The sequence below is a fragment of the Gopherus evgoodei genome, chromosome 3, assembly GCF_007399415.2.
Source record: "Gopherus evgoodei ecotype Sinaloan lineage chromosome 3, rGopEvg1_v1.p, whole genome shotgun sequence".
In the NCBI taxonomy this organism is placed as follows: Eukaryota; Metazoa; Chordata; order Testudines; family Testudinidae; genus Gopherus; species Gopherus evgoodei.
Window position 1 is genome coordinate 59,594,256 of NC_044324.1, and position 72,089 is coordinate 59,666,344.

Here is a 72,089-nt window from a genome sequence, read left to right on the forward strand (position 1 = left end):
GCCATTCAAGCCCCACTCTGCCCTCAGCGCTGCTCCAGCCTTGCCCCGAGCCCTAGCTGCAGCTCTGGTCACAGCCTGGCCCCGCTCCAAGTCCTGGCCTGACTCCTGACCCCAGCCCCGGCCTGGCTCCCATTTGCACTCCAGCCCTACTCCTGCCACAGCTCCTGACCCCAGTTCCTGGGGCAAGGGGCATGGACAGGTTCCATTACAGGTAAGGGGGGGCAGGGGGAATGATGGAAAAAATGTGGGGACCACTAATCTAGCTTAAACCACATTGGCTGCTAATTCTCTCAATAATAAGATACTATTGGAAAGGGATCACTTTCTTCAAAGGATCTGTATTACTAAATCATAGCCCCACAACTGTGCATGACCTGTAAAATCGCTAAGCTTTCTATGGCCTTAAACATGTCCAATATTTTAAAAACAAGTTATAGTTTGAACTGTCTCTAAACAGATACCACAGCATTTCAACTGAATGGACTCTTGTTTTGGGGATATCTTGTTACCTCAGGGCATGGTTGACATGCTGAGGAAAGATGTGCGTATCCAAAATTTTGCTATCTGATGTATAATAAGTTGGTAAGCATCAATTTGGCCCCCTATCCTTCATCAAATCAAAAATTCAGGAAGCAAAGAGTAAAAAAGTTGCTGTCACCACAGGGAGGCTAGCTTATGGCAAACAATTCTCCTTTTTTTTCCATCAGCTCCTCACTTCTGCAGGAGGTAATTCTAACCCTGCAGGTGAGTTGAAGGATTGTGATCTCTGTATGTTTCAATGCAAGTTTATATCCTTCTTGCAGATAGCCCCAGAAGCAGGCCTTGCAACAGTGAGGTTTGGTTGGGCTAGGTACATTGTTAAAGTCATAAGGAGGTTTCATTGAGCATATAAATTCATTAAAGGATCTTCAGCTGCAGTCTTAACGTGCTGGAAAAGTTTATAAACTGGCTGAGTACATCTTCATCATTGTTTCCGGAAAAATATGTACCTCTGTACTGAAACCACACGTTGAAAAGTTTCACTGCAAAAAGTATATTCTTCCAGATATTATAAGCATGTGGAAACAGGGTGAATATACTACTTATTTTTAGCTTGTGCAGATGTGAAAACTATCAGAGGTGCCATTAAATCTTGACATATTACCTTTACTGCAATATTTCAACAACTTAGAATGGGTAATTAAATCACCCCAGTGTAGATGGAATTATCTTATATATGTAACCTCCCTCTTGCACACAAAACTTGCCCAACAAAGTGCTTGTGGTGCGTACAACACTAATTAAAAATACATATAATGAAAAATGTAACATTCTGTCCTTTTAAAATACGCTTAAAAACTCACAGAGAGGTCATTTTTTTTAATAAAAGGAAAGAGATGGATTGGAATTATATTCTATATATTCTAGGTTCTTATACTACCCTTATCACCGTAGTGCACCTTCCGGTAGTGCATTCAGCAGTTTGAGTAACATCTGCCAAGTGTCATTCATTTTCTCTCTATCTCCCCTGGGGGAGAATTGTGTGTGCTGTGAAGTGTTTCATCTTGGCAGGGTATTGGTTTTGGGCTACTTTTAGTTTTAAATGTCCAGGGTGCTATGTGTTAGAGAAGGCAAGGTCAAAGAAATGCACCTTGCCCTTAGAGCAGAAGGTGGTGAGGTTTCTGATGGTCCTGTAAGAGTTTGTTCCACAGTCTTGGTTCAGCTCCCAAGGAAATCTTAGTATCCTGCATAAACAAGTTTTACCTTTATGGTGAAAAGTTCCGTTGTGCCCAAGGAGTGGCTTTGTTGACCCTAATTTTTTATCCCAGAGCTTTATGCAATTTCTTAGATGTGCTGGGCCCAGGCCATTGAGTGCCTTGAAAATAGAGACCAAGACCTTGAGCTTGACTCATTATTCTATGGGAAGTGAGTGAAGAGAGTAGAGGACCTTTCTGATGTGCTTGAGGTAGCCAGACTTGTTGAGGAGACATGATGTAGTGTTTTATAGTAGTTGGAGTTTCCTAAGTGGTGAAGGTTTTGTGCTCAGGCATACTGCATTGCTGCAGTCTGGCTGAGACGTGACAAAGACATGAATAGCTGAGGTCAGTCATCATTTACTAGGATAGGATGAAGTCTCCCTAGCCAACCAGAGATGATAGAAAGCTTTAGTAGTGGATGCCACTGTGGTGAGAATTTAGTAAACTACAGACTGAACTGACCAGTAGTGGGGATGTACCTTCAATCATTGGTCATGAGAGGCATCAGTTGCTTGTGATTTTTTCATTAGCCTGAATGGGTATGGGTCAGAACAGAATGTAATAAATACATTTAAACAGAAGTTCACGTTTAAAACAAAAACAAAACCCCATTATGAGGAGGGAAAGAGTTTAAGGCATATATAAAAAATGTGGAGGGATTTCAGGGAAGAGAAGTTCCATACCTTAAGATCCATCACAGTAAAAGTGTGATTATGACATCAGTAAGCACATAATGGAAATAATCCTAAAGATCAAGAGGGCTGTGTGTATACAGAAGGTAGGGAACAGGTCTGGAACATAGCCAGGACCAACACAACTGAATGCTTAAAAAAACACTAGTGCTAATCTGAAGTCAGTGTGCCATCTTTGAGGTAGCCAACGTATAGCATGCAGAGCAGGCCTTATATCAGTGGTTTTCAAACTTTAGCAACCCAAGGACCCCCATTTTAATTTACAATTTTTCACAGACCCCCAACGTGCCATCCCTGCCTCACCTCTTTCCACCCCTGCTCCACCCCTGCTCCTCCTCTTCCCCTGCCTCTTTCACCTCCTCCCCCAAGTGCAACCCATCCCTGCTTCTCCCCTTCCCTCCCAGCGCCTCCTGCATGCCACTGAACAGCTGTTCAACAGCGTGCAGAAGGCACTGGGAGGTAAGGGGTGGAGTTGATCAGAGGGGCCAACAGCCCCAGAAATGACTTGCGAGCCCCTTGGAGTACCTCGCAGATCCTCAGGGGTCTGCGGACCCCAGTTTGAGAACGCCTACCTTTATATGATCTAATTCAAACAAGTGAGAGAGCCTACTACTGCATCTTTAACAGGCTACAAGCAATAGAGCAGATCTACTAAAAGTGCTATAGTATGGAAATTACAAAAACTGAGCTTTTTATTCACAGGGACGTGTTGTTGCAAGTCATTACAGAATAAATGAAGGCACAATTGATATCATCTTACCTCAATACATAGGGTGTATGTATTTTAATATAATAATTAACATCTGACGGAGTGGGTATTCACCCACGAAAGCTCATGCTCTAATACATTTGTTAGTCTATAAGGTGCCACAGAACTCTGCTACTTTTACAGATCCAGACTAACACGGCTGCTCCTTGGATACAGTAATACTTTGAGAATCCTTCAAGTACTACAGTAAAAAGGTTACGCAATCTCAGCAGTAAACTAAGCCGAACTAATCAAATGTCATAAAACACAGATATATATTAGCTTTAGGATTCATGTTACTCATTTTCAAAAATGATTTTATTTTATAAAAACTGGCATTTTCCGGTACATCATCAAAGCCTGCAATGAATGTTGAGCTACCATAGGAATGATCAGTTTTACAGTACACTGCTGCCCCCTGGCTTGAGTATAAAACAAGACTGTATGTTTACTAGTGCACATGGTATCAGTAACTGACATATTTTAGAGAGATTCTTTATAAATCAAATCCAATTTTCATTACCATAAATCAAAAACTGTGGGTAGAAGTATAGTATTGCCAAATTCAACATGAGTTAGTGTGTGCAGATCACTGTAAAAAAATTTTCACTGCCATTTTTATATCACAAAATAGATCAAAAGAAGATGTAATAAACCGGTATAAGATATCATTATTGGTCACTGCACATCAGCAAACTTACTTGTGCAGTCCTAATGCAGTCACACAATATGATTTCAATGCATCCTTGTATTTCATTACTGGATGTCTCTATTCATAACTGTGTGCCAGTTCTGTTTCACTGGTATTTTTTTCGATTAGCATGGCTTCTTCCCTTTCTCTTTAATATTTTTTATTTAAAAATTAAAAAAATCTGTTATTTTTATATTTTAAGACCATATTCCAGATATCAAATAAAATGATAAAAAAATCTACACAATGCCAAAATCTGCCCTCACCTTCACCCCTTCTCATCCTACTGACTTCAGAAGGGTTATATGTGGTGAACATCAGCCTATAAATTGTCTATTAAACTTTGGCTTCCTACTGGAATATTTTGTAAACAAAACCAAATCCCATTCTCTGGGATTTACTGTGGGAAACCCAGATTGCTTGTTGTCCCTGGCTGAATGCCAGTTTTCTTCTCTTCAGAGACAGATGAAGGAATATTACCTAGGGAATTGTAAAATCTAAGAAATCAGTCAGAGCTCTTCGTCTTCCTAAGCAATTAAAAACTTTGTTAGTACATTATTGCCTTTACTGCAGGTTACCAGTTCAAATTCTGTCAAGGCTGGTACTGCATAAAAGTTGTTACTATCTACTGGCTAGTCAAAGGCCTCTGTGAAATGAGCTGCTGGTCTCATTCCACTATCAGAGACATCTAGGTCACAATAGATACTCTTACTGTCAAATCAGAAGAAAGGCCAAAGACTCTAACCTATATTCCTCTCACCCTTTCGATTCAGCCTGCATTTCAGGACTTTCTGTTTCAAAAAGGAAAATGGGACTATCAGCTAAAAGGCTTGAATCATGGTGATGTAAATTCATATGTAGGGATTTTTCTCTTATAGACTATGCCATTGAGGATGACTTGGAAACTCCTTAGTGTGCAGATTTTAGATAAGATACACTGAAATAACTCCTTTGGGTATGTAAATAATATTTTCTATTAACTGAATTCTACTACATGGTGAGAATTAAGTATTAAAGCAATGTGTCTGTGGTCACAGGAGTCTGTTCTCTCTTTAACATTGTGGCAAGCAAGCAATATAAAGTTAAATTTATTAGATCTTGTCTCTCGGGAATTCTGTTTTTGGCCCACATACTGAATGCAATGTTATGTTATTACAAAATCCATTATAACCTACCAAGTGCATCATAACTAATTTTCTTTTTGTAGTTATTACAGAGTAATAATAAGTTAATGTGCTGTAGTTGCATGATATCATCCTGAATGTGGAACCACCAGAATGAAAAATCCATACCTCTGTACTGAACTTTCCCAAGTTCTCACATTAGGAGGTAGGCCCAGGGATGAGTAGCACTGTAGTGCTAGGGACAAGAAAGAGAATGAAACCAAAAAGGTCTCTGCATAGCTTTGAAATGAAAAATGTGACCAGTGTTGTGGCCGGACAGCTACCTATGAACCAGAGGATTAGAGAGAGCAACTCAGTCCAAATTTTATAAGGGGTTTCATTGGATGGCCTAACAAAAGGGTGAGTTCATCTATGGGCTTTTGAATCTGAATAGTTTATCCTGTTTGTTACAAAGATAAGGATCATTTGCAAGATGTAGATCCAGACCTGACTTCAGATTTTGAAGTTTGTGGTTTTCATTTCACAGCTAACTCCTGTTTAAACTTTTTAGAATCGCTTCTCATTTTCAGGCTTAAATAAATGAAGCAAAATCATTCCTAGTGTAGCACCATTGGCCTAATGCATTTACTTTAATATAAATGTTGTATCACATTATACATGTAATTTAAAATTTGAATCAATATAATTGATAAAGTTGTTGACAATCATTAGTACTATACAGTGGGAAGCTTCTAGTACAATGTTATTGAAGAAAAGAGAGAGAGGATAACCCACCAGTAATAAATAAAGGCATGCATGTGTTGACCTTCAAATCAAACTGTCAGGAGAGACACTGACAGAATCTTGGTTCTTTCCCATAGATGGACATAAAATTTCACTTGGGAATTTCTGCTACAATTGTGGCAGAAAAATGCAGTTGAACTAGAGCATACAGTGCCGGCTGCAGTGTTTTTGCTTCCCCAAGTGGCGGGGGTGGGGGGGAGCCATGATCAGTGGCACTTCGGCGGCATCTTTTCTGCCCTGCCACTTCATTCTTCGGCTGCAACCCCCACCGAATTGCCACCGAAGAGCCGGACATGCCGCCCCTGTCCATTGGCCACCCCAAGCACCTGCTTGCTGTGCTGGCGTCTGCAGCCGGCCCTATGCACATCAGAAAGTGGTGATTAGTGGTGTATAAGAGCTTGCTAAATTCAATTTGGGGTTTAAAATAGAGAACAGACACGATATCGAGAGACACATGAGAGGTATGTACAAGAGAGATAATACAGAGAACAAAAGTAACTCCAACCCCTGCCATTTCCAGCACTTTGCTTCTCCCTCACATTATCTCTCACTTGTCCTCAGTCAGTCTCTATTCATGCTACCGCTATCTACTATCCACTGTCTCCTCCCTTTCGACCATCCTCTCTGGTTTTGACAATGACTCTCCCTCCTTCTCTTCTCACAATTTCCCTCTCTTCATCCTTGGTGACTTCAATTTTCACCCTGATGTCCAGTTCAACTCTTTATCCTCTTGCCTCTTTACCATCATCTCCTCATATGATCTTCAATCCTGGATCAACTCCTTCTCTCAGGAAAATTGCCATTCCTCCACGGGTGACATGTGAACTGTCTGTTAGGGGAGGCTAGCCTCCAGCCACTCCCCTTCTGCCCAAGGCCTATCCCCTCCCCATCCCACTGGAGCCAGAGCACCCTCACTGGAGCCATCAGCACCCCCCGCCATAGCTGCCCCCAGCACTGGAGTGCCGGGTTGGTGGTGTGCCCCCAGTGCCAGGCCTGCCCCAGCCAGAGCCCCAGCGGAACAGTGGTGAAGCAGGCAGGAAGTGGCCTGAGGGTGGAGTATGGATGGGGCCACCCTGGACTGTTTGCAGAGGCTCAGCCTCACCTGGCCTGTGATACCCGCTGCCCATGCATTCCTCCAACCTCATCCTTATTGAGTAATATTTTCTCTTGTCCTTTCTACCTGCCATTTCATCTCTATTCACACAGCCTGCTTACCCCCTCCCACTTCCCATCAAGCCACCTGGCCCTTCTGTAATTTCCAACCAATCAATACCCTTAATTTATACATCGCTCTCAGTCCCCTGCTCTTTGCTCTCAACTTCAACCTCTCTGATTCAGATGCTAGTTCCTTCTACTCTACACACTGGCCTCCACCCATGACTCCTTTGCTTTGCTTTTCCACCAAAATGTTCATCATTCTCGTCCTCCACTTTGACATACACTCAGCATCTGATTCCTCAGCTCCACCTTTAAAGCTGCATTGCGCACCTCTGAAGAAAATCTCATAACCATGCAGAAGAGGAAGAAAATGGAAAAATAGGAACAAGATGTTCACTCCTTGCTATTCCTATTTTCTTCCACCTTCCTATTACTTTTCCTTACTTTGAACAACATCCTTTCACCTCCTCTTCTCATCTTTTCTTCAATAGAATCCTTCTTTCTTAAGGTTTTCTTAGAAATTAGAAAAAAAATTAAAAGCCTCTTAGCACTACTTCATGAAAACTAGTTCTCCACTCTGTTGAGTCCACTCATACAGGAACATGCAGTCACCACCTACTATATTACAAAACAAGATGGTGGGGGAAAAAATTAGTAAACATTTATAAATAGTTTTAATTTCCAATTTTTTTCATTAATCTTTAAGCATTTACACAGCATTGCTTCATATTTAATTTTTTCTACGAATTAAACAGGTTTTGTTTAATTGATACTAAATAAAATATTCCAAAAATTTATTCCGTTCAGCATCCGCTTCTTCAGTTTCCAACTCATAATGTTTCACGGCAACAAAGTATCGAATAAAGGTATCACCCAGTGCTTCCCTAAGGCACAAATCTCCCTCAAGTGCAGCAAGAGCATCTTCTAGTTTCAAAGGAATTGCTGCAGGTTTCAGCTGCGCAGTCTTCTGGTTCTCTTCTGACACGTCCTGGAAGCTAAGTTTTCTCTTTACTCCATCCAGGCCTGCAGCAATAGTAGCAGCAAGCACCAGGTAGGGGTTTGCTGAAGCTGAACCTAGCCTGTTATCTATCTGAGTGCCTTTTCCACCATGACACTTAATGTTAAAGGCACAGCTATTATCATTAAATGCCCATTTTGCTGTCACAAATTCTTTTGATTCCTTACTATATTTGGAATAGCGTTTACGGCAGCTGACTGTAGGAGCCATCAGGCAGCTGAGAGCTTCAGAATGTACCAAGAGCCCTGCTAGCCAATTCTTTCCAACATCGGTGAGCGCCTGAACCCCCCAAGCAATAGAAAACAAATTCTTTTGGCCATTGAAATCCCACAGACTATGTGACAGAATCCCCGAATTGTAGAACCCATTCTCTGTGAAAAAACTTGCAATGTAGTTGTATTTTTTTGCTACTTCTTTAATGCCTGTTCTGAAGGTGAAGGCAGTGTCAGCAGCACCTATGCCAAACTCTGGATGAAAAGAGATCTCCATCTGTCCAGGCCAAGTGGAAGAAGAGAAGCTCTCAATGTTGGCACCAGCATGATACATTCCTTCAATGAGTTCCTGAATGAAAAGCTGGTCATAGCTATTGAGTATGCTTGCTGCAGGAAAAGATATTGTCTTTGAATTTACAATCTCAGCAATGCCGTAAATACAAAATTCATAGGTGAAGGCAGAGTGCAATGACAAGCCGTTGTCCTGAAGTTGGCTCAGCTGTTGTTTGGCAATGTGCCTGGGTGAGGTCAATAGAGGGGTTCCCAGTATAGTGAAGGAATCGCATATCACTCTAGCAGTTTGTTCAGTCCATGGTAGAACTCTAAATGTTGATAAATCAGGGCTCAGGAGTATGTCACAATTAAAATTGGTTGCACTTATGTGGTCCACTTCACTGTCCTTAGGATTCAGGGTCAGTTCAAGGTATCCTCTGGGCATGGACACACCATAGATTGCTTTTTCCTAAACAAGGGGGAGAATAATGGATTACTGAGTCTTTGACAGCTGAACTTTAATCATATTTTACATATATAACATAATATGCCCAAATCTTAAGTAAAGATTTTAGCATTTGGCCAATATGGCCTTTTTCCTCAAAAGAATCAAAAAGTGCTCCAGAAACTATAGATTGTATGTTAATCTCCATTATCATGTAGCTACCTCTGGAGGGTGGCAACCAGCTGGTGCATTAAGTGTAAGGAGGGAAAGCATTGAACAAGGTTATATGCAAATCTCTGTTGTGTTTAAGAAATAATAATTAATAATGTCTGTGCAGAACTGACAGGACTTAGAACTCCAGATCTCCACTGTTTTGCCCTGTATCTAGTGCAAAGCAAGTGCAAAACTGGATGTAAAAGTCTGGCACAAGAGAATTTTCCTAACATATTGTTGGCATTTTACATCTACTTTGCACAGATGTAAATGACTGCACAAGGCAGTGGAGAGTCTGGGTTCCCTTTAAACTCCATTACACTCACTTTGTCTACCTCAGATGACAAACAGCTGCACCAGCACTGTCAGGATGGGAACTTGTTAGAGGGAATATAGACTTTTCACACCTGAAGCTTAAATTTATGCTTGGCTGACTTTGCTTAGGTAAAAAATAGGAAGCAGCTTCAAAATGATAAATAATTCTAACACCTTCGTGCCTTCTTTAAACATCATGCAGACAACTGGACCAACAAATTGCTCAAGTTGCCCCTTCATTTCCATAGGTGGCTCCTATTGACATGAATGGGGCAATGCATAAGTCAAATGCAGACAAGACTGATATGGATGGAAATTATAATAACTGTATCTTTGATGAAGAACCTCCAGAAGGTATCTTAGAGCCAGATCTTCAGCTGGTGCAAACTCGTATAGTTCCACTGGAATTATACCAAATTACATCATCTGAAAATCTGGCTTAATACTGTGCTAAGGTTCTGTACTGTGGAAACCCATGCAAGGGCAATACAAATATATTTTTTGTTACCTGTCCTTTTATTTATGTATGAAGAGAGAGAGAACACGAACTACAGCAAGTGAGCCTTTTTAGCATTTTGGAAGCCAGAGAGAGTTTTTATACAGTTTGCCTGTGGGAAGGCCACAGATACTCTGGATTGAAACTAACCCTAAATTTTTAGTGAATCTTCTCCCACTGCCCTGAGAAAGGATCACTATCTAGGTGGATTGACTGACTGGGATGGAACTGTTGAGATTTCAAGACTAAAGTGAATGATTCAACTCTTTCTCCCCAGAAATGGACAGAAGTTTCTTAACTTTTCCCTTTACCAAATATTAAAATTAGCTTTGATTGTAAGCAAATAATACTTACCAAAATTACTGAGAACAGGTAGCTAAGGTAATATATTTTATTGGACCTGGGGACTCTTGCTGGAAGGAACAAGTCTTTAAACTGCACAGAGCTCTTCTATTTCAAACTATATACATTGAGTACAGTATTTTTCCTTTCTTTTTGATAACTAGATAATGTTACTACATGTCAATAACCTAGTCCCAGATTTGGACCTTAGCGTCCAAAATATGGGGGTTAGCATGAAAAACCTCCAAGCTTAGTTACCAGCTTGGACCTGGTACTGCTGCCACCACCCAAAAAATTAGAGTGTTTTGGGGCACTCTGGTCCCCCTGAAACTCTTCCCTGGGGACCCCAAGACCCAAACCCTTGAGTCTCACAACAAAGGGAAGTAAAACTTTTCCCTTCCCTCCTCCAGGTGCTCCTGGAGAGATACACAGAAGCAACCTCCGTGAATGTAAGCAGAGGGAGTCCACCCTCTGTAATTCCAGTCCAGGAAACAAAAGCACTTTCCTCTTCACCCAGTGGGAATGCAAAATCAGGCTAGTAAATCTAACACACACAGACCTCCCCCTGACTTCTTCCTCCCACCAATTCCCTGGTAAGCTGCAGACCCAATTCCCTGAAGTTCCCCACTAAAGAAAAACTCTAACAGGTCTTAAAAGAAAGCTTTATATAAAAAGAAAGAAAAATACATACAAATGGTCTCTCTGTATTAAGGTGACAATACAGGGTCAATTGCTTAAAAGAAATATGAATAAACAGCCTTATTTAAAAAGAATACAATTCAAAGCACTTCAGCAATTATAGACATGTAAATACAAAGGAACATATAAATCCCTATCTGATCTTTGGTACTCACAACTGGGAAACAGAAGATTAGAAAGCAGGAAATAGAAAAACTTCTCATCCAAGAGAGCATACAGGCAGAAGACAAAGAACTCAGACACAAAATTCCCTCCACCGAGTTGAAAAAAATCCTGTTTCCTGATTGGTCTTCTGGTCAGGTGGTTCAGATTACTTCTTTCCAGGTGAAAGAGACGTTAACCCTTAGCTATCTGTTTATGACACGCCCCCCAAATTTCAGACAGTGGGGAAGCTCACTGGCGGCAATTTCCTTTTAGAACTTGAAAATAAACAGATTAATACAACACATGCACCTTTACATATACCACTAAGTATATAACTAACAGACTTCTACATTTTAAGAACACTTTTTAACTACTGAATTCTGGGAAACTCTCATGGTAGAGTGCATCAGCTACTTTGTTAGAAGCTCCTGAGATGTGCTGAATTTGAAAATCAAAATCTTGGAGAGCTAAACTCCAACGAAGAAGTTTTTTGTTGTTCCTCTTGGACATATGAAGCCACTGAAGTGCAGCATGGTCAGTTTGTAGCTGTAACCGCCGTCCCCAAACATATGGGCGTAGCTTTTCCAGGGCGAACACAATGGCATAGCATTCCTTTTTACTTACTGACCAGTGGCTTTCCCTCTCAGACAGTTTCTTGCTGAGAAACACGACAGGATGGAAGTTGTGATCTGTTGCTTCCTGCATGAGAACTGCTCCTATACCACGCTCAGATGCATCCGTGGTTACCAGGAATGGCTTGTCAAAGTTCGGTGCCCTGAGTACAGGGTCAGACATGAGCGTCGCCTTAAGTTGGGTAAAGGCTTTTGACACTGATTAGTCCACTTAACTGCATTTGGCTGGGTCTTTTTGGTCAGGTCGGTCAGTGGGGCAGCGATTTGGCTGTAGTGTGGTACAAATCGCCTGTAGTATCCGGCCAAGCCTAAGAAGGATTGGACCTGTTTCTTTGACCTTGGGACAGGCCACTTTTGGATAGCATCCACCTTGGCCTGTAGGGGGTTTATGGTTCCTCGACCCACCTGGTGCCCCAGGTAAGTCACTCTGTTTTGGCCTATTTGACACTTTTTGGCCTTAACAGTTAGTCCGGCCTGCCTGATGCGCTCAAAGACCTTTTCCAGGTGTAGTAGGTGTTTGGGTCAGGAGTCTGAAAAAATGGCCACATCATCGAGGTAGGCAACTGCAAATTCTCCCAGTCCTGCTAGTAGACCCTCTACCAGCCTCTGGAAGGTGGCGGGTGCATTTCGAAGGCCGAAAGGAAGGACATTGAATTCATACACTCCCGCATGGGTGACGAATGCTGACCTCTCCTTGGCAGGTTCATCTAGCGGTACTTGCCAGTACCCCTTGGTTAAGTCTATTGTAGAGATGAACTGGGCACGTCCCAACTTCTCCAATAGCTCATCGGTGTGTGGCATTGGATAGTTGTCTGGACGAGTTACCGCATTTAGCTTACGGTAGTCCATGCAAAAGCGTATTTCCCCATCTGGTTTGGGTACCGGAACCACTGGAGATGCCCATGCACTGGTAGATGTGCAGATTATACCCATCTGTAGCATGTTTTAGATCTCCCGTTCTATAGCAGCTTGGGCATGAGGAGACACCCGGTAGGGTGGGGTTCTAATGGGGTGAGCATTACCTGTGTCAATGGAGTGGTATGCCCATTCAGTCTGTCCTGGGGTGGCTGAGAACAATGGGGCGAAGCTAGTGCACAGCTCCTTGATTTGTTGCCGCTGCAGACGTTCCAGGGTGGTTGAGAGGTTCACCTGTTCCACGCCACCGTCTTTTTTCCCGTCGTAGTAGACACCGTCAGGCCACTCAGCATCATCTCCCTGGACTGAAAAGTGACAAACCTGTAAGTCTCTGGAATAGAAAGGCTTGAGAGAATTAACATGGTATACTCTGGGCTTTAGTGAGGAATTGGGAAATGCTATGAGGTAGTTCACAGTTCCCAGGCACTCTTGGACCGTGAATGGCCCTTCCCATGATGCTTCCATCTTATGGGCCTGTGGCGCCTTCAAGACCATAACCTGGTCTCCGACCTTGAAGGAATGTTCTCTGGCATGTCTGTCATACCAGGCCTTTTGCTCTTCCTGAGCATTTTTTAGGTTCTCTCTAGCAAGGGCTAAGGAGTGTCGGAGGTTGTTTTGTAGGTTGCTTACAAAGTCCAGAATGTTAGTTCCTAGAGAAGGCGTAAACCCCTCCCATTGCTGCTTCACCAACTGTAATGGCCCCTTAACCTCGTGACCATACACAAGTTCAAACGGTGAAAACCCTAAACTGGGATGTGGTACAGCCCTGTAGGCAAACAGCAACTGCTGCAACACTAGGTCCCAATTATTGGAGAATTCGTTGACGAATTTACGTATGATGGCCCCCAAAGTTCCATTAAACCTTTCCACCAGGCCATTGGTTTGATGGTGGTACGGGGTGGCAACCAAGTGATTCACCCCATGAGTTTCCCACAGTTTTTGCATAGTCCCTGCCAGGAAATTAGATCCTGAATCAGTAAGGATGTCGGAGGGCCAACCTACCCTGGCAAAAATGTCTGTTAGGGCCAGGCACACAGTGTTAGCCCTGGTGTTGCCTAGAGCTACTGCTTTCGGCCATCGGGTAGCAAAGTCCACAAAAGTCAGTATGTACTGCTTTCCTCTGGGTGTCTTTTTTGGGAAAGGACCCAGAATATCCACAGCTACTCGCTGAAATGGGACCTCAATTATGGGGAGTGGCTGAAGAGGGGCCTTGACCTGGTCTTGAGGCTTACCCACTCTTTGGCATACCTCACAAGACCGGACATACTTGGCAACATCCTTGCCCATCCCCTCCCAGTGGAAGGACTTCCCCAACCGGTCCTTGGTTCTGTTCACCCCAGCATGGCCACTGGAATGATCATGGGCTAAGCTTAAGAGCTTCCCCCGGTACTTAGTTGGAACCATCAACTGTTTTTGCAGCTGCCATTCTTCCCGGTGTCCACCAGAAAGAATCTCCTTGTATAAAGTCCTTGGCCTATAACAAACCGGGATCGATTAGAAGAGCTGAGAGGCGGTGGGGTGCTCCGTGCCGCCGCCCAAGCTTTCTGAAGGCTGTCATCTGCTTCCTGCTCAGTCTGGAACTGTTGCCACCATGTCATAACCTAGTCCCAGATTTGGACCTTAGCGTCCAAAATATGGGGGTTAGCATGAAAAACCTCCAAGCTTAGTTACCAGCTTGGACCTGGTACTGCTGCCACCACCCAAAAAATTAGAGTGTTTTGGGGCACTCTGGTCCCCCCGAAACCCTTCCCTGGGGACCCCAAGACCCAAACCCTTGAGTCTCACAACAAAGGGAAATAAAACTTTTCCCTTTCCCCCTCCAGGTGCTCCTGGAGAGATACACAGAAGCAACCTCCGTGAATGTAAGCAGAGGGAGTCCACCCTCTGTAATTCCAGTCCAGGAAACAAAAGCACTTTCCTCTTCACCCAGAGGGAATGCAAAATCAGGCTAGTAAATCTAACACACACAGACCTCCCCCTTACTTCTTCCTCCCACCAATTCCCTGGTGAGCTGCAGACCCAATTCCCTGAAGTTCCCCACTAAAGAAAAACTCCAACAGGTCTTAAAAGAAAGCTTTATATAAAAAGAAAGAAAAATACATACAAATGGTCTCTCTGTATTAAGGTGACAAATACAGGGTCAATTGCTTAAAAGAAATATGAATAAACAGCCTTATTTAAAAAGAATACAATTCAAAGCACTTCAGCAATTATAGACATGTAAATACAAAAGAACATATAAATCCCTATCTGATCTTTGGTACTCACAACTGGGAAACAGAAGATTAGAAAGCAGGAAATAGAAAAACTTCTCATCCGAGAGAGCATACAGGCAGAAGACAAAGAACTCAGACACAAAATTCCCTCCACCCAGAGTTGAAAAAAATCCTGTTTCCTGATTGGTCTTCTGGTCAGGTGGTTCAGATTACTTCTTTCCAGGTGAAAGAGACGTTAACCCTTAGCTATCTGTTTATGACACTACAGTAGTCACAAAATTCCCTAGATAGTCCCTATACTGTGTGGTGTCATCCCATCACTTGTACTAAGCAATAGGATGATCATCATGGTAAGGTTATCTATTTATCAAAGGAACACTGAAAAATTGTTGAGGGTGAGCACTTTACAGCCCCATTTATAAAAAACTACATGATTTCTCTTGAAATTTAAAAGTTTTTTCTATTTTTAAAATACTTGAGGATTTACATGGAGGTCCATGAATAATGTGAGTGCAACAGATAACTTTGAATAACCCGAGATGGGCACCTATATTGTGAGTTAATGATTGAAAAAGATGGTGTTATTACCCACCACCTCTCAAAAGCATTAAGCTAACTGAAAAAAGTTTTTCTGCTAACATCATATAACATCAAGAGTAAATTGTATCTAAGTGCTAGAGTTAAAAGTTTGTAGCATAATCTAAAAGCAAAATAATGAGAAAATGGTTTTAGCTTCAAAAGATTCTTGAAATGAAAGCATTCAATTTTCTGTCATGTTATCTTTTTTGTGATTGCTCAGTAGACTGAAATATTCATAGCAATATGAGAGTGAAAATACAACATTAATCACCCATGTTAAGGATCAGAGGGAAAAAAAGCTTAAAGGTCAGGATATATATACATGCTATCAAGAGCTTCATAATTTGACTCCTGTGTGACTCCTATATTCTGTTTCAGTATAGGAAATATTACTAAGCAATCATGCAGTCTATAATATTTTCTTATATGATGTGATGGTTGAAAAGAGAATACTTCATAACTGAGATGATTTTCATCTAATCATTTTTGTTTGTTTTGATATTTTCTCTTGGGTCTCATCTTGCAATCTACTAATGTCAAGTAAAACAGAATCTTTATAATTGTGGTGAATGTGAAAAGATAATTCTGCAGAGGGAGATTATTGGATGTGGAAAGTACTGAAAATTACCATCTTAATTAGATTTGTATTTCTGCAGGGCAGAGAAATGATGCTTCAGGGTAATGAGAAAAGCCCAAATCCTTGGGGAGTACTAATCGGGATGGGAGAAGGAGAGAATATTTGATTTGTTGCAGGCTTAAATTGGTGCACACATTAGGAGGCAATGTATCAGAGACATAAGGGCAGGGCCATGAGAGCTCATAAGAATATGAGAGGTGGAAAAACTTACATGAAAAAAGCGAGAAGGAATGCTCTTGAATCTTGACACTCCATGCAGGTCAGTTGCTTCAAATCTGACAAACTGAATATTTTCTCTGGCCATCTGTTGTTTAATGTGTTCAATAAGCGAGACCAGACAAAGGGAAGATTGACTTCCAGGGTTGTTTACGTCAGGCTCTCTGCTGTGATCTTTAAAATAAAGAGCAGTGTTCATGTCAGACAAACTTAATAATGCTGTCATTGCAAGCTGTTTCACTAAAAAGCACCAGCGTGACAAAATGTGTTATAATAGGGTGGCCAATCCTCAGGATTGTCCTGGAGTCTCCAGGAATTAAACATTAATCTTTTTAATTAAAGTTTATGTCATGTGATTAAATCTCCAGGAATATGTCCAACCAAAACTGGCAACCCTTGATAGAAACTTGACTTTTTTTCTTTCGACTATGACTTACTTACTGCAAAAACAAATGGGAAGAAGGTTTGCCACTCACAAACATTTTGGAAGAGGACAGTCTAGATAATGATGTCCACTTTTGTCCTGGAGAACCAGTACAATGACTGTTATTTTCTGCAAGTGTTTTACAAAACCACTTGCACAGTCTCTGTGCATAGTCTGATAGTCATGGGGGAGTATATGCTGCAGTAGAAAATATCTAAGGGAGGAGCCTATTAATCTAGTGGGGGCGATTTTCAATAGCACAAAAGACAGCCAGATACCTAACTCCCATTGAAAGTCAATGGAAGTTAGGTGCTTTACTTCCACTTGTGACCTTGAAAATCACCTACCTGTTGCCCTTCCCACCCCAACAATCATGCATAAGTCTGGGATTGTAAAGAGAAGACATCAGTTGTCTTCTAGCGCCTTCCAAATAAAGTAGGATTCTGAGGTGGCCTGTAATCTCCCCTGCCACAGAGAGAAGAACTGTGAAGGCAGGGTCTCTAGATTTGCCACCTCTCCCTGGAGATAGTACTGGGCCTCATTCTCCACTCTGTTACACCTGCTCTGTGCCTGTGTAATCCTATTGAAATTAATGGTGTTAAACTCATAAATAACTGGTGGAGCAGAGAATCAAGGCTAGTAGCTTACTCTAACAGATGTCCTGATCCCTGCCAACTGGCTTCCAATTCCACTCTTAAGTACTATTATTATTATTCTGTATTTAAGTTAAATTTTATAAACTGTGACCTTCATTTGGAACTAAAGTGTAACTGAGAACAGAATTAGATGCTAAGGCTTCAGTAGTGTTAGAAAAGACTGTTGCATGTCCGAAGGAGAGATTATTTTGAAAGTCCAAAGAGATGACAGCAGCCATCACAACCACAGACTGCTCCAAGCCTTCAGATATCAGTGGATCAACTTTCAATCAGTTTCTGATTGGAAAGCAGCAAGTATCATTATTATTTGTATTACCACAGGGCCAGGAGCCCTCACCGGGGACTAGGACCCCACTGTGTGAGGTGCTACATTAGCAGACATAAGTATTGTGGGCATGTGGTGAGTAAAATTAAAAGGGAAGCGATATGTTTTATTGGAGTATGTGGGAGAAAGGCAACCAAACACATAGACAGGTGGTTAAACAAAAATAAAAATGGTAGAAAAAAATAAAATAATAAGAATGAAGGGGAGGAAAAATAGTAATAAATATGTTCCATCTTTTTCCCCTCATGCTGTCTTTGCGTTTTTTGTGTATTTCAATTGTAAGCCCTTTAAGGATGTGACTTATCTTTACTCTGACTTTTAGGAATTGTAGGGAATAGGAATAGGGTAGTATTTCTTTAATTAATTTCTGAATTCTATAATGACAGTCAGCATATTTGATTATTTAGGAGCTGTCAGAACCTCACTAGAACAGAAGTATGTGTTGTAAGAAGGCTTGCATGTTCTGTATGTTCAGTAAAGAGTTAATCGGACCCCACATTTCTGGTTTCTTTGTATAATGTTTGTTGTGTAAAGAGCAAAAGTCGCAAACAGGCAGCTAGAACATTTTTGGATTCTTAATAAATAAAAAAATGATGGAGACAGTAATCTCTCACAACCAATTTCCATTATAAACCCTATTTTATTATCCTATAATTTTGCCTTGGAACATAGATTTTTACTGAAACTCATTAGTTTTGACTTCTGTGTGAGCATCAGCACACACCATGCATTTATTATCATGTTATTCCATATTGGGTGGTCGTAACTTAAAAAGAACATTAGGGTCTTTCTATACATGACAGCTAAAACAGTCTCCTTTTAACTCAAGTAGTAGAAACCCATTATTATTATTATTTGGGGGGGATTGTTTTGTTTTGGTTTTCTGGCTGTAGGAACAAGGATCTAGCTCTGGTTCTATCGGTGTGGTTTTATCCCGCAGACATGGTAGGTTCTCACTAGTTAGGGTTCAAATATTAGTTACAAGGCTGAGTTTTGTTCTTTTTATGGCTCATAAAATGGTGGGGGGGAGGGAATCTTCTTTCTCTCATATTTTTCTGATAAACTTTAACTGACAATTAGAATGTTTCCTGAATATTTGGTTTCAACTCCATAAACACTTTTTGAGATTCAGATTTTAAAATGGCTCCTGTCTGAAATCTTGTATGTCACACATAATAAACACTTGTCAGGGATAACTATGTGTGTAATTCATAACAATGTAATAAATTTAACTTTGATCCAAAATAAATATTATTCTTTCTTCTGTAATCCCAAAATATAAACACAACTTAAAACCAATCTGAAAAAGAAACAGATATACCGTACGTACACTGATATATAAAACAGCTTCAAATGCAAAGCCTCGTACATATGTAATTTTACCATAAATTAACACTTAGACACTTTCCCAATTGAATATAACATAACAGAGCTCAAAAACAACAGCTAAAAGTTCTTCACCACTAGTATATATTAGTTACTGAAATTATATGTAACTGAAGTTTCTCAATTGACTTAAATGGGTTTGGATCAAACCTCATATGATCAATTTAACTTTTATTATGTCCCTTAACTACTCATTTTCTTCCTTTGAATTGCTTGGATATTATAAATGATATGACACATAAGAACACTGTTGTTTAGCAATCTTAATTGGATTTCATATTGAAGGACTTTTTTGTTTTTGAATAATTAATAAATAATAAATAACAATAATCCTCCTTCTCCCAAAGTATATTGTCTTTCTATGTATTTTGTAAAGGAACATGTATAATTTTCTCTGTTCGCTATATGTAAGAAATAATGGGCATAATTTCGGTAGGTCTGGTTTGACATCAGTAACTTGCCTTATTTCTTAGTGGACATGATACCACTATATAATGCTTTCCTCAGGAGCCAAAAAATCTTACTGTGTTATAGGTGAAACTGCATTATATCAAACTTACTTTGATCTGCCAGACTGCGCAGCCCCCCCCAACCCTGGCGCACTGCTTTACTGCGTTATATCCAAATTTGTGTTATATCGGTGCACGTTATATAGGGATAGAGGTGTAATTAAATTAAAGGAATTTTGGATTTCCCTTGTAAATTTGATTCCTTAAAAAAGCAAATGCGTACATATTGGGCAATTTTTATGACGCAAAACCACATTTTTTCACGTGTATAACGAATCAGTAGTGTATAGAAAGCATTCACTACTTAGTTTTTACCTAGTCCTTGTTCAGGCAAAACACCTCCCACTGAAGAGAAAACAGAGTAGGGACTTCGTAATTTGGCCTATTAAATATGCAACCCCAGTCCCCGTGCTATTGGCTTTGCAATCACTACAAAATATTTCTAAGAAAATTCTACTGCCTAATCAATTAACATCAAGAAAGGCTTGCCTTTCTTATCCAAATCATTAGTATTGGACATCAAGTAGGATGAAAGGATTTGAACATATCAGTTGCACATGCGCCTGGAGTGGATGGTTGGTGTTGGATTTATTTTTTTTATAGTGATCGAGAAGCACCTTGCCAGAAGACAAAGCCTACATCCAGTGTCAGTGAGTCATTCGCTGGTTGTTCAAAGGAATTTCTGTCCCATGTTTGCTAATTAAACCACATTACATCTAAGTGAACAATTTGTTAGCTCTTAAGCAGTTAAATGCTGGACAAATGAACAGAAGAGGAGGCACACTTTACTACATGTTGCATAGGAACGTAGCAAGGATAAAGAAAAGCTGACCTAACAAATGTACTGATATTGAAAATTCTGTTGGGTAATATGATATCAAGAAAATCTGATATAAAATTAATGATCTTTTTTCTTTACATGATCTTAAGTAGAAATATAGGCTTAGGGAAATAAAAATAAATCATAGACTACACTTGTCAGACCACTTCAGATTAGTGATTCGTCTAGTCCAGTATCTGTTCTCTGACAGTACCCAGTACCAAATGCTTCAAAGGAAGTTGTGAAAAATCCTTCAGGAGGTAGTTAATCTGCATGGAGGGAAAGTTGCTTCCTAATACCTGTTACTTTGAGGTTGTTTTATGGTCTGAAGCATGATTGTTAATATCCCTTCCAAACTTTTGGGGGGGTTGTTTTACTTTTTCTTTTTAAACCTTAGTATTGTTCTTGTTATCCATATGAAAGTTAAATCCTGCTAAACTCTTGGCCGCAACTATATCCAGTGACAATGAGTTCCACAAACAAATTGTGCTTTGTGTGGGGAAAAAGTAATTTTGCATTCTATGAAAAAAAGTATTTTCTTTTTAGTTTGTTGCCTCATTTTCATTAAATGTCCTTTCTCATTTTACGCAAGATAGATTAGGTGTTCCTATTCAAACCTCTCTAAACCATTTTGTACATCTTTATCCCCTTGTCTCCTCTCTAAAGTAAATGGTTTCCCTGTCTTTTGAATCTCTCTTCAAATGAGACTTTTTTCCTGCCATTAATTATTCTTATTTCCATTCTCTGAATGCCCTCTTTTCTTTGCCCTACACTCTTTTTACCAAACAGGACCCAGATTGTAATTGAAGTAGTGTTATTGATTTGTGTAATCACTAGACCCAGTTTAAATTTCTGTTTTTCTATGAGAATTTTTTTTTTATTAAATAGGAATTTTTAGAAAAAAATTCAGGGTTTTGATTGTTGAAAACTGAAAACAAAAATGTTTTGAGGTTTTCAGTTTTTCAACAAATAATTTGCACTGCTCTGACACCTTAATGGGTTCTAAATTAACTACAAAACTCAGGAAAAAGTAGGAACCTCATTGTGAATAACTCAGTGAAAACCTCTACTCCATGTGCAGCAGCAGTCACAAATGAAAACGAAATGTTAGGAGACTTAAAGAATGGAAATATTGAAAATATGTCATTATTAGAACGTATCAGCAAAAGATCCCCCACCCCACCCTCATGGAAGTTGATAGTGTCTTGGAGAACCAAGATTACAGTATAGCATAGTACTATATAATGAACAAAGAGGAAGATAAGGTCCTGATCAGAGTTTTTGCTCTCTAAACTGAAAAACAGGCTCAAACTTTAGAGAGAGCTTGAAGGAAGAAATGTCAGAATTTGTACGTGTCCCGAACAGGAGGGAAAAGGAGAAGGACCTAAGTGACAAGGAGTATAATGGTTTCCTCAACAAAGAGGAGCTGAGTTTTGACCATATAAGTTAAAGATGACAACAAGACATTGAGGAAGAGATGTCAGAGAAACAGGCTAAGATACATATTGGTTGAAGGGAGACATGTCATTGATCCAAAGGTTGGATTTCTAAATCATCAACACAGGGAAGCCATGTGAACAGATCAGATGACACAGGATGGAGAGAGATGAAGATTGGGCCAAGAACATAGTCCTGAGGAACCCCCACAATAAGAATGTTGGTGTCACTCTGGCATAACCCAAGGTAACTCGGAAAGGTGATAGACCACAAGTGTCAATGAAGCCCTTCTGCTGTAGGCCTTAATGAACCAATGTTCCTCCATGTTAAACACTTTGTGTAACCTAGTGTAACCTAATGTACTAATAGCTGCAAAAATGTAGTATTAGCAGTTAGCTTTTGATTGTAATAGCCAGTTCTCTGCTGTAACACATTGAAGCTAGGCTAGAGCACCTTCAAGGTCGTTTTAAGATACTGTATACATGTCTCAGCAGCAGAGAGGGGGAAGTCAAAAGATTGACTGAAAAAGGATACTGCAGCTGGATGGGAAAGTACAGGGGAGTGAAAGATCAGCTAGTCAGCAAGAAAGTTTTGTAGTAAACAACTGGGATATAAAAGGAAGAAACTGCTTGTTTTAGGTGTGCAGGATCTGAGATTGTTATTTCTCCCTGGCACCTTATTTGAGCTCAAATAAATTTGGTTGTTTGCTTCTCCACCCTAGTGTGTTTATTGGCGCTTAAGCACTCTAGGCAACGAACCACTGTTGCTTGCCTCTGGCACTGCAGTGTCTGCAACAAGAAGATACGCTAAAGTAATGGTAGGAGAGGTAGGTCATATGAAGACTACAGAACAACCTCTGTGGCTGCCCAAGCATGCATGGCAGAATCATTATTATCAGTGCTTTTCAAGCTATATATGAATCAAGGCTGGGTAGGACTTTTGTAACCAACAGCAAGCTCCAGCTTCAATTGAAGTTAATGGCAAAACTCCTTAACATCAATGGGAGTAAGTCTACAATGCTAAATACTTTTGATATTTCAATCCTTAATTTAAGTACTAGATAGAAGTCTTTGTGAGTGATTTGTTACTTAGTGTCTTACATAGTAATAAATGACTTAATATAAGGTCATATATTAAAGAAGAAAAAACATTTGCAGAGCTGACAAACTCCATACTTTAATAATTCATGTATTCAGTCATCTGTTTTACATAATTTTTATTGAAGTGGGAAATTAGCAGAGGAACTTTTAGTAAATGTAAGCATTTTTTAATTTCTTAGGGCAGTATTTTTAGGCATTTTTACATAATTGTATGAAGGGCTCAATCCTCCATAGGCAGCAGGTTATATACGTTTGTGGTGCTCGGGCACCAGGAATATTCTGGGAGCCCTGCTCCAGCAATATTTGGTGCTGAGTCTCTCCCCCGGCACTGCCTGCATCGGGCCCCGGCCCCTGCCTGCCACCCCTCCCCCTGCTCGTTCTCCCACCGCTGCGTCCCTGCTTGAACAAAAGTGGTGGGTGCCTCTCCGGTGCCTGCTTGTGCTGCCGGAGTAGCACATTCCTACGTCGAGCGGCTCCCGGCAGAACTGCTGTCTGCCGCCCCAGGGTCCTAGTGCCTGCCATTCACTAATGTCAAGGCAGGCTGCCCTTAACCTGCCCTTCTGCCCTAGCCCTAAGCCTCTACAACACCATCCCCAGCCAGAGCCCTCATCCCCCTGCATCCTAATCCTCTGCCCCAGCCCTGAGCCCCCTCCTGCATCATGAATCCCTCATCCTCAGCCCCAACCCTCATCCCCCCGCACCCTAATCCTCTGCCCCAGCTCTGAGCCCCCCTGCATCATGAACCCCTCATCCTCATCCCCACAGCCCTCACCCCACACCCCAACCCTCTGCCCTAGCCCTGAGCCCCCTCCTGCATCATGAACCCCTCAGCACCAATCAGAGCCTTCATCCTCCCCACACCCTAATCCTCTGCCCCAGCCTTGAGCACCCTCCTGCATCATGAATCACTCATCCCCAGCCACAGCCCTCATCCCCCTGCACCCTAATCCTCTGCCCTAGCCCTGAGCCCCCTCCTGCATCATGAATCCCTCATCCTCAGCCCCACAGCCCTCATACCTGAACTCTCTCCTATCCCCAAACTCCCTCCCAGAGCGTGCACCCCTCACCCCTTCCTACACCCCCACCCTCAGCCCAGAGCCTGCACTCAGACTCCATCCCAAAGCCTGCACCCCTCACCTCCTCCTGCACACCCATCTCCTGCCCCACCCCAAAGCCTGAACCCTGCACCCTTCCTGCACCCTAATCCCCAGCCCAGGACTTTCACCTCAGACCTCCCCCTGAAAAAACCTCCTCCCAGAGCCTTAGGCAGGTGGGGCGGAGTTGGGGCAGGGCCGTCCTTAGCCATAGGCAGAACAGGCAGCTGCCTAGGGCACCACTAGGTCTTGGGAGCCTGGACAGACGGGAAGCAGTGGAGCATGTAAGAGCAGAGCTGCTGGATCCTAGAGAGAGATGAATACAGCACAGTCTGAGGGAGCAGATTGGCTGCTGGGGGTCTCTGGGAAGGGATGAGGGAAGGAACTCACCTGTAGGGTGACCAGATGTCCTGATTTTATAGGGCCAGTCCCGATTTTGGGATCTTTTTCTTATATAGGCTCCTATTCCCCCCGACTCCCATCCCAGTTTTTCACACTTGCTGTCTGGTCACCCTAGCTGGTGGTAATTGGTACCTATATAAGACAAAGCCCCAAAGATCGGGACTGCCCCTATAAAATCAGAACATCTGGATCTGGACACCCTAGCTGGAAAGCACTCCTTTCCCCTCGGCTGGCACTGATCCATCTAATCCGGGGGGAGCTGCACAGGGCAGGATGAGCTGCTGTGCCTTCATGGGTGCCCTTTGACTGAGATCAGATGCTGTGTTAACTTCACCATGGTTAGTAGGGCTGGTGGTGGTGCCCATTGGCATGTGATCGGACCTGAGGGTTTGCTGCTGCTGTTGCCACTCTGCACCCCAAGAGGTGGATTTTGGGGTCCTGCAGTTTTCCAGCTATCTCCTCCTCTACTGCAGCTGTTGGACCAGCAGGCTAGGGGCGGGGGTGAGCCAAGCATGAAAGCAGTACTGTGTTTCCATTGAGATTGTCGTTTAACAAATTTGTCCCCAAAAACGCTTGCTAACAATCCTGAATTCAATTTCAATATTTTTTTTTAAAATCAATATCTTAGCCAAAAACAGAAAATTAAGTTGACAATTATTTGTGACAAGTTTGGTTTGGACAAGATTTAACGTTCAGTGAGCTTACCGCTCCGGTTTATATGGTCCAACGCTTTCTACCTCACCATGATGAGCTCTCACTCATGCAACGAACACCGTAACTAGGTAACTCTAAGTGAGGCTCACTTCCCTAAAATGACTCCAGTGGAAGAATTCAAAGCAAGAACCCTTGAGACACAATTTTCTTAAAAAAAAAAAAAAAAAAAGAGTTCCCTGTACACTCCTCGTTTGCACAAAACCCACCTACTGACCTGCTGCCCTTGAGCCGCTTTTTTTTAAATTATTTTCCTTGAGTCACGCTAGGAATGTGACTCAAAGGGCCACAACCTTCCTCCTCTTCTGCTCCTATGAACTAGTCCTCGTCTGGGCAAAACATTTACAGAGTCTGTTTCCTAGGTTAAGACAGTGGCATTTTCCCAACAGAAAAGGGATGGAAATTTTCTCTTCTGTGGGGAGATGAGGGAAAGAATTATCCAAACCATGCAATTAATTCTGGAAGGTATCCTAAGGAGAGCGGTTTAAGAACCTACACAGAATAGACTAAGAAAGCAGCTGTTTAACTCACCTACAAACAACGCCAAAGTAAAATCTGCAAGAGCAGCCTTTCAACTCAGAGGCCTAATAATAAGATGTAACTAATAATTGATGAAAGAGTTACAAATGACTCGAAACCATACTCTTAGTACAAACCAAATGGTAACACAGACAACACCACTTTTCTTCGCTGCTCTTCAATCATGATATTCTCCCCATGGGGAGGTCCACCATTCCTGGAGATTCAGTGCAGCTGAGTATGAGTGGCACTGCAGCTGTTGGACCAGCAGGCTGGGGGGTGAGCCAAGCATGAAAGCAGTGCTGTGTTTCCATTTAGATTGTCATTTAACACATTTGGTCCCCAAAAATGCTTGCTAACAATCCTGAATTCAATTTCAATATTTTTTTAAATCAATATCTTAGCCAAAAACAGAAAATTAAGTTGACAATTATTTGTGACAAGTTTGGTATGGGGAAGGGAGTGGGCCAGTTTTCATCAGAGAAACAAAAAATGTTGACTGACTTTCCTATAACCCTGTTACTGCTAAATAGAGCCCGCCAACAACTGTAATATGCTCATCTCCTTACTAATGTATAGAGAAGGGGTCAGCAACCTACAGCACACATGCCAAAGGTGGCACGTGAGCTGATTTTTGATGGCACGCAGCGGCAGACTGAGCGGCTGAGCCCACCACTGCTCTGGGTTTCCGGCGGCTGCCCCATTGCCACCCGGGGTCTTGGCCGCTGGCCCCACTCAGCACCCACTGCAGGCCTGGGGACCCCCAAGGAACCCCAGGCTGGCAGCGGTCTGAGAAGGCCGGCGGCTGAGACCCTGGCTGAGCCTTGGGTTCCATTCACTCAGCTGGTAGCGGGCTGAGCAGGACTAAATTCAACGAAACAGGAAAACAAGAGCAACTAATGACAAAGTGCAAGAACCTAGAGCAGTGGTCCCCAACCTTTTTAGTCTGGCATCCGCCAGACAAAGGACGGTGGCAGTGGATGAGCATCCGCCAAAATGCCACCGAAATTCTGCGGCATTTCACTGGCAACGCCTCTGGATAACGTTGCTTATCAGCAGCAAGCGGCGTCATCCAGAGGCATTTCCACTGAAATGCTGCCCAATTTAGCTGGCATTTCAGCAGATGCTGGTCCGCCGGCCAGTACGCAGGTGCACTGAGAGGCCCCTGCGGGCACCATGGCACCCACGGGCACCACGTTGGGGACCCCTGACCTAGAAAGCCTTCTGAAGCACGGCTATCGTTTTGATTTAAATGGACTTGAACTGTATGAAGAATTGAGTATACTGTCATCCCTGTTGCCACATGCAAAATCGATGATGGACATTGTACAGTTTACTCATACCAGCAAACTTGTTGACATATATCCCAATGTGTACATTGCCACTCGTATTCTACTGACAATTCCTGTAACAGTAGCATCAGGAGAATGGAGTTTCTCAAAACTAAAACTCATTAAAAACTATCTCCGCTCTACAAGGAGTCAGGAACACTTGTCTGGTCTTGCTATTCTTGCAATTGAACAAGACATCACTTTGTCTTTGTCATACGATGACATTATTCCTGATTTTGCAGCCAAAAAAGCCAGAAAGATTGCTTTTAATTAAAAACAAATCCTTGTTTCAATACCTCTTCATATAAATTTCCAATAAAATGTTGACAAATTAAAAAAATTATATTATTTGCATCATTCTCTCAAATCAGAATTTTTTCTATAGTGCTACTTCTTTAATGCATTACAGTGTGCTTAACTACATTAAACTGGTTTTAATAACATGCACGTGGCAAGTTTTCCAGTAGTGTAGGCTTATGTTTGTGTTGCTAAGAGCAAGACAGGCATGGGGCACCAGTTTAATAATCCTGCCTAGGGCACCATAAATCCTAAGGATGGCCCTGGTTGGGGGAGCGGGTTCTGAGCTCCAAAATTTCTACAGACTTGCCACCCATGTCCTCCTTCCCTTATGCACCCCAAATTCTCACTGAAGTAAGTGTGTTTTTAAGCATGCATGGAATTGATCTGAAGAATAGCACCCTGTTCCTTTAAGAATGTCCCAAACTGCTAACAATTGGGTATCGGTCACACACATGTACCACATTCTCATTGGGATGTCTATGAAGGCACAGTATGATCAAACCTGGTCATGTTAATTGGGACTAATTGTGCACTAACTGCCCACGTGCTACAGATCCAGTCCCACAGTCTGCACTCATGCAAAATATCACCGACTTGAATGAAATTTTTGGCCTGATTGAGAACTATATGGGAAATTTGGTAATAGGACTAAAGCCTGCTCCTAGCACACTACCCACCTAAAACAGGCTGCACAGTGGAGAGGTCCATGGTGACCAGAAGGATGGGATTCTCCCTCAAGCTGTCATACCTCTCAACAGTCCCCATTTTCAGGGGACTGGCCTACTTTGGCCAACCTGTCCTGGTTGAAGTTGAACTTTTCCCACATTTAGTGGCCCCTATAGCTGTACACACATTACAAACTGTGCACACCACTAGCCCAGGCAGAGCTAGGGAGGGCAGAGGCTTCAGCAGCTCCTGGGCATGCTTACTGGCTGCAGGGGAGCTCAGGGATAGTGAGTGACACAGCCTCTGGGAAGACCAGGCTGCAAAGTGAGGCCTGAGTGTGGCACAGATTTGATGGGTGAGGTGCTGGGGCCATCAGCTGCAGCAGGTCAGTGACCAGTTGTGTCTTGCTTTAGCCACTTGAAATGCTGGGAGGATTGAGCTGCGATGTGGCACCAGAGTATGTCTTCAGTGGCTATTGCACTGGTTCCTCTGACTCTCTTAAGTTGGGTCTATAAAGTAATCACTGACTCTGTCATGCCCTATCCTTAAGACCTCTCACTACTGGGACATAGGGAGTTCCCACTGTCCTTCATGGCATTTGGAGTTCACACCCCTTGCAAGGGCTTCCTTTGTTCTGCCTCTGCCTATGTCCTGCATATAGCAGAACTACCCTGATTAAGCTACCTGGAAATTTGGATGTGATGAAGATCTCTCACTTAAGTAGTATCAATATTCACTTAGCCCAGTGGGTTTTGAATCCATTATGAACTATATGCCTTTGCAGTATTGGTGAAATATCCATTTGTATCTGCTACAGGGCTGCATTTCCACTTCCAGACTAAATCTACAATTAATTAAGCACTTAGATTGGTGAAGCATATAAATTTCTATACAAATATAAATTTACGAGTATGCCAAACAATGGCTTCCCCTTGCACCTTCCAGGTCAAATTTATCCATCAAATCCTTGCTTCCAACCTTGCTTCTGCCTACAGTACCTCTCTATGCTCATTTCTTTCCATTCTACCCTCACATGCTTCACCCTGCCCTAAAGCACATATCTATCTGCTTTATGTCCTTATCCACTCTTACTTTTGAGCCTTGGTACTTCAACTCTAATGCCTCCACCAATTGTTCCTCCTTAAAACACACTTTACTCAAGTGGCCTATCAACTCCTATCCAGTTCTTAAAAAATGTTCACACAAAAGGACAGGAAATTTCTCTGAAAAGGAATTGCAGACCACAGTCTTTCTTCCCTTTCTGCATTTTTGGTATGTGTGTATCTGATATCAATGGGAGTGTTGCCAAAACAATGATTGAAAAATTGTGTAAGGACTTCCAAATTTGGCCCAACCATATTTTAAAGTGAGACAAGTGAAAAAAGTGGTCATATTACATTCCAGACTGCTATTGCCTATGGACTAGTTATATATTATATTGCATACACTAAATAAGCTACATCTCTTCAGTGTCAGAGGCCTCTCTTTCTACCTATCTCCCTAGCTTTTCTGAAAAGCCTAGGAGGCTTTTGATTAGTAATGTCTAGCTTGGAATGAACTCTATTTGCATAAGTGCATGCTGTTATCATATATAGGTGCTTATGCAAATACATAAACTCATGTAAATGAAAATGTTTGCATAATTACCAGCATTTGACATCTTCCATGTTTCTACAGTGATGCACTGTTTTCAAGGAGCTGTAGTTTCAGATCTGGTTTAACTGACAATACCCAAGGAATAATTTCTCTAGCTGGCTGAAACATCTTGCTTCATTTTCTAGGTCAAAGGATTTTTTTTCCCTATAATTGACTGTGAATTTGAGCACTCTTCTTTTGTCTCAGTTCTGATTATTTTTTTTGAAGGGAGGGGGGAGGGCAGGGAGGTCTATGACGAATGTGTGCAGGACAATAACTGTGAGGGGGAGAAATACAGTGACTGGCTGCATTATGCAATTTGCAAAATCTTAAAGGGAAGGATGAGTAGACTAGTTATTTTTAGAGGGTTGTTAGTGAAGTGACTAGTGTGAATGGGTCTAATTCCTCTTTACCAAATGGAATAAGAATTTCTCAGCTATGTCACTGGCCCTCTGTTGCTGACTGCTGAAGGAGGTTCTTTATTCAAGTGATAGAACACTGTGCTTTTAGAACAGTAAGATCTGAGTTCTGTCCTTGCTCTTGTCATGAAGGTCTGAAGTGTGTTGTGCCCAGCATAGTAACAAATCAGATGGATATGTTATAGCATTTAAATTATCTAACATGTTTGACTCCACATTAAAAAATTAGAGGTGGATAGTGTGACATTTCACTCCATAATGTTTTATAGAAATGTGTTTATGAGTGTAAATATGACATAACTGGAATACGTTTTATGCTAGATGTGCCATGTAACATATCTCTGCAAATTTTATGATCTACTGGTTAGATCATATTCCTGCTATTTACATGCATGTATCATTTATGTATTCGAAGTTATGAATATTGGCTATGTACTTGTTTGATTTTAAGTAGCCTCAGTGAAGCAGTTGGTCAGCTTCTTGAGAAAAGCCTATTATCAGTAAGTGCACAATCAAGAAACACTTAAGCTAACAATGAACTTTGAGAGATGCCAGTCCACATCTGAGCTTCCCTGAGACTGTAGTTCAGCCTGTAAATTTCTGAGTCATGCATGGACATGTGACTTGCCCATGTGACTCCAAAACTCCATCTTGTAGAGGGAATTCTACACAAGTGAGTAGAGGGGATTCTACACAGGGGGAGGGAGGAGTTTCTACCCACAAGAGAGAAACTATATAAAGCCCTGGAACCCCCCCACCCCATTTTGTCTTCAGCTGCTCAAGAGACAGCTTCTCCACCCCCAAAGGATACCTGAAAGAAACTGGAACAAAGGACAGTAGCCACAGGGGTGTGAGTGATTGCTGGACTCAGACTAGAAGATGCTACTCTGTAAAGCTTACTGGAACATCTCTCAGGGTGAGATTTCATCTGTAATCACTTTCTTACTGTATTAGGCTTAGTCTTGCGTGTTTTGTTTTATTTTGCTTGGTAATTCACTTTGTTCTGTCTGTTATTACTTGGGACTGCTTAAAACTTCAGTCTCTGGAAAAAAACATGGAGCAGGTCCTCAAGAAGTCAATTCTGATGCACTTAGAGGAGAAGAAAGTGATCAGGAACAATCAGCATGGATTCACCAAGGGCAAGTCATGCCTGACTAACCTAATTGGCTCTGCAGATGAGGGCAAAGCAGTGGATGTGTTATTCCTTGACTTTAGCAAAGGTTTTGATACAGTCTCCCACAGTATTCTTGCCAGAAAATTAAGAAGTATGGGCTGGATGAATGGACTATATTGTGGATAGAAAGCTGGCTAGGTCGTTGAGCTCAACGGGTAGTGATCAATAGCTCCATGTCTTGTTGGCAGCTGGTATCAAGCGGAGTGCCCCAAGCGTCGGTCTGGGGGCCAGTTTTGTTCAATATCTTCATTAATGATCTGGAGGATGGCATGGACTGCACTCTCAGCAAGTTTGCAGATGATACTAAAGTCGGAAGAGTGGTAGATATGCTGCAGAGTAGGGATAGGATACAGAGGGACCGAGACAAATTAGAAGACTGGGCTAAAAGAAATCTGATAGGGTTCAACAAGGACAAGTGCAGAGTCCTGCACTTAGAGGACAGAAGAATCCCATGGACTGCTACAGACTAGGGACTGAATGGCTAGGCAGCAGTGCTGCAGAAAAGGACCTAAGGGTTACAGTGGACAAGAAGTTGGATATGAGTCGACAGTGTGCCCTTGTTGCCAAGAAGGCTAATGACATTTTGGGCTGTATAAGTAGGGGCACTGCCAGCAGATCGAGGGATGTGATCATTTCTCTCTATTCAACATTGGTGAAGCCTCATCTGGAATACTGTGTCCAGTTTTGGGCCCCATGCTACAAGAAGGATGTGGAAAAATTGGAAAGAGTCCAGTGGAGGGCAACAAAAATGATTAGGGGGATGGAGCACATGACTTATGAGGAGAGGCCGAGGGAACTGGGATTGTTTAGTCTGTAGAAGAGAAGAATGAGGAGGGATTTGATAGCTGCTTTCAACTACCTGAAAGGGGATTCCAAAGAAGATGGATCTAGACTGTTCTCAGTGCTAGCAGATGACAGAACAAGGAATAATGGTCTCAAGTTGCAGTGGGGAGGTTTAGGTTGGATATTAGGAAAAACTTCTTCACTAGGAGGGTGGTGAAGCACTGGAATGGGTTACCTAGGGAGATGGTGGAATCTCCTTCCTTAGAGGTTTTTAAGGTCAGGTTTGACGAAGCCCTGGCTGGGATGATTTAGTTGTGGATTGGTCCTGCTTTGAGCAGGGGGTTGGACTAGATGACCTCCTGAGGTCCCTTCCAACCCTGATAGTCTTTGATTCTATGAAATCCTACTTTTTGTATTTAATAAAAACACTTCTTACTTAGTATCAGAGGGTAGCCATGTTAGTCTGGATCTGTAAAAGCAGCAAAGAATCCTGTGGCACCTTATAGACTAACAGACGTTTTGGAGCATGAGCTTTCGTGGGTGAATACCCACTTCCTCAGATGCATGTCATGCATCTGAGGAAGTGGGTATTCACCCACGAAAGCTCATGCTCCAAAACGTCTGTTAGTCTATAAGGTGCCACAGGATTCTTTGCTGCTTTTACTTCTTACTTATTAATTAACCCAGAATATATATTAATACCTGGAGGGTGGGGGGGAACAGCTGTGCTTATCAGTGTTATGGAGAGTGAACAATTTATGAGTTTACCCTGTATAAGCTTTATACAAGGTAAAACGGATTTATTTGCTGTTTGGACCCCAATGGGAGTTGGGTATCTGAGTGCTAGAGATAGGAACACATCTTAAGCTGTTTTCAGTTAAGCCTGCAGCTTTGGGGCACGTGGCTAAGACCTGGTTCTGTGTTTGTAGTAGGCTAGCGTGTCTGGCACAACCAGGCAGGGTTCTGAAGTCCCAAGCTGCCAGGGAAAATGGGCTTAGAGGTAGTCTCAGCACATCAGGTGGCAGTTTATGTGATCGAACCTGTCACAGATAGAAGATACAATTTGGTTCCATATCTAGATTTTGGCACCCCAAACTTTGGAAGGTTTTGGAAGAAAGCTTTTTATTTAACCCACTTTAAGTATATGAAGCATTTGCAAAATATGGATTTGAATAAAGGTTTGTATTTCAAGACAACCTCCCCCCCCCCACCTCTAATTTGTGTTCAGATCCGAGGTTTTGGCTCAGGCTGTTAAATAAAATCAAAATGAATAATAATTTAATTATAAAAGAAAACATTTTAGGATAAATCTAATATGCTTTAAACTAACAACACTCCTGCTGGTGCCAGTAGAATATTGGTTAGGGACTGAGTAAACACTGCAGGATTTAGTCCATTATAAATACTTTGTGAGAGTAGGACAACTGTAATATTTTGGATTTTGTTTAACTTTTTCTGGTGTTGTAAAACTTTTCTCCCTTAACTTAAGCTGCAGTTTTTCAGTGAAAATCAAATTTCCAAGTACATATTTCTAACTAAGTGGAAACCATTGTTATGCAAAGAAGAAAAATTCTTGTTTTAAATAAGTCTTATCCTATCTCTGGGACAGCAGTATCAGTGAAAATGTACAAAAAACATACAGGAGTCTAGGACTTATGCTTCACCAAAGGCAAATGGAACTTGGGTTCACAAGAGTTCTGAGTTGTGTTTTTAAATCCAGGTGAATTCTACATTTAGCAAAACAAGGTCTCCCTTTTCTTATAGCTTCCTTACCTTAAAAGTTTTGAACTATAATTTGCATAATGGTCAATGACGCAGCTGAGACAAGGTGGGTGAGGTAATATTTTGTATTGGACAAGCTTTCAGTCTTACACAGAGTTGTTCTTCAGACCTGATCTGTGTAAATTCAGAAGTTTCTCTCTCACCAACAGAAGTTGGTCTAATATAAGATATTACCTCCCACACCTTGTATTTCAAATATCCTGGGACCAACGCGGCTACAACAACATTGCATACAATGATGCAGTTGGTCAGTTGGAGTTTAAAACAGCACATATTTATGAGGCAAAAAGGGCTGATGGAATGCTGAAGACATTATTCCTATGCTCATTTTGCAATTTAGGAACTGGGCTTTATGAACTAAGGGGAAAACTAGTGGCAATCTGAAGGACTTGGTAATGAATTCCACTGGCCTTTCATTAATGCAAATACATAAAATAATCTAGAAGGGAAAGAGGATATAGTCTATGCAGAAAAAAATCCTCTTGGCTGTCTACTGATCTCATACATTAAATATGATCACAGTGAAAGCTGACCGCAATATATATTTTCATTGTTCTATACTTCTGAAGCATCTTCTCTTTAAAAGATTACCTTTTAGGATTTAATTCACTCAATTAAGCATAGCAGTGCACAACTATTCATGCATCCAAGTGTCTTGTTCAAAACTTAACTTGGGTGATTACATTATGTCTCCCTGTGGCTTGAATTGTTTGCCATCTGCAAAATTGCCTGTTTGTCAGAGCATCTTTAGCAAAACTGCTACACTGCAGAAAGCAGATTTTTTAAAAATGTTAGATAACTTTATAATGAGTCACATGATATTAAATCATGGATCCATTGATATCAACTATTGGCAAGGGTAAGAATGTTTTCTATCACTGGTAAAAGTATATCATAGATCGAAATTATTGGCCCTGTTTTATAAGCTAGTAAAGCGATCTGAGTACCATCCTCCTACATTCTTATTAGTCTGTGACCTAACAATGCCCACTAACAATGTTTGTGCTGTTGACCACTTCCCAGAATAACAACTAACCTGCTCAAACTCATTATACCATTATAGCTAATAATAACTTTCCATTTACTGATCCTGCTAGCAAAATAGTTTAATTTTTATTACTTCAAAGAAACCACAGTCTATTAGTAGCAATTAATTGGCTTTACAAACACTTCTCAAATGGTCTTATTGAACAGAATGAAGATATGTGTCGGCTCTCTGTTTAATTTGCTTTTCTTACCCTATTCTTCATATTAGATGTTTTGGCATTCCAGTCCTCTTAGGACTAATAATTAAAAATATCATCCCTACATGGGAGCAATTTTCACTGCTGGATATGTTAACAAAAAGGAAATTTCAAGAAACTCAGATTTCAAGGCTTTCCAGTGACTAGCAGACCTATGGAAAATGTTGCCTGTGTCCAGTGTAAATGAGAAAATATTTCATTTTTTAGTGAACAAGACATGACTACTTGTGAATGGCAGTTTCTGGCAGTCAGTCGGGCTTTGTAACACTTTACTATAGAAGAAGCAGGCTGGAAGTACTGTAAAACTTTTAATCAAGTCCAGTCACATGTACAGTAACTGCTATTGCCAAATGTCTAACATTAATGCTGACAAGAGATTGGGGTTCTTTTTTAAACAATTTAACTGCATACTTGAATGGTACAGTAGGTGATGGTTTAATTTCTTACCAGTCTGGTCTGGAGAAGGATCGAATTTAATTCCTGGAGTGCTGCCTGTGTTTTTATAAGCTGGTGGTTGTCTCCTACTGGGATGCTCCATGTTGCTGCTTTCTGATTGTAGCTGATCAGAGCCAGCAGAGCTGTGAAACAAGAGGTTTGGCAGCCCTGCTACATAATTGTCTATATAGTGGAGCTTTCGATTCTCCCCTCCAAAATGAAGAAAAAGAGACTCAAAGGATCTGCCCTGTGTGTCAACTGCTTTTTCATTGGGTTTTGGCAGACGTATATGGGAAGAAGTTCTGCTGGAGTTGCCAGTGGATATGGCCCTGTTACCACGCAGAGGATTGTTTCTGAGTAGGTTTTTCAGCTCTTGCAATATTTGTTTGGAAACTCCAGACCCCAGCATGAAAGATGCTTCAGTGCTTTTTTCCTGGGTTGTTAAATTATTACCTTTATTCTCTTTCTCTGTTGCATCCTCCTCTTCATCTTCTGTTCCTCCACATTTGTCCTCATTACTTGCTGTCTGTGTCATTCCAGATTTATCTTCTCTGCTCGCTACGTCTGAACCCCCAGATTTTTCTTCTTTGCTCTCAGACTCCATTCCCAAAGGCTGATTCCCTTTGCTTGATGTCTGTATTCCCTCAGGCATCTCCATCTTTCTTTCTACTATTCTTCTCCCACCCTCACCATCTTTGTGGACTTCTGTTTTCCTCAATATATTCTCTTTCACACTGATTTCTATAGGGAAGCTCCCATTTCCGCCCCCCTTTTGATCTTGCGTGTTAGGGAAATTAGATGTTTTTTGAAAGGATGTACTTGCAGGTAGTTCTACATGACTAGTTGCTCCTTGCAGATAAGAATGATCTGGGGTGTTTGTAGGGTGGGAGATCTCCATTTTTTCACATTCTAATGGGAGAATGTTTTTTGCAGTGACTTTGACTCCTCTTGTCCTTCTTAAACCACATATACTGCCGCCATCAGCTTCATCATAGTCATTTCCAGCTGTTTTCTGTAATCATCAACAAAATAAACAGCCAAATAATATGCATGAATGAAACAAGGGTAGAATAATACAAGACAGAGGAAGTAGCACCAACATCTGTATTTTATTGTCACCTGGTACTTCTGTTATTTATTGCTGAAAAAGAGTTCTATGGGGGAAATTACTTATAATTTCTGTATAATTTTCATATAATTTTCATATAATTCAGCTTCTCTGAAGATATCTTCTTGAAAGACTCTTACTGTGGGGTTTTGGCTCCTTTAGAGCAAGACTGGTTCAGATCCCTATTCTTCAGGTATTTAGACCATTGAGGGAGGATTTAACAGGGAACAGCACAAGCTGGATTCCCTGCTGCCTAGTATGTGCCCCCCCTTGGCAAGCATAAATGTCCTTTAAATGTGAACAAAATGTGTTTTTAATACAGCCAAATGCTAAATTAATACATCTAGGAACAATTAATGCAGACCATAATTACAGAATGGGGAACTGTATCTGGGAAAGACATGACTTTGAAAGGATTTAGGAGTCAAACTGGACAAGCAACTGAATATGAGCTCCCAGTGTGATGCTATGGCAAATGGGCAAATATGATCCTTGGATGTGTATATATAGGGGAGTAGAGAAGTGATTTTACTTCTGTATATGGCATTGGGGAGATCAATTTTGGAATACTGTGTGCAGTTCTGGTGTCCTAATTTTTAAAAGGATGCGGAAAAACTGGAGCGGCTTCAGAAAAGAGCCCCCCAAATTATTTGAGAGCTGGAGAAAATACCTTGCAGTGACAAACTTAAAAAGCTCAACCTGTTTGGTTTATTGAAAAGAAGATCGAAAGGGGACTAGATTAGTGTGTGAGTAACTGCAAAGGGAGAAAATACCAGGTATTAAAGGGCTCTTTAATCTATCTGAGAAAGGCATAACAAGAACCAATGGTTTGAAGCTAAAGCCAGACAAATTCAAATTGGAAATAAGGTATACATTTTTAAGAGTGATTAACCATTGGAATAAACTACCAAGGGAAGTGATCCATCTCTTGATGTCTTCAAATCAGGACTGGGTGCCTTTCTGGAGGATATGCCTTAGCCAAATACAAGTTATATTGCTGGGCTCAATAGAGAGGCAATTAGGTGAAATTTAATGGCCTGTGACACATAGGAGGTCAGACTAGATGAACTAATAGTCCCTTCTGGCCTTAAATATTATGAAATCTATGTTCTGTTCAGTTTCTCCTACTTAGCAGGGGCAAAGCACCCAGAATGAAACACAAATTTGAAATGATCAAAAATGTGCCTCAGGGAAAGATGAAAAAAAGGTGTGAGAGAAAAGCCTCATGAAAAGTAACCTTATCAACAGGAGGAGTGAGAATCCTGCAAGATGATATTTTCAAAGAAACAGAATGACCAAGTATGTAATATTCCCTTCCTAAAGATGCCATCTGGAGAGCAAGAAGCTGTAGGGATGTCCTAGCAGAAAATGAGAGTAAAGCCACAACAAGCAGCAATAACAAAGTTAATGCCAAAACTTCAAACAGCTAGCTTGCTTTTTTTAAATAGCATTAACAATATATAGAGGATTTCACACATGCAACACCATGCATGACATTCAAGTCTGCAGAAATACATAGCAATCAGTGAAGAAGAAAAAAAAAGCCAGATAGAAATTAGGAACATCCCCAAATAAAACTACACTATTATAAACAACAACAAAGACACAATAACAACTTTTATTTTAAATGTATATATGGGACTAAATGACTTAGCCAAGGTCCCCTTGATTTGCTTGAATCAGCTTTGAATGTATAGATAAAAAGCTACTGGGAAATCATTAAATGTTCTGAGTTTGAGTTTTATCAATATACTGAAGACATTCAGATCTATGCTGTCAAACTCTCCAAATTTATATTCTGCACTTTCATTGTTTTCTGTGGTGTCTGAAAGAAATAGGGGTCTGGATGAAAGCAAATTGGATACTAGTCTAGATAAGACAAACAAGTTGTTTATTGGCAGATGGAAATATTTAGAACAATAGACAGTGGTGTCTGTAGCACATATTGAATGTAACATTTGCCTATCTTCTGCCAACATGATTAATGGCTTTCTTTTATCTAGGTTCCCTCACTACCCTTTGATTAGCGGTGATGGCCCACTGTACCTTTGGCCAGCACTGTCTGGCCAAGATGATGTGACTTGTCCTCTCCTAAAATAGACCTCACAATAGTCTTTCAAACCTCTCTCATCCTCACTTTAGACTACCGTAGTGTGCTCTACTTAGTACTATCTATAAATGCCACCCAGAAGCTTCTGCTACTACAGTATACATCTAGCTGTCAACCTTCTAAGTAGGACAAGCCACTAGAAACACATAACACCTGTGCTCAGATCTATACACTGGCTTCCTTATGATGTCCAGGCGCAATTAAAAGTTGTTAATGGGAGCATTCAGTGCAAAAGTTTTGCTTACCTCAATTTTCATTTAAAATATACAGTTCTCCTTTAATGTGTCTGTCTGTCAAAAAGCTACTATATTTTTTGCTCATTTGACCCCCCAATAATAAACAGGCCCAGTTCTTAGAGCTGTGCCAACATTGCTGCTTCTGGAAACAAGGAAGCAAACTAAAAAGCCACATACATTTAAACTTCCCTATTATCAATATAGGAAATTGACTGAGGAGTATGGGGGACAATATTTGCAAATGGGAAAAGACACAAAATCAGTAGGAAATAAAAAATTTCTAAGGGAATACTACAAATAGAAAAGTTTTCTTTGAAACAAAAAAGAGAAAAGAGATCAAGCTAAGAAATTTTCTTGACATGACTGTATTTTTAAAGAATTTACTGAAACGCTAGACCCTCTTTCCCTGGCAGAGTCTGACAATATAAAAATATCATCTTTTCTAAGTGATTTCTTTTTTTTAAATTAGCCTTTAAAAATTCCTTTGTTTTCTGAATAATTTGGTACCCTTAACTTATTCATAACAATATCTGTATTTATTTTCTGTGCTTCCTAATGCAGTCATATACTGTTCAAGGCTGTCCATTTCAAAAATCTTTAATCTACTCTTGGATATGTCAAGTGAAACAGAACTCAGTTCTAGCATGATGTCCACAGTGCTGATCTCTGAAAAGTATATAAATTGAATGTAACTATGGTAGTGATACTGACAGCAACTAGGAGATCTGACCATATACTTTCAATTCTGTATGACAACCACATTTGTGATCGCTAGACAAAATAGGATCACTTCAGATCAAATATACAATATGAGAGAACCATCCACCGACAGTGATGCCATTCTAAACATTTTCATAAACACAAGTTACAATCCATACTGCAAGGAATAGCCCCTTCCAACCAATAGACATGAGGGAAATTACTGGCTACATATATACCTACTAACAGAAAAGTCCCAGTGCAAACATGCTAAGATCTTACAGATCTGGGGCACTGTGTCAAGGATTTTTATTCCATAAAAGAAACTGGGACCTTGGGACAGGTTTGGGAGAGGTTTAGATTGGATATTAGGGAAAACTTTTTCACTAGGAGGGTGGTGAAGCACTGGAATGGGTTACCTAGGGAGATGGTGGAATCTCCTTCCTTAGAGGTTTTTAAGGTCAGTTCATTTGGAAAGATTTTGAAACTTTAGATTTCTGCAATTAAATAAATGGACCTATTTTTCTTTCCATGTCCTAATGCAGCATTCTTTCATATTAAAAATTAAAATGTTCATTTGTATTTATGACTCTAGGGCTATGAGACAGGTTAGCTGCCAAGGGAAAAGCTATACTCCTTCTGCATGAAGCCAAATTCCAGACCTGGTCATGTCTACCCTAGGAATTGGCCCTTGTTACAGCTTTTGGTATAGCTGCACCTCTGCAACCCCTAGTGTCAACACGTATAGTTGATATTGACACTGGTGGAGCTTACTCCAGTTTCAAGAAGGGATAAGCTTCATCAGTGTAAACAGGACCTTTTCCCATCTATACTATAGGTTTCTTCCAGTGCAGTTACTCTATTGGCTGGACACCAATGGCTGCAATCAAGTCTAAATCCTCAATGCAAATCCCCAATTGCTACCATCAAATAAGTATCAATGTTATGTCAACTAAGGAATCCCCAGAGATGGGAAGGGAAGGGGACAATCAAATGCTAAGAAGTTCATCCAGCCTGATGTAAAGCCTAGTCAGGGGAGACCACCTTCTTCTGGTCAGGAACAAGTACCCTCATCTTTAGTCTTCTAGCAGTTAGGATGACAGCCCCCGTCCCTGCCTCTGGGACGGGGGCTGCCCACCGTGACACAGTGACAGGCTGGAAAAGCTCTGTAAGACAGAAACCTAAGTGATCAATGGGATGTAAATCTGCTGGACTTGAGATGTAGTATGATTTTGGTGCAGACTCCCTTGGCCAGGGCGGAGGCAGACCCAAGTGAGACAATCTTCCTCCAGTATATTCACAGGGATTAGGACTACCACATCAGACATCTCCAGTAACAGTGGGACAGCATATGAATTCCCTCCCAGTTTCTCTGTTCTTGACACTGGCCATCTCTGTGGTTATTGGTTGGGATTGGCGACATTTTCAGGAAATTATCTGCACACTACAAAAACAGGAGGCAGTGGCAGGTCTGGGACCACTAGGACTAGAAGGGTTAGGAGAACCATCTGACTCTCTTCAGGGGGAGTTCAAGGTCCCCAAGATATGCATCCAGGTCACAAACAGGTGCAGTAGCTAGAAAATTGTATTGCTGGATTTAGAAGCCCAGATTAGTGGCACAGATTTTGTCTACTAACAAAGGGGAGGGCTCTGTGCTGAGCCAGGGCTACAATCAAATTGCTGCTGTGAATGATGAGGTGATAGAATGCCCAACACCTGAGGCAGGACCCCCATTTTATACTTTGAACAGAATGCCTATCCTGCATTGACCATGATAAACAAACTGAGAAGTGAGGACCCTATTACTGCTATCCTGGTTGTATTGCCAGGCACTCCTGCAACTAGAATGTGACATCCCTTGTGCTGAGAACTTAGGCTGGGAGAAGACCTTGTACTGTGTATTGGCTCACTTTTAGCAGCCTGGCAACCACCAAGAGGTCAGAGAATGCTATGCCTTTTGTTCTGAGAGCCAATTAACCACCCTGTAAAGAAGTTAGCCGGGGTTCGTCCCTCTCTGTGTCGATGGGGAGCCACATTGCCTCACTATGCACTGTTGATGTCTTGGGGGAATTAGTCTGGCTGTGGGAGTCTCCCTTGGCGGCCCTTGCGGCAACTGAAATAATCACAGTAAGTCCAGACCCTAGGTCAGGGCAGGGCAACAGTGAGTCAGGCGCTCAGGCCCTCAGGCAGGGGCTGAGCAGTAGTAATACAAACAGTAGCACTAAGCCCAGGCCCTGGGTCAGGGTGTGACAACAATGAGTCAGGCTCTCAGGCAGGGCTGAGCAGTAGCAATGAGTCCAGGCCTCCAAGGGACCTGGGAGGGGGGAGCCTGCCACCTGTGAGTTGGGTGGCAGGGGGGATGCAGGCCTTCCAATCCAGTGCATCCCAGCCTGGGGCCCTAGCAGTGATAGACGACCCACTGCTGTGTCAGTGGGGATCCTGGTCGCAACACACTGACATGGGCTCTGGCAGTGATGCAGCCAAACTAGAGTCGGCTGCCCCTGGGCTACTTCCAGACTCCCCCACTAGTGATACCTGGGTCATGGTGGTGTCTAGCATCATGGGTTCCTCGGGGTAGTTGGTGAGAGGCAGATCTGGCAGCTCCTCTGGGTAGCTGGCTTGGGGCAGGCCAAGCAACTCCTCTGGATAGTGGGTGTGGACAGGTCTGCCCTTGGGTGCACCTAGGGCTGCAGGAGCTTCCCAGTCATGGGCCAGGCAGGAGGCATCTGGCCTCCCTGGTGTCTGTCCCTCCAGTGAGTTTTCAGGTTAAGCCTTTGTACTTCTGGGGTGCTGTCTGACCCTCTGAAGCATGGGCTCAGAGTTCCCTAGCTCTGCCCGCTCCAGTGTCTGGAAGGGCTTGTTCCTCTCTGGGGTGGTGGGAACCACACTGCCTCACTACACACCTCAAAGTGCATCCCAAAAGGCCTCCTTGATTCCACTCCCCTGATCAAAACTCCCTTCAAGCAAATTGGGATGGCTATGGTGGGTTAATAATAATGATAGATCTATCTCATAGAAGTGACCTTGGAAGGTCATTGATTTCAATCTCCTGCCTTTGCTAGTAGGACTAGGTACCATCCCTGACAGTTTGTTTGTGTTGTGTCCCCCTCTCTGTAAATGGCCCCCTCAAGGATTGAACTCACAAACTTGGGTTTAAGCTGAGTAATGCTTAAACCACTAAGCTATCTCTTCTCCTTACCCACTGGTTACAGAAAAGCTGGTAGGATACCAATACATTCTTGTAATTGTAGCCCACACCACCTAGTACGCAAAGGCCATCATGCTATGCTCCACAAAGGTGACAGCAGTCCTGCTGAAACTTATGAAACTCTTAGTGATTAGGGATCCCCCCTAAAAAAATATTGACTGATTAGGGGAATAACTTTACATTCCAGGTAATGAAGGAGCTATGCTCCCTATTGAGGATCATGTCACTATAACCCCTATGATCTGCAGATAAATGGGTTAGTTGAGAGATTCAACAAAACCTGAAGGAGATGCAATTTGTGGCCTCCAATTCCAGGCATTGGGATCAGCTACTTCCACCCATTTTGTTTGCTATAAGGGAGGTACCATAAGTTTCCACCATATTCTCTCTCTTTGAACTATTATATTGGCAATAGTCTTAAGGAAGATTAGACCTCTTATGGGAGGTCTTGGAAGAGAAGTATCCAAAGGTGACCAGTACAGTTCAGTATGTTATCCAATTCAGAGGGCACCTCAAGAAGTGAGGAGTTTTTGCTCATGAAAACCTGTTGCACGACTAGCAAGTGCAACAGTAATCATGCAAGCAGAGTGCACACCTATGGACCTTCCAGCCTGAGGACCAAATACTATTTTATTGCTTCCTGACATGGAATACGAGTTGCTAGCCAGTTGGCAAAGACTTTTTCAAGTGGTTTGTTGGTCATCCTTGTGGATAACGATGTCTATCTGCCCAGGAGGCAAACAGAAACTAGGCTGTACTATGTGAACCTATATAAGCATGGAAAACCACAGAAAGGTGTTAACTACTTATCCATCAGAGCCAGAGCTGGGGCTTCAAGTGTCAATTCCCCAAGAGCCAATGCAAGTTAAGATGGGAGACCTGAACTCCTCTCTGAACAAAAAGCTCAGGTTTGACACTTTGAAACCTTCCCCCATTTATTCTCCTCTGCACCTTGTCAGGATCTGGCTGATACACCACCACAAAGTCCTGCAACAGCAAATGAAGGAGAACCCTTAGCCCTTACCTTGGATGATGTGGGAGACCATCTCGGAGGAGTTGCAAGCTATGCTGGAACTAGACATAGTCCAAGAATCCCAAAGTGACGGGCAAAGTCCCATCATTCTTTTCTCAAAACCCAGTGCGCTTCTGCATAAACTTCTGAAAAGTGAATGTGATCCAATGCCTTAAATGGATCAGCTATTGATACGTCTAGGGCCTATCAGGTATATCAGTACTTTAGATCTTACAAAAGAGTTTTTGCAGATCCCCTTTTCACCTGCATTGCAAGAAAAAAACAGTCTTCTCAACACTCTTCAGGCTCTTGCACTTCATAATAATGCCCCTCAGCTTACATGAGGAAGCTGTAAAATTTCAACAGTTAATGGACCTGGGGCTCAGATTGGGATGAGCCCTTGCAACAAATATGAGCTGTTCTCCAATCACTGGCTGAAGCGGGTCTCATGGCCAATCCAGCCAAATGCAAACTGGTGAATAAAGACGTCACTAACTGGGTTATAACATGGGAGGAGGACAATTTAAGACACTAGTTAGTCAAGAGCAGGCATTGGTGACTTGTCCTATTCCTTGAACAAAGAAACAGGTTGTCATAAACAGATAGCTAAGGGTTAATGTCTCTTTCACCTGAAGCACCTGACCAGAGGACCAATCAGGAAACCGGATTTTTTCAACTTTGGGTGGAGGGAATTTTGTGTCTGAGGTCTTTGTCTGTCTGCCTGTTTTCTCTGAGCTTTGGAGAAGTAGGTTCTACTTTCTAATCTTCTGTTTCTAAGTGTAAGGACAAAGAGATCAAATAGTAAGTTATATGATTTCTTTTCTTTGGTATTTACATGAATATAGTGGCTGGAGTGCTTTGATTTGTATTCTTTTTGAATAAGGCTGTTTATCAATATTCTTTTAAGCAATTGACCCTGTATGTGTCACCTTAATACAGAGAGACCATTTGTATGTATTTTTTCTTTCTTTTTTATATAAAGCTTTCTTTTGAGACCTGTGGAGTTTTCTTTTCTGGGAAATTTCAGGGAAATTGAGTCTGTACTCACCAGGGAATTGGTGGGAGGAAGAAATCAGGGGGAGATCTGTGTGTGTTGTATTTGCTAGCCTGATTTTGCATTCCCTCTGGGTGAAGAGGAAAGTGCTTTTGTTTCCAGGACTGGGAACGGAGAGGGGGAGTCACTCTGTTTGGATTCACAGAGCTTGTGTCTGTGTATCTCTCCAGGAGCACCTGGAGGGGGGAAGGGAAAAAGGATTATTTCCCTTTGTTGTGAGACTCAAGGGATTTGGGTCTTGGGGTCCCCAGGGAAGGTTTTTTCAGGGGGACCAGAGTGCCCCAAAACACTCTAATTTTTTGGGTGGTGGCAGCAAGTACCAGGTCCAAGCTGATAACTAAGCTTGGAGGTTTTCATGCTAACCCCCATATTTTGGACGCTAAGGTCCAAATCTGGGACTAGAGTTATGATAGGTAAGATGCTTTGTTGAGCTAGCTGGCTATTACAGGCAATTTATTCCTGGTTTCACAACCATAGTAGTCCCTCTGAAGGACTTAAGAAAAAGTTGTAGTCCAAAGAAGATCCACTGGAGTGACAACTGTGAAAAAGCTCTTAACACCTTGAAAAATGGGTTGTGCTAGAAGCCAGTCCTCTTCATTTTGCATTTCTTAATAATTTGCAGACAAACAACTCAGATGTAGGCCTGGGTGCTGTGCATCACAGAAGGTGAATGTTGAGGAGCACCCCATTCTGTACTTATATAGGAAGCTGTTCCCCAGTGAGAAGGCCTACTTCATGATTGAAAAGGAGGCACCAGCAGTCATGGGTATAGTCCATAGAGTCCCCTTAGATATTATTACTATGTAATCCCTTTCCCTCATTAAAGATCACACACCCCTCTAGTGGCTAAAAACCACAATTGAGAGGAACCCTCCCATTATGCTATAGTATTTAGCTCTCCAGTCCAATTGTTCGAGCATGCAACATCATGCCAGAGCAAAACACAGCATTATGGACTTCTTTACACAGGAAATAGGGGAATTGGGATCTGATGGGGGAATCCCAAGTTCTGTCGTGACCACCCCAGTCAGTAAAGAGTTAAATAGCTCTGCTGGGCATAATCACCCCGAGCCCAGTGCACCTGTAAGGGCTGTCAAATGTGAAGAGGAGCATCTCCTTAAAAGGGAGGATCCAACCCCAGTGGAGGGTGGCATTCAGGGGGAAGCAGAGCTAGAACTTCTTGGCCTCATAGAGCAGGGGCTACTTACCCATATCGCTGCTGAAGAGCTGCTGCCACCTGGACCCTCTTGAGAGGTAGAGGGACCACCTACTTTGCTTTGTTTTTCATTAGAGCCCAAGATACCCAGCCTGAACCTCTCAGATACTTAGGGGGTTAGGAACCCAGCCCCCTTTAGAGAGACGATTTACCTTTGTGCTCTCCAAGGAACACTAGGATGAGCCCAGACTGTGGGCTGTAGGATTATTTCATTTTCCTTTTCTTTTATTTCAGACTGCAGTCATACCCATGAGGGGGGGAAACATATCCCTAAGACTTGCAGCTGAGAGGCTGCACTCCAATTCAGTGCCACAGCAACACCTAGAGCCGGAGAGAGTCATTGGGGATGAGAGAGAGGCCACCCTCATACTAAGGGGATGCACTAGCGGTACCACCTAGGACACCAGGACTATTACATTACTTCATATGAAAAAGCATGACAATTAATGTAATTCACGTCTTCAGTCTGTTTATTTTCACATACCTCATTGCCATAGTCTTACTCCCATAATAAAGCTTTGCATTAAACATGCAATTATCAGATTAGCTTCTGAAGGCCTTTGATTCTGAAACTGGTCCCATACAACAGGCTTGTCCATGTAAAGCTGGCAGCAGTGCAAGATTTCTTGCAAGCACTTCCATTTGTATATTGCCACCTACACCATGAGGAAAGTGCTCTTTGGTGGTATGATTTCAAAATGAAGGACCTGATCCTGCCTTAACAATGGTGTTTACACCAATATAATGTTGTTGCACTACAGTTGCTTCCAACTTACATTGGTACAAGTGAGAACCAAACTAGGCTCCAAGTCTACCATCAATATCTGGTTCATCCTCTGTTTGGAAGACGGAGGTGGACTTAATGATCTAATAGTTCTTTATATCTAACTTCTATGATTCACTTAATATATGGTCACAGAGAAGTCAGTGACTCAGACAAGGTGTATCTCTGGCATATCGAGTATCTGAGAAGAGTACTACTGCCATGGGAAGGCTGGATCCACCATGACAGCCAAGCCACTGTAACTATTTCTCAATATCTTATTGAGACACAACTTTTTTCACATTTTCATAACAAAATTTCCTATAATCTATTAAAAAAAAAACAGGTAATACATATGTTGCTCCCCTGGATCAGATTCTGCTTTCAAATACACTAGTATAAATCCAGAGCAATTCCACTGATGTCATCAGAACTATTCCAGATTATCACTGATGTAACTCAGGTTAGTTCTTGTCCCAGGACATGTAGTAACTCCATTGACATCAGTGGTGTCACTCTGGATTTACATGTGTAAATGGGATCAGACTTGGCCCTCTGATTCAGGGGCTTCTGATAAAGAATGGAAGATGTAGGATACTAGAATAACCAGATCTAATTTCAAAAAGCAAGTTTAGGGGGTTTTATTGCATTGTACAAGAAACTCTGTTCCCTCTCCCTGTGTCTCTCTGACCCTCTGTTAGTTCAGAACACAACATGTCTCTTGTGTATAGATCAAAAGCTTTGCACTGTAAGTAAGATGAGATGTTGTTCCACTCACAGATCTTGAAAGCCAGAAATCAGAAAATATTTTGTATCAACAGGTCTGCATTGAAACCATTCACAATCAATGTCTTACCTGATGAGTGAGCTCTTCCTCCTTGTCCATCTCCAGCACATTCTGGTTCAAGTCACCATGAGAAATGGTAACTGCCTTGTAATAAAATTGCACCCAATATTTATAGGTGCTGCTACAATAAAGGTTAGTTTGAACAGAGTTTCTATAAGGTTCTTTTCCCAGAAATCCATGGCAGATGATGAACAATAAAAAGCAAACCCTCATGTGTCATGGCAGTTTGCTGGAATAGTGTTAAAGTAGTAAACTGACAAGTGCACATTTCTAGCTGACTGCCTGAAAACAAAAGAGAACTGAGCATAAAACTGTTTTGCTCAACTTTTTTCCCCACAAAAGGTTTTTGTTATGCAATGAACCATTTTTTATTCTGGAATAGAATCTATTGTTAGACTCCTTAGAGGTAAAACCTTTACTGGGCATTCTAACAACAATATGTTGTTGAGGCACACAGACAGAAATTTGAAAGGAAAAGCACATTGTAAGAACAGAGTGTAGCACCAGATTGTAATTCTGAGTGCTTGTGTCACTCATTAATGTTGAAGCATTTGGTTATTTCTGCTTTCCCCCATAAAAAGACTTCCAAGATCTGTCAGAATTCAGTGCTCGCTCAGCTACTCGTTTTCATGGTCTCTTATTCATAACATACACGCAGTTCTTTCTTTTCCCCGCGTGTACCTTTAATTGTTGGATTCCAACATTGCAAAAGATAGCACAGGATTGTCAGGAGGTGCCTTCCACTTAACTTTCTCCACTAAACCCAGCTCAGGCTCCAAGTGCCCCCCTTACTTCCTGTTCCAACCAATCATATATCTTTCTCTAACTGAGCTAATTAACTCATTAGGTCCAGCCATTGCTCCCAAGTGCAAAAATCCCCACCATGACAGGTTAATTAATTCCAGTGAAGCTTGTAATCTTCTCTTTTATGAAATTCCCTAAGTGACCAAGGTGCTACTAGTGCTCTGAGCTTGTCTCTTTCACCAACAGTTGATCCAATGTCCACACTACCCTCCTCCTCCTACTACTACTACTATTACCCTCCTACTACTTCGGATCGGCGGGCAGCAATTGATCCAGCAGGGATCGATTTATCACGTCTAGTCTAGATGCGATAAATCGACCCCCAAGCCCTCTCCTATCAACTCCTGTACTCCAGCACCATGAGAGGCACAAGCAGAGTCGACCGGGGAGCAACAGCAGTCAACTCACCACGGTGAAGACACCACAGTAAGTTGATCTATGTCGACTTCAACTACATTATTCACGTAGCTGAAGTTGCGTCACTTAGATCGACCCCCACCCCACCCCCAGTGTAGACCAGGGCTAAGATATTCCCTCACCTATCTTTATCACACTTGCACATAGATTTCTCTTCATTGTTTATTAGAGTGAAAAGAAATTCAAAGGATAATGTTTAATTGGAACTTATGCAAGGTCCTCTAGCTGAAGAGGAGAATAGTGAGTGGACAGTACAATACAAAACTTTGCTGAGTACATGCCTGCTGACAGCCACTCAGTAACCTTGTTTCATAGTGTGTAACCATTATGCTTAATTCAGAGTTAAAATTCAATGTAATTGATTTAACATATTGTTTTTATAAGTGGAATTAAAACTGTATTTGTAAAACTGAACCAAGAGATGACCCAGACCTGTGGAAAATGGGGGCGTGGGGAGAGTAAGGGCAGCAGCTTCAGCAGATTTTACTTAGCTTCCTCAGTCCGTGTGAGCATGTACAAGCCAAGCAGCAACTTGGTGGGGGATGCCCCTCCTGAATGTGTCGCCTCTGACTGAACCCATAAAAGTAGTAACTAAAGTCCTGATCCAGCAAAAACTTAAGCACCTACATAACTTTGTTCACATTGACTCCAACAGATTATTTATTTGCTTAAAGTTAGCATATGTTTTGATACATGTGTCTATCCAATGTCATTTAAACAACTTATTTAAGTAGCACTGCACCGTAAGATTTGCCCCCCCGTCATAACCTATTCCCAGATTTGGACCTTAGCGTCCAAAATATGGGGGTTAGCATGAAAACCTCCAACCTTAGTTACCAGCTTGGACCTGGTAAAGCTGCCACCACCCAAAAATTAGAGTGTTTTGGGGCACTCTGGTCCCCCCAAAAAACTTTCCCTGGGGACCCCAAGACCCAAATTCCTTGAGTCTCACAACAAAGGGGAATAAACCATTTCCCTTCCCCCCTCCAGGTGTTCCCTCCCTGGGTTCCTGGAGAGATACACAGAAGCAAGCTCCGTGAATCTAAACAGAGGAATTCCACCCTCCCTATTTCCAGTCCTGGAAACAGAAGTACTTCCCTCTTCACCCAGAGAGAATGCAAAGTCAGGCTAGTAAATCTAACACACACAGATTTCCCCCTGACTTCTTCCTCCCACCAATTCCCTGGTGAGCACAGACTCAATTCCCTGGAGTTCCCCACTAAAGAAAAACTCCAACAGGTCTTAAAAAGAAAGCTTTATGTAAAAAGAAAGAAAAATACATAAAAATGGTCTCTCTGTATTAAGGTGACAAATACAGGGTCAATTGCTTAAAAGAAATATGAATAAACAGCCTTATTCAATACAATTTAACACATTCCAGCAAGTACACACATGTAAATACAAAATATAAACCCTATAAATCACTATTTTATCTTTTGTACTTACAACTGGGAAACAGAAGATTAGAAAAGCAGGAGGCAGAAAAAAATCCTCTCATAGCCGAGAGAGTACAGGCAGAAGACCAGAACAAAGGACTCACACACAAACTTCCCTCCACCCAGATTTGAAAAAGTCTTGTTTCCTGATTGGTCCTCTGGTCAGGTGTTTCAGGTTACTCCTTTCCAGGTGAAAGAGACATTAACCCTTAGCTATCTGTTTGACACCTCCTAATCTCTTATATGTGTCCCCAGTGTAGTATGAACCCCACTGTGCCACTTCCCCAGTGTGTGTACTAGGGCAAGGGGAAGATGACTGCTGGGGTACAGGCAATGGGTCTGTAAGCCTCTGTTTGTGGGGCTTGTGGGCTTTGCCCTGTATGCTTGCTTTTACACCTTAATTTCATGTGCTACAGTAAAGTGTTTACCTGGCCTTGCTTAGCTTGTGAGAGGTGGTGGGATCCACAGCTCAGGGCCTAATTCTTTTCTCAGGTAAACTGGTGAAACCCATATGCAGTCAAATGATAGAGCTGCTCTGGTATAACATAAAGCAAAATTTGCCCCAAATGGTTTGGCAGAAGGCTTAGCCACAGTCTTTATCTGTTCTTTCTGCATATCCCTACTGCTGCATGAATTCTATAGCCAAATAATTATTCATCAAGTCTCTTTTTCCATGCTTCCCTTAGGAGAAGCATTCATTTTCTCATAGAATTGTTGTTACTATGTAGGTATTACTTTCCAGATTGCATTTATGGAAAGTGCCCGGAGTGGAGTGGAAGAAATGCAGAAAACATTCTGATTCTCAGAGGTTGTCTCCTGCAGTGCATCTATTTTATTACCAGCTGATATAAATCTCTAGTTTACAGAATTGTAGAATTCTTTCCCTTGACTGCTAAGGTAACATTTTACTGCACGACAGCGTTCCAACAGCCTTCTGAGTGCAGGCAGGAGAGAAGCAGCCTTGCCATACAATAGCATAGGAATTCCTTCCATTCCAGATCCACGCATTTAAACATTTATTTTAGTTCCTGACAGCATTTTTGTAGATAGTGAGAAATTTTACCATATTTTTGATACACGTGGATGACATGGCGTTGATACTTGCCTAACAGGAAAAGGAAATTATTGGTGGGTGGTTGGTTGGTTGGTCGGTTATTTAGGTGTTTACACTGTGCTAAAAACCGTAAAGGAACAGATGGAGTTGTGTCTGCCCCATTGAGTTTACTAAAGGCCCATTCCTGCAAACATGATCACTGCTTTCCATTGCAAGTAGTGCCACGATTTCAGTGGGATGTGAGGGGTCAACCATTCTCATATATACATCAGCCTCTTCCAGCTTCTCCCACAAATACTATTTGTTTTTGTGTTCAGGTGTCTGGGGAGGGGGAAAGAAGAGAAGGGTCAGATTCTTAGCTGATGTAAATTGATTTCAGTGGAACTATGCTGATCACACTAGCTGAGATTCTGGCTCAGAGATTGAAGCGAAGGCCTCTGATGTGGACCATGACAAATATAGCATACGATATTCATTAATTTCCTCTCCTATGTTACTCACATCATTATGGATAATGAAAACTGAAAGAATTCCTAATATATTTTCCCTCTTTATGTTTGTTCACCATTTGTTCTTCTCCTCTCTCCCTTCCTCAAACTCCCTTTCCCCCAGCTCTGATAAAAAAAAAATTGTTCATTTCTAGGTCTGACAGTTGCTAATTAGGGGAATACAGTATTTGGAAAGTTTCTTTATAAATAAATGCTGGAATTTATATACTGACTCATGGAAATACTTCTGTGCATCTTGGAGTTTTGTCAAAACCTGCTTTCACATAAATTTAGGATTAGTGTCCCTTTGCAACTTTTTTAAACATTTGTTGGAATTATTAAAATTTGTCACTGATTCAACAGAAATGCCAGTGGTTCTTATATGAAATGAACAAATTAGCTCTGACGTAATGATCTTTTCCATTTCCTTTCTGGTTCTGGAAGGCAGATCCTTGGATTGCTTCTCTCGAAACAAAATTAAGATATTGAATGCACTGACGGAATTAAGTCTTATATAGAGAATCACAGCTGAAAAGATCAGATTCAGCTGTTCATCTGAGACCTGTAGAGAATTCATTTAAACAAAATGAAGGTTGAATAGCTCAAATGATGGATACTGCAAAGCTGTCAGCTGCATTAATTGTGGAATTTGGGTATTAGAGCAATGGGCACACTAAATCCAAGTAATCATTACAAAATTGAAGCTGATATCTAACAGTACTGGGAAAAAAGACCTTAACTGGACTCCATTTCAAAACAAGTTGAAGTCCCCACAGAAAGGGTGAACTGAGAGAATTAATGAAGAAATGGACTTTGACTTATAGTGTTCTGACTTTCCTTCTAATACACTGTCCAATCCTTTAAAATAACACTTTCCATTGAACAGAGTTCTTAAATTTCATTTTGTATTATTGTATAATGCTTTAGTGTATGTGCTCCAGCCGACAGCTGTCAAGAAAATAATAGCTTTAAATAAAATACAGTGAAATAGCTATTATTCAAGTATAATCATTTTAGGGGAATAGGCACTCTGAAGAGATGCTGCTTTTGCTATTTAACTTTCCCATCTTTAAAGTCAGACACGTGCCTTGCAACAAAGCACATTTACAAGGTCACCCATATAAATCAATGAAATGAAAAGATAGGGAAGAATCAAGCTCACTTGATCTTTCTGTTCTCACATATTACATTGGGCACTATTAAAAATAAATGATACATTCAAAAAAGCACTAGATAGGTTCCTGGAAGATAGGTACATCAATGGCTATTAGCCAGAATGGACAGAGATGCAACACCATGCTCTGAATGTCCCTAGCTGCTGTTTGCCAGAAGCTGGGCATGGATGATAGGGAATGGATCACTTGATGATTACCTGTTCTGTCCATTCTCTCTGGCGTTGGCCAGTGTTGGAAGACAGGAGGATACTGGGCTAGATGAACCCGGTATGACCAGTCTTATGTTTTTGTTTTCCCAGTACTTCCTATTTTAAGAATGTATAGAGCAGCAAGATAGTTACATTGTACTGCAATGACAGCCAAATCCTGCCTCAGACGAATATGTGGAAGTGCCAAGGAAAAGGAATTCACTCCCTTTTGCCATAAAGCAGCTTCACTGAAGCAAATGAAGTATCCCAGAGCAGTTTCACCATGGGTGGGAGCATGGGTGTCAGGTTTGTATAATTTTTGGTGGTGCCTAGAATGGGTCGCAGAGCCGTCCTGTCAATAGACTGGACTGGGGCAACTGCCCCGAGTCCCGCGCTTTGGGGGACCCAATGCTCAGAGGTGAAAGTAAGCTTGACCGCACCGGCTTCTGCGGCGGGGATTAAAAGGGCTCTAGGCTCCCTGCAGCTGCGGGAGCCCCAAGCCCTTTAAATCCCAGCTGGAACTGGGGTGGGGATTTAAAGGGCCCGGAGCTCTGCAGTGGCCGGAGCCGTGGACCCTTTAATTTGCCAGTGAGCCCTGGGGGCTCCTAGCCACCTCTGCAGCTGGGATTCCCATTGATTTAAAGGCTCTGGGGCTCCCAGCCACAGCTGGTGCCCCAGGGCCTTTAAATCTTGAGAGGCCCTGCCTCTTCTGGTTGAGGCCACGCCTCTTCCAGATGAGGCCATGCCCCCACAGGACACTGGCAGTACTGGTAAATTCTGTTAATTACTTTCACCCCTGCCCACACTTCGGGGGACTCCGGGTCCAGGCAGAGCTGTCCCATCCGTAGGATGGACTGGGGCAACCACCTTGAGCCCCATGCTTTGGGGGGCTCCGCACTTCAGGGGGACACAGGGTCCAGAGCAACCTGGGGAATTAGTGGAGGGCCTAACACTGGCAGCAGTGAGCAGCCTGGGCCCAGTCCACCCCTGCTCTGCACTCTCCCATCCCCCTTCCACCCCTTCCCCCAAGTGCCCACCCTGCCTCTTTCGGCTTCCACCCCCTCCGGTGGAGCGGGGCAGGCTGAGACCAGGTCGCTCACTGATGCCAGCACCAGGCCCCCCGCTTACCCCCCAGGCCATTCTGGATCCTGCATCCACCTGAAGCGCGGGGTCCCCCAAAGCACAGTAAGCGCACCATGGACCCATATAACTTGCCGCCTATGGGTGGGAGGACGAAAGGCTGTATTCAGAGGCAGGCTGTTTAGCCCTATGCTCAGCTTTCCCCTGAGTACACTGTCCTGCAGTGAGCCCCATGGAACAAGGTTCTGCACTGGCCCCAAATCCCTCTCCTTTTGACCAAAGTTACCATCCCAGCTCTGCTGCCAGGGGAACTTCTGCAGCTGCAAAGGTGAGGGCTGGATTTCCACTTATGTGTTTACATTTTTAACAATGTTCTATGTACATCCCACCTTCTTTCTTTCTTTGTTGGTAGGGACTGATTTTACTCCTTGGATTGTCAAAGGAGAAATTCAGGCCTGTACAATTATATAAAAGAGAACTTCTTGTGTCAGATATGGCATTTTTCTACGATGTATTTGATAAATCTTACTGTATTAAGTTTATGTATCATTGTGGGCCAGGAATTGTATGTAATTATGTGTGGGAGGGTAACCACAGTTCCTCCAGGAATTAAGAACAGTGAGGGATGATTAGGCAAATTCTCTCAAGTTATAACACCTCCAGAGAGAAACCACCACCTGAAGCAGCTTGCATATACTGGTCTCTGGAGAATCCAGTTTGAACCAATAAAGAAAGGACTTTGCGGGTAAATAGCCTGAACTTAAACTGACTCAGGGCCTTCTTTCTGATCCAGCAAATGGACAGGACCTCTATCCAAGGGTGGGGGGGGGCATAATCTTTCCTGTGAAGGGTGGAAAGACTTTAGCCTAGTGGTCCCCATAAAACTGATAGATGATCTCTGATAACCTTTTAGCATGCCTATAGTACATTTTATTATTCTTTTTATGTTTTCTCTGTAATGCTTCATGCTTAGAAAGAACTGTGCGCTAACTCATAACTGCTGGCAATCACATTGTTTATAGCCTTTCAAGAGAGAGGAAAGTGTAGATGCAGACCTGTTTAAGCAGTCTGACTTGCAGTACTCCTGGGGAATTCTGCACCATTGCGCAATGCAGAATTTTGCAGATATTAATGTTGTGCACGAAGAATTTCCTTTCCCCCACAGAAATGGGCTGCAGTGCTGCTGGCCGGCACTAGGGACTGCTGGACCCAGCAGAGCCCAGCTCACACATAGAAGACACTGCTGGGAGGAGGGGAAGAGAGCTAGAGAGTCCCTAGCAGCAGTAGTTCCCAGCATACCCACTCAAGCCTAGCACCGAGCATCAGGCTGTTTCTCCTCTGGATCCCTGGGCTCTGAGGGATAGGGGAGCAGATATGTAGTCTGAGCGTGGCATGGCTGGACTCTGGGGGAGGGGAAGGAAGACTGTCTGCATTGGGGGAGACCTGTGGCTGGGATCAGGGGGGTGCGGGTATCTGGGTTGAGGGGGCATGGCTGGGCTCCCAGGGGCAAGGGGTTCTGGTGTATTGGCTGGGGGGCCAGCAGCTGGGCTCTAGGGGGAGGTGTTGTGGGTGTCTGCCTCACTCCCCGACTGCTCTCTGGATGGGGAGGGGACAGAGAGGTTGTCATAACTCTCTTTAACTTTTCACTCCTGAGGGGATTTCTGTGTGTGTCTGTATTGTTACAGATATAATTGCTGACAGGTGTTTTGAAATAAATTGCCAAAATAATTGAAACTGGTATGATTATGTAGTATTATTTTGTCAAATAGAATTTGCAGAATTTTAAAATATTGTGTGCAGAATTTTTAATGATTTGGTGCAAAATTCTCCCAGGAGTATTCCTGGGCATAGCGAAGTCTAGTCAGGGAACTGTGTAACCTGGAAAAATCTTGGTCAAGAAGCAGAGAGATATAAGGTTCTGTGCCCAAGAGAGGTGATGCCTTTGAGGAGCCACAGAGGGATAATGCAGGTGCAGTTGCCCTGAACTTGAGACCCCTCACAAGCCTGTGAACTATTTAAGCCTTTTTGACAGACTCTGTGGCTTGTGGGCTTATGTGGGATCTAAGTGGTGAATGTAGGCCTAATATAGGGCTGTCTGCACAGGGATGAATTTCACACACTTTTTTATAAGTGGGAGGTAAATATTTCATATAGAGTCCTCCAGATGGCCAAGGAGCAGCTTGGGCAGGTTCTGAATGAAATCTTATCCAGTCTGCTTGAGCTGGAAGAATGTATATGGAGATATACCTATCTCATAGAACTGGAAGGGATCCTGAAGGGTCATTGAGGCCAGCCCCCTGCCTTCACTAGCAGGACTAAGTACTGATTTTGCCCCAGATCCCTAAGTGGCCCCCTCAGGGATTAATCTCAAAACCCTGCGTTTAGTAGGCCAATGCTCAAACTACTGAGCTATCTCCGATAGCCATGGTCTGGGTCCTGAGGAAGTGAGCCCTCTGGACTCCTACTGAGCTGCAGCGATTTCTTCTCACGCAGAAATAAGCATGAAATATTACTGTGGTTTTAATAGTATCCCTGTTAAGTTTTGGGGAGATGAATGTGCTTTTATTATTAAAGCTTAAAATTGTATTTAAATATTTGTATTGCCTGTATTGCAAGAACTACATATTAAAATTAAAAAAATCTTTACCTCTACAATTTTCTGCTCTACAAAATTCATTAAAATTTTAAAATGCTAAGATTCATGATCTAGCCTTTATTCATTAATAATTTATAAGGTGGTATTGATATTCATAGAAACTTAATAGTTCGCCAGTAAAACCATAATCCTTTATTCTGTCATACACTGTGCTCGTTTAACTGTTCAACTGCTAGTTGAGTGATTTCTCTGTAAGAAAAGTGATCTTTCCCATGGAATTTGCTGGGGAGCCTTGTCAACATTTTCTTCATCTCAGCATTTCCAGAGCTTGGTTCAGAAGCCAAAAGTTACTGCAATATCCCCACTAGCCCTTGGACTAACTAATCACTACGAATCACAGGATCAAAGTTACCAACTGGCCTAACTCCAAAAGTTACCAACTTTTAATCTCCTGAGGTTACCCTAACTCAGTACCCAGTGACAGAGGGGCATGAAGTCAGAAAACAAGATGTCAGTTCTCTAACAAACTTTTATTAGGGCAAGGAAGCTCCATGTTAATACAGGAGATCATCAATAACAAATGTTTTACTATAATTATATTCCCAGAATCTTTAGTGAAAATCTATTTATAGCCCCACATACAGCCCTGTTCCCTAGTTTAACTGAGTGGTTCCTCTACTGGATGGTTCCTATTTCTGACCTCTGGGTAGCCCTACCCCCTTCTTAGCTTCAGTGATTATCAGGCTTCATGCCAGGCCTTTCATCATCCATGTAACAGCTTTGTTACCTCACTGTTTGCACGGGACTACCTGGAGTTCTTGCCATAAAAGAACCTTAATGGATCTGGATCTGGAGAACCACAACCGGATGACATGATTTTAAAATTAACTTGCCCTGGTCTGCACTGACTACAAAGTCACATTTGACATTGCATTGGTTAACACAGCTTCCCAAGATTGTGTTCTAACATGACCTAATATTTGAGTGAAGACATGCCCTTTGTGAAGTCTCTAGAAGGATAGCCACAACAAACCTGTGCAATGTGCCATTGTGTGATAGGAAAAGAGAGCTGATATAAAATAACTGCTTTCTCTTTGGGAGGTACTGCTTATATTGTAATTTTATATAATTCTTTAATGAGTATATTTAATTTTTTTCAATTTTTTCTAGTTCATCAAACACTAATCTATATCCCTAGACACTTCACAGAATAGATAAAGAAATGACCAAGTAGCATGAAAATGATCAAATATTACTTTCATTATAATATGTATATGTACTTTCTGTCACAGATAGGTAAAGATTGTGATGGTGGTAGTGTTGTGACTGTTCATTATCCCAAAACTCCAACTCCAAAAATGATATAGCCTCTCCAGTGGCAGCTGCTGCATAAAAAATGCCCCCAGCTAGGAAATTTCCCTAGTGGGTGCCTGTATCTTTTTTCTATAAATTGCACCATCAAGTTGACCTACAAACAGTATTAGTAGTCAGGCCCTGACTGCTGATTTCAGTTTCTGGTCCTACACATCTAGTTTCTACAAAAGCAGTGAAAACATTCCATCTCCTCTTAAGTTCTTTGAGTTATATGGACACAAAATACTATACAAGATAGAAGTTTTATTATTATTTATTATTATTACTTGTACTGGTTTTACATGGGGGAAGCTGCATAAACGTCAGTGGAGTTACTCCTAATTTAGATCCATATAAATGAGAAGAAAATCAGGTCCACACCTCTATCTGGGAAGTTTTTTCAGAGAGGGACACCACTGGGCAAGTTACTGCCAGTTTTTTCTTAACTTAAATGGATCACCAGAGACACATAAGCTCTGCTGTCAAGGTTCCTTCTCCACTCTGAATTTAGGGTACAGATGTGGGGACCTGCATGGACACTTCTAAGCTTAATTACCAACTTAGATCTGGTATCGCTGCCACCACCCCTAAGCACTACTTTTCTTCCCTGGGTAGTCTTGAGAGACTTCACCAATTTCCTGGTGAACATAGATCCAAACCCCTTGGATCTTAAAACAATGAGAAACTAACTATCCCCCCTCCTTTCTCCCACCAACTCCTGGTGGATCCAGATCCAACCCCCTTGGATCTAAAAAACAAGGAAAAATCAATCAGGTATTAAGAAAAAAAGGCTTTTAATTAAAGAAAAGAAAGTTAAAAGAAAACCCTCTGGGAGAGATTAGCATACCACCTACTCTCACAGACAACAGATTCAAAACACAGAGGATGTTCCCCTGAGCAAAAACTTTAATACACACAAGAATACCCAAATCTGATAATTCCCTTAATGGTACCAAGACAAATTACAAAGAAAATAAACATAAACCTATTTATCCCTTTCTAAAACTTACTACTCTGATAAGAGGATGATTCCTTGATCTTTTTCACTCCGGCTGAAACTGAAAAACTAAACAAAGGAAAACTTCCCTCCTTCCTTTTGAAATATCTTGTTCCCCCATTGGTTCCTCTGGTCAGGTGTCAGCTAGGCTAGGTGAACTTCTTAACCCTTTACAGGTAAAAGAGGCATTAACCCTTATCTGTTTATGACATCTGCTAAGAAGAAAAATGAGAGTGCTGACATCATATTTGAGGGAGGCTTCCTGTGATGCCTTTTTTCCCAATTTAGAGGATGAACAAGATCTAGCTCCTGCATTCTGCTTGGGACTCTGAGTGAAAATGTTTATTTTTTTTCTTTTTTTCCCATTATTTTTAGGTTCATGTCAGATGAAAACTTACTTCAGGAAACCTAAGTTTCCACTTTACCATCTTGAATCTACAAAAATGTATGCTAATCCTTAAAGGCTGAGATTTCAAAGCCATCTAAGAGATTTGGTCTCCCTTTTCCCATAGGAAAATCCCACTCAGAAGATTCATTATTAAGTACGTATATTTTCATCTTTTTTCACAACTCCCTGCCTTCTTGTTTTATATACCATTCCTCCTTTTTTCTGGCAGCAAGTGCCTTTTTCTTCTCCATATATTTTATAACTGACATTTATTCTCCACCAGAGATTTCAAAGGACTCCAACCAGGCAGGTCTCAAGACTTCCATGGGTATGTTGCTGCCTATCAAACTATAAAAACAGAAACATGAGCAGGGCATGGTACTTGCAGGTTTCTATATCCAGCTACTGCAGACATCCTTCTGCTATTCGTCCCTCTAGTGCTGTTGCCACTCTACCCCTACTAAAGCTTTTCAACAACAGTTGCTGTGCTTCTTCCACACACTTCCCCCACTCTTGCTGTTGCTGTTTACACAAGACTCCATTCACTGGTGCTTCTATCCAGTATCCATGCTTCCGCTGCTCAGTGTCTATACCTTGATTTGCATCACAATCAGGTAATTAGGTATGTAAGTGCACTCCATTTTTTGCAAGTGAACGAACTGCAGGCACAAATGGCACCCACAAACAAGAAGGCTGAGCCAATGAAAAACTGACTTCAAAGACAGTTAATGATGTAAAGCTATTGTTTTTAAAATGATGCATTATGTTCCAATACTCATCAGCAAATAAGTATAAGCAATTATTTTCTGTTCATAAGAACTAAAGCTGTCACATGCATGTTATTGAAATCTCTAACATAATTTATCTTTGAAATGATTGCTCAATGTGAGTTCCCTATAATTTAAACATTAAAACAAAATGCCAGATACTGTGATAAATTTCACACCCCTTAGTCATTCATCTGTACAGAGTGCAAACAATTTATAAACTCTTTATTAATGTTACTTATTGAATCGTATGTGATTTATTTTCTGTTCTTCAACCTACTAAATACTTTTCAAATTATGAAGAACTACTGATTAGTAGATAGGGAATAGTCTGCCATTCCTCTGTTAAAGTTATATCATATATAAATATTCAAAATTTTGTGGGGTTTTTATCATTCTTTATAGGAGAAAGTCAAGTAATATTTTTTGTTTTTGTTTTTATACTTTCCATTATTTCCAATATTCTATCAGGTGATTTTTTTTTTTACCTTTTGTAATCTTTTGCTTTTTTCCTCTTTGCCAAACATTGAAGGGTTTGGGGTTTTTTACAAAGTTTTGAAGTTAGCATAGGTAGTAAACATATGTGATGTAGTTCCTTGTGCTCTAGCTTTTATTTGCAAGCCACACAACTGAATCACCAACATCATTTCCTGTAGCACCTTGCATATTCTTCATAGGTCTCTCATTCAAATACTGACTTGTCTTGACCTTGCTTAATTTGCATGCACTGGCACAATCACAAGTTGAGGCGTTCTTGCTACATTTTTAGAGCAAACAACACATTATTCTGTATGTAAAGTATCTTTTCAGCTCTGGTATTAAACTGCAAAATCACAGTAATTAAAGATGGGCCTGAATCAATACTCCAGATTTTGAAGGTGTTTTGAAGGTGATTTTGAAGAAACATTGATCCAGGCTGACTCTACTGGCTGTAGATCGAATTCTTGAAGTCAGTGTGGATCCTCACTGGTGCTTCACATTAGTGATTTTTCCCTAGTGCTCCATTTCCCACTGTTGATCACCTCCATCCACCCAACAGCCTCTCAGGGGCCACTTCCTGTGGGAAGCAGCATAGGCTGAGGGAGACGCTGGCCGCCACTTCCCGCAGTCCCCATTGGCCTGAAACGGTGAACCGTGGCCAGGGCTGGTGGAAGGAAGTTTCGCGCCCTAGGCGAAACTTCCACCTTGCACCACCACTAGGTGGCAAGGGGGGCAAAGGGGGCTGGAGCCCCATTCCCCGATCCCAAGAATGACTGAAGCCCTGAGAGCAGCTGGAACCACAAACCACGTGCCCTGAGGGAGCCTGAAACCTCAAGCCCCGCACTCCAAGAGGGGCCGACACTCCAAGCAGGGCTGAAGCCCAGAACCCCCAACCCTGACTTTATATTTGAAAATATAGAATTTCCAAAAATATTTAAATGAATGATATTATAATATTGTTTTACAGCGCTTTGTTTTAACAGAGTTTTTTTAAACTCATTATTAATCGCGATTAATATTTTTAATCACCTGACAGCCTAGCGAGACTTTCTGCTTCCATCGTAAAAATAATAATAAAGTGTGTTTTTAGCCCACATAGTTGTGAGAAAAGCTTGAAGACATGAAGCAAGTACCCCCTTAAGGTTTGTAACCAAAAAGTTAAATATAAAGAACCCAACATTAATTATTATTTTTTAAAAATGTGATTTTTAATTCAGCCTCATGGTATTTTGGGACCTGACACGTGATTTTTAAATGCATGTGGTTGGTACTACTTAAGTGTGCAACAAAGAATCTGGTTGCACTGCAGATTCTTCTGTCTAAAGTAGTTTCTGAAAGCTGCCAGGAGAGATGCCAGAATTCCACACTGTTCATTAGTGAGTAAAAATTGTTTACAACTACAACACAGATAAACTGTATGTGAAATTATTTTGCCATTTATTTTTACTGTTTAAAGTGAGCTTTGCTCCTATTGTTATTAATGGTGCTGTGTTCTTGACTCTGATAAGAGCAGGATTGGCTCTGTGGTGGGTTAAAATGGAAGGTGAAGTAGCCATTCTTAAGAGTATGTTCAGCACCTTCACTTTCTATGATATCAAATTGTTGGCTTTAATAAGACAGATGAGGGCACTCAGCACCTTGCTGGATTGAGGACCTCTTGGGTGTTAGGCTGTATGAACAGAAAGGTCTCAGCCAGTAGACTGTTCTGTCCCAATCTCCCCCTAATTGAGGACTCTGTTAGAAGGTCAACAGTAATAGGGCACATCCCATAACAAAGTGGGTGGTTAAATTCTCCCTGGTTCTATAGACTGATCCCATAACTGTCTCTTTTCCACCAAAGACTGCTGAATTAGGGTGTGATTTGTGTATTTTAAGCAATATATAAACCTCTAGTCAAGCTGGCTGTTTTTTTTTTCAATAAAAATGCTAATACCTTTATGTGATCTAAAAGTATAGCTTCTGTATACTTGCCATGCATATTAGGAGGGTCAGTGAATAATAAAATATAAGGGTCATGGCTGTCTCAAAACCTCTTTTATCTAATATCTTATAGCTATAGCTGCTACTGCACCCCTTTTATCTGCCAGCTGCATAATGACTGGATTTTTTATCTTCTGTAAATCCTATCCCCTCGTGATCTGAATAATATTCCTATATATCCCTCTTCACATATCTATAAAGGGGTTCTTGGCCCAAGGAATATAAATCTTTTGGGCTTATACTAATGCAGCACATTAATTAATATAATTACATTCATATAATGTACTTTTTGATCATGTAAGACAATGTTTGTTCCTGGGACTGTTAAAAGTGCTCTTGTTCTTAGATATGAGGATAAACAGAAACCTTTAAGTTTTCAAGGCTGAGTTCAAGGAATTACCCTTCAGTCTTTCCAGTAGCTTTATTGGAAGTTGTGTGATTAAAATTGCATGCAACTCTATGAAACTCTATGGGGAAGCAAGAGTGAGAGAGATTCTGTAAAAGGATGATGCAGTTCACTGGCCGCTTTAAATATTAAATTGTGGTCATTAGTTTTATCCCTTCTTCCTTCATATTTTCCCCCTCCACCCATCTGGGTTCTGAGATGGGATCTGGGATCAGAAGTTAATGAGAACAATTTTTCTCCTTCCTCCTTGTAACAACCTTTTACGTTCTTGAAAACTGTTATCATGTCCCTCTTCAGTCTTCTCCTCTCCAGACTAAACAAACACAATTTTTTCAATCTTTCTTCATAGGTCATGTTTTCTAGACCTTTAATCAGTTTTTGTTGCTCTTCTCTGGACTTTCTCCAATGTGTCCACATCTTTCCTGAAACGTGGCACCAAGAACTGAACACAATATTCCAGCTGAGCTCTACTCAGCTCAGAGTAGAGTGGAAGAATTATTTCTTGTATTTTGCTTACAATACTTCTGATAATACATCCCACAATGATGGGATTGGTTTTTGTTTGTTTGTTTGTTTTTTGCAATAGTGTTACACTGTTGACTCATATTTAGCTTGTGATCAACTATGATCCCCAGATACCTTTCCACAGTACTCCTTCCTAGGCAGTCATTTCCCATTTTGTATGTGTCCAACTGATGGTTCCTTCCTAAGTGGAGTACTTTGCATTTGTCCTTAATGAATGTCATCCTATTTACTTCAGACCATTTCTCCAGTTTGTCTAGATCATTTTGAATTTTAATCCTATCCTCCCAAGAACCTGCAACCACTCCCAGCTTGGTATTGTCCACAAACTTTGTAAGTGTACTCTCTACGCCATTATCTAAATCACTGATGAAGATATTGAAAAGAACCAGATCCAGGATTGATACCTGTGGGACCCCACTTGATATGCCCTTTTTCCCCATATTTGTTCATTGTAAGCCTGTGTTGACACTGTGCCTGCGAAATGCTTCTGCCTCTTCTGCAGCTGTATTAACTGAAGTTCACAGGTGAATCCCATTGACGCCAGTGGGATTGCATATAATTAATCCAGCAGAAATTTTGGCTCAAAGTGTTCACTATATTTTAAATCCCTTTTTCTACTGGAGTAGCACAGAATTTGAATATGAAAAGAGACTTCTGTAGAATAGGTGCATTCAGAAAGGAAGGGCCCCTTTCAATCAGCCTGCTGTATTCCCTCGTGGAATATGGCCTTTCAGATAATCAGGCAGATGAGAGGTCTGAAAGGACTCCCAAACACCGACGGTTTCCACTTCAAAACGTAATGCCTGGCAACTAAATGACAGCAACTGTATGGAAGATGTTGTCATGTTCCTTACTTACAGTAGGTGGCACCATCTGCACAGACTAATGCTTCAGATCAAGAGGAGGTATATAGGGGATCATCCTGTAATGCATGGGAAATATAAGCACTCCAAAACTTATTTTGTAATGAACAGTCACAAGTAAAAACTTGTAGACATGCAAAAGGATTTGCTTTCAGTTTAACAGAAATCTACATTAGTATAGGAATACTGCTGGGAATAACTAACAGAGGCCTACAGACTAGTTAAACCTACACTGTACCCCTGGTCCCGGAACATCTTTCTGTTCTCTGAAACTAAAGGCCGAAACTCAGTTAAAATTCAAATTATTTTGTTATACATCCTGATAATAACCTATCAAGCTTCTTGCAGTTTTAAGTTAACAATGGGAGCACTTCAAACTTGTACTGTCCCAGATTAGAACTGACCAAAGGATGACAATTCTGTAGCGTGGCAACTTTCAAGTTTTTGAAATTTAGTTTTGTTCCACAGTGGAACAGATCACCCCCACCTCCCAAGTCAGTGCTCTACCCCCTATCTCTCTTAACCTTCGCAACAAAAACTTTGTTGAAACCAGCATGTCTCCAAGCAACATTTCAGCTTTGAAACAGCATATTTTAATGAAAATGGTCTGATCTTCCCTAGTCCTGACTATTCTTATTTCTTCAGCCTGCAAAACTAGGAGGAAAATATCCCTAGAAAGACTTTCTTACCAGATTTCTGACACCCAGTGCTTTTGGTCTCAGCTGGAAATGCCAGAAGAACAGCATTTTGGAACTTCCACATTCAGTTTTGGCCAGAATTCAAAAGTACAAATGCAAGTAAAATATGGGGGGAAGGTTCTCTAAATACTTCAGAATCTCAAAAAAGATGTGGTGAGAATTTAGATCTAACTAAAAGGTGAAGGTTCTTACAGCAGATAGGTGCTCATGTGGTTTGTCCATCCCTAATTTAATGTCCTGCCAGTTCACCAGACCAGAGCAGGTAGCATCTCTTTGATAAACCAGAGACTTGAGGCCATGTTTTTAAAGCTATTTATGTGCCTAAAGAGGCAGAGAGATGCCTAGTGGGATTTTCAAAAGTGCGTAAGTGCCTAATTCCGATTTATTTCACACAACCCTTACAGGCCTCCACACAATCCAGCCTGCCCCACCTGTCCCACCTCATCTAGCGAGACAACCAGATGAGCTTTTGCCTCCTACACTTGGACCATGGAGGATGATCAGAACCTCATACCACCATAACCCAGACAAATTGGTAAGGCTCTGGTCAACCAAAAAAGTCCCTGGTGCAAGAAATAGCACAACTGAGAAGGCAATATGCACAAGAGCTCACAAATTTGCTGGGCCACACTGATAATTCATATATGTGAGCTGCACCAAGCTGTGTGGGTGAAAGAGGCCACTTCTATTTTGCATGAGAAACAGGACAGTCAGCCTGTAGCTCTGAATAAAGTAGCAGATGCACTGGCACTACTGATTACCCTGCTCTACAGCCAAAATGCTTCTGAAATAAATGTAGTCCAACTTTACTAATTCTGAGTCACTGAGAATGAATATGATGCTTAAAATTGTTGATTGGCTCTAGTTTTCAAGATATGCTATTGGGTCAGTATATACGACCCTTGACTTGGGAATGGCGGAAGATAAGTGAGTTATAAAGGGAAGGGATCTCAATTTAAACCAGAAATGACTAAAATACATCTTTGATTGGATCTATGAATAAATCTATGACTGGGTTTGGACAATACTTGCTTTTTAGGCAAAACAATGAATGATTCAATCTGAAGCTGGTATTGCGTCATACATGATATGAATTGCATCATGTTATTCCTAGAAGTCATGGATGATGCAATCATAACGAAGCTTACATCACTCTGCTGAACAAATTGCCCTATATCAGCTCTAGAAATCATACAGTGTCGTGCTCTCTTATTTGTCAGTGTTTGATTTTGCAAAGGGACACATTTCTGTTTAGCCAAAGTGAGCAGAGATGCCTTGTACTTGTGTGAACAGTGCAGATAACTTCTGCTATGTTTGTGGTAAAGTGACTTTTGCATCACAAAAGCGCAGTATAACCACTCTGGTTAAGAAACCTATCACCTTTATTTTGGCTGCAAAATTGGAGATCAGGACAAGAGGTGGGCCCCACACATATGCTGCAACACTTGTGCAACAAATCTTCGCCAGTGGTTGAATAGGAAAAGGAAATCTATGCCTTTTGCAGTGCCAATGACTTGGAGAGAGCCAACAGATCATACCAGCAGTCGTTACTTCTGCATGGTGCCTCCAGTTGGGAAAGGTGTGTCAAAGAAGAAAAAGTGGACTGTGCATTATCCAAACATTCCATCAGCTATACGCCCAGTACCCTACGGAGAAGGACTGCCGGTTCCTGATGCACCAGAATCATTCTCACTTGAATCAGATGAGGAAGAGGAAGAGGATGAAACTTCTGGTCCTGAACCATCAATGTCACAGGACCCACATTTTCTCCCATCCTCCTTCTCTGAACCACACCTCATAACACAAGGTGAACTGAATGACTTTGTCAGGGATTTGGAACTAGCCAAGAGTAAGGCAGAGCTGTTGGGCTCCAGACTACAGCAGTGGAATCTCCTGGCAGGCTATCAGGGCAAATGGAGCCCATCAATGCTTGCAGACTACTGCTCGACAGTGACAAGAGATGTTCCATTTAATGAACACAAGAGACAAGCCAAGAAGCGCCGAGTAGACGTTGAATAGGACTAAACTATGTACATAATAGATTTTTGCCTTTTGTTTCCTAATAAATTTTATTTATATAACCCTTTTGCTGATTTCTAAAGTGTTACATAAACAGGACAGGTGAAATATTATCATGTAAAGCAACCATAAACACATGAAAAGACCTAGGTTTACAATTTATGATTAAAACTCTACTATCTACACAATATACATAGACATAAAATGTAAAAACTTAAATATCTTAGAAACAGTAGCCAATCAGTTGTTTTAATTGTCATATTTGAATTCAGCACATCAAAATACATAATAAATATCACATTTTATCTCTGAAGCAGACGACTTCTCAAAAATTGTAGACTAATGTTATCCTACACCCGTCAATGTGCAATTTTCCCCAGACATGCACATATATATGCACGGTCTCTGTACCAAGGGCCTGATCATGCTCGGGACAGTTACCTCTGCTATTCTTCCTAGAGCTTTTGTTATGAAGAATCCAGACAGTACACTCCTTGCCATAGCAATGTCCATAGCATTACGAAGAGATAGAGTTTGATAGACATACAGATGCCAGTAATGTTTCCATTACCCTAATCCTTTGCTTCTTCCTATGCATTCTCTCCCTCCTCATGTCCTCCTAATAACCTAGCCCCACAGCCTGATCTTCCTTCATCTCTTCCATACAAATTAGAAGATGAATAACCTGGTACCCCAGCCTGAATAGTGCCCCTCTCATTACATCCAAGTCATGTCACTACACTACAGGTAGGCTCAGAGCTACCAGCTTATACAAGCTGTGTTTTTACCTCCACCTGCAAAATGCATTTCCCCACTAAAATACAAGGGTACTTTTTTTTTAAAGCCTGCACCATCATCCATAAATCTCACTTCTTTAGGCAATTCTAACTTACATGTTTCACTTACATTGAGGTACCCTCATGTAGAGTGCTTCCTGCAGGAGCCTGAATCCCAGGCAGCTCCAAGTGAGGCTCTTAGACCTACGTGGACCTTGGAAGCTCCAAGTTTTCCTTGGACTACATCCTCTTGGTGGAAACTTTTGTGGTTCATCAGCTACCACCTTTTTAATGTCTATCCCTTCAGAGGGAGGTATTCCATGTGGCACTGCTATATTAACAGGTATACTTATGGCAGGAATATCCTAACACTTTGAGGGCTATATTGAAGTGTGCCACCTAACAGATGGAGATACCTCCACCACATCTTTAGAATGACAAAGGTGAGCCCTCTCACCATTCCAGTGGGTTTGTGAGCATGACACATTGTGAGGAAAGAAAATTGGCATCCATAACTATTTGGCAACAGGTACCCTCTGTCTCCTGTGATTGGGAAGTGTCCAGTCAGAACAGATGTCATTATTTATTAGGTTTATTACAGCCACTTGGAGGGAAAGTGTAGTGGAATGGTCTGAACAGTACAATGGTAGCAAAATGATGTGGTGGGATTGATGCAGATTTATATTGAAAGACGGAAATAAAGGATTTCTTACCTAGCAGCCCACCCACCAGGAACTGCCCATTGATGAAGCACCTGGAGACGCAAGACGTCAGCCAGATGTAGGCACCCATGGCACGGTCCTGTGAACTTGCCCACAACATTCATCCATGTGAGTCTAGTATTGCAGATAAGCATCATGTTTAGTAAGTAGGTCCTATGCCTATTATTGTAGGTTGGACTCCCTACTCTTTCGCCTCCTGTGAGCAACAAAGTATATCCTCTTCTTCTTCCTCTGCTCCTCTCCGTCCCTGTAGCCCCCAGCCTGGGAAGGGGAGAGGAACCCGGCTTCACCTCCCCTAGTCCTGGGAGTGGGGGTGAAGAAAGAACCCTGGGAGCTGCAGGAGAAGCAGAGGTGAAGCTGGGAAAGCAGAATTGGTGGAGAGACTGGAGATGGCAGAGCTGATAGGGGCAGGAGGTGTAATTGATGCAAGTGGGAGAGACAAATAATTGGAGAGTTGGGGTCTGTGGATGAGGGGAAAGCAGTGGATGTGTTATTCCTTGACTTTAGCAAAGCTTTTGATACGGTCTCCCACAGTATTCTTGTCAGCAAGTTAAAGAAGTATGGGCTGGATGATTGGACTATAAGGTGGCTAGAAAGCTGGCTAGATGGTCGGGCTCAAAGGATAGTGATCAATGGCTTCATGTCTAGTTAGCAGCAGTTTCAAGTGGAGTGCCCCAAAGGTCGGTTGTGGGGCCAGTTTTGTTCAATATCTTCATTAATGATCTAGAGGATGGCGTGAACTGCACTCTCAGCAAGTTTGCAGATGACACTAAACTTGGAGGAGTGGTAGATAAGCTGGAGGGTAGGGATAGGATACAGAGGGACCTAGACAAATTAGAGGACTGGGTCAAAAGAAACCTGATGAGGTTCAACAAGGACAAGTACAGAGTCCTGCACTTAGGATAGAAGAATCCCATGGACTGCTACAGACTAGGGACCGAATAGCTAGGAAGCAGTCCTGCAGAAAAAGACCTAGGGGTTACAGTGGACAAGAAGTTGGATATGAGTCAACAGTGTGCCCTTGTTGCCAAGAAGGCTAACGGCATTTTGGGCTGTATAAGTAGGGGCACTGCCAGCTTATCAAGGGATGTGATCATTCCCCTCTATTTGCCATTGGTAAGGCCTCATCTGGAGTAGTGTGTCCAGTTTTGGGCCCCACACTACAAGAAGGATGTGGAAAAATTGGAAAGAGTCCAGTGGGGGGCAACAAAAATGATTAGGGGGCTGGAGCACATGACTTATGAGGAGAGGCTGAGGGAACCGGGATTGTTTAGTCTGCAGAAGAGAAGAATGAGGGGGGATTTGATAGCTGCTTTCAACTACCTGAAAGGGGCTTCCAAAAAGGATGGATCTAGACTGTTCTCAGTGGTACCTGATGACAGAACAAGGAGTAATGGTCTCAAGTTGCAGTGGGGAAGGTTTAGGTTGAATATTAGGAAAAACTTTTTCACTCAGAGAGTGGTGAAGCACTGGAATGGGTTACCTAGGGAAGTCGTGGAATCTCCTTCCTTAGAGGTTTTTAAGGCAGGCTTGAGAAAGCCATGGCTGGGATGATTTAGTTGGGAATTCGTCCTGCTTTGAGCAGGGGGTTGGACCAGATGACCTCCTGAGGTCCCTTCCAACCCTGATATTCTATGATTCTATGACAGAAATAACTTCTGGGTGAGGGGATGGGAAGATGTGGGGTTGTCAAGGTTTTTCCCCCACTTTCAACTTTAGAGTACAAAAAGTTGGGACCTGCATGAACACTTTTAAGCTTAATTACTAGCTTAAATCTGGTACGCTGCCACCAGCCAGAATTTAGTGTCTGGCACACTTTCTGTTCCCCCAAAACCTTCCCTGGGGAACCCAGACCCAAACCCTTTGGGTCGTCAAACAAGGAGAAATTAACCATCCCCCTCCTTTTCTCCCCAGGCTTTCCCCTCCCTGGGTTGCCTTGAGAGGCTTCACACCAATCCAAACTCCTTAGATCTTAAAACAAGGAGGAATTAACCATCCCCCCTCCTTTCCCCCCACCGATCCCTGGTGAGTTCAGACTCAATCCCTTGGATTTTAAAACAAGGAAAAATCAATCAGGTTCTTAAAAGAAAGCTTTTAATTAAAGAAAGAAAAAAAGTAAAAGTTATCTCTGTAAAATCAGGTTGGAAAATGCTTTACAAGGTATTCAGATTCATATAGACTACAGAGACCCCCCCCCCAGCCTTAGATTCAAAGTTACAGCAAACAGAGATAAAAATCCTTCCAGCAAAAAGACACATTTACAGGCTAAGAAAACAACCATAAGACTAATCCGCCTTGCCTGGCTATTACTTACAATTTTGAAACATGAAAGACTGTTTCAGAAAGATTGGGAAAGCCTGGATGTAGGTCTGGTCCCTCTTAGCCCCAAGAGCGAACAACGAACCAAACAAAAAGCACAAACAAAGACTTCCCTCCACCAAGATTTGAAAGTATCTTGTCCCCCTATTGGTCCTCTGGTCAGGTGTCAGCCAGGTTTACTGAACTTCTTAACCCTTTACAGGTAAAAGAGACATTAACCCGTAACCATCTGTTTATGACAGAGGTGATGATAGACCCCTAGGTTTTTTCAGACCACTTCAAGTACTTCAGGCTCATTAAAATATATTTATTTCAGTAACAATGCCTGGCACTTACCATTTTCAATGCCCTGTATAGTACATTGATCCTGTATAGCTCAAGTACAGAGTGTTATGTGTATTAGTACAAGGTAAAACATGATTAGAAGGACAGTGAGTGCAAGGGAACCATTCCCTGTAATAACAAGAAAGCTGCAGCACGGCTGCCAAGCTACTCCTGCCTAGTAACAGAATTAAAGCCTAAGAGAGCAACAGGTATATAAACACCTCATTAGCATGATGAATACTAGCATACTGTCCACTCTTTACCTTGCAGACATGGGAAAGGGAAAAGAAGCATGCAGTGATTCTGCTCTGCGCAGAAGACACCACCCAATGTGTAACCATAAGTGTCCCTACTGAAAGTCTCCACTCCTATTTTCAGTGGAGTGCAATAACTTAGCACACCCTGCTGCACACCATGCACGTCCTTGCTGGATCAAGGCCAAAGTACAACACAGAAGAGTGGAATACAGAGCCTTGCACTTTGTGTTCACTTCTCCTAAGGGTAGAAGTGTGTTTCAGAGATCATCTTTTTGTTCTGTGTTTGTA

General features: G+C 41.8%; 1 protein-coding gene across 1 annotated transcript; it reads right to left on the bottom strand.

Annotated features, from left to right (window-relative positions):
- Positions 1-7,704: 7,704 nt before the first annotated feature.
- Positions 7,705-47,728, bottom strand: LGSN (lengsin, lens protein with glutamine synthetase domain). Its single transcript, XM_030558317.1, has 4 exons — positions 47,699-47,728; positions 35,449-36,448; positions 16,280-16,458; positions 7,705-8,904 (listed from the first exon to the last, which is right to left on the bottom strand). The coding sequence occupies exons 1-4, from the start codon at positions 47,726-47,728 to the stop codon at positions 7,705-7,707; spliced, it is 2,409 nt and encodes an 802-aa protein (XP_030414177.1).
- Between the last annotated feature and the right edge of the window lie 24,361 nt (positions 47,729-72,089).

Coding starts and splice junctions, on each gene's coding strand:
- LGSN (XM_030558317.1), bottom strand. CDS start 47,728: ATGGACAAGGAGGAAGAGCTCACTCATCAG. Junction 36,449..47,698: donor AGGAAGAGCTCACTCATCAG/GTAAGACATTGA, acceptor TGATGATTACAG/AAAACAGCTGGAAATGACTA. Junction 8,905..16,279: donor TTCCTTCTCGCTTTTTTCAT/GTAAGTTTTTCC, acceptor CCCCTTGTTTAG/GAAAAAGCAATCTATGGTGT.